The following is a 72,089-nucleotide window of genomic DNA, read 5'->3' as shown; positions in this document are numbered from 1 at the left end:
CTCAAACAACGCACACACACAGGTACTAATACACGAGGATACATTTATTAATACATAGAATATGCATGTAAAACTAACAGATCTTATCGAGAGGGTTATCAGAATACAAAAGATATATATTCAGCCAGTTACAAAGTGTTACACATATCAAGAGGACATACGTTCAGTATATCATTCATTTAGACCGTTTCATAAATAAACTTGGTTATAACTTCTACATTCGATACTCAAAACAAGTACATAACTCTTAGGAATTAAATTGATATCAACTTGTTGGGATACTAATTGAATTCTCGAGCTGTAATGCATTGAAGTTGAATACTCATCCAATCTCTGGGGATTCAGATCTCCTGCGGGCACAAAGAAACAGTTGCAGGCTGTTGCTGTCCAATCCGCGCTCTCTGGCTTGGTGCCAGGCTGTGCTGTACGGCTTGCGACGGTGCCCTGCTGATGCTCACTGACCGGCTAGTTAGTGTTGGCTTTAACTAGCAAAGTTTGTGCACAGGAGTAAAGATGACTGTGGGTCCCAGCAAGTCAGGAAGAGGACCGGTTCGTTCCTGATGAAGAGCTAGTTCTGAATAGTGATTCAGCTGTCCACAGTTCCGACCTGTTCACGAGGCCTGCTGCTGGTGCTAACCTCGGGTGGATCCTCTGGTTACTCTTTGGCAACCTCCGCTCTAGACTCTTAGAACAAAGGAAAGTTCTGGCACTCGGACACACTGGCCGTTCCGTGGTTGTCCGGGCTGAGTCTCAGGATGGTCAGGAGGTGCACTGCGAGAATGTCCTGCCCTTGGGAGCCTTCTGCTCCTGGGCCGTCCTGCCCTGGAATTCTCCTTTGAATTCCCTTTAGAAAAGTCTCAGAAGTCTCTCCAGAATCTCACTGAATCTCTTCTGAATCTCTCAGGCTCTCTGTGTTGCCTGTTTTTACCTGGAGGAACTTCAGCTCGTTGATTGGCTGAAAGTTCCATGGGCATCAGAGTCCCACGTGGGTTACTCGGCCCTATCAGTCCCTTATTGGTTGATCAAGGTGAGATATGAGTCACTTACTCCTGACACTTAGGAATGCAGTCCAGATGTCCAACTGGCACTCCCTAGACAGATAGGCACCAATGGATGAGCATTGATCATGATAGCCAGGCTTAGCTAAGTGCATCCCCCTTTGGGAGCTGTCCTAGGAAACCTTAAATCAAAGGAAACCTTAAATCAGCCTGCATGAATAGTTTCTCTGTGGCTGCACCACAGAGATGAACAGAGAGATGAGGCCTAATTTGGGAAAGCTCAGAAACACTTAATTCTTTCTTATTAATAAGCCTCGCCGCTACATCGCGCATCATCGTGCGTTATACCGCGGTACATGATTGGTTGGACGACTCGTTGGTCGGTCGTAGAAAGATTTAAATGTCTTTACTGTGCCTGTTTTAGTATTGATTATTTATATGGAATTTTACCACTGAAGGGAAATCTTAGTAGCTGAGCATTAAAAGAATAGAAGCATAACACGTGTGAAGGCCATAAACAATATTAATATAGTAGTATATCGCAGCGCCAAAGTGCATGGTGAGCATCCTGGGGGTCCGGCTGCCTCGGTGCTTGCCAGGACACTAGGCCGCAACAGGGTGATGGTTAAACCAGTGTCAACGAGGGCCTGGCAGGGTCTGCCCTCGGTGAGGCAGGGAAGGAATAAGCCTTGGCTGTTCCCAACTCCTCCCACAGCAGGCGGGGTGAAGCGCTCCTTCTGGCTTTCCTTAGCAGGGGTAGCGTCACTCAAGGGAAGCCTTCCCCCATTTAGGCCGCCCCGCTCTCGTTTCCTGACAGCAACCGGAGACCCCTGGACTGGGGGAACCGGTGGTTCTCTGAGTCTGACATCATCAGTCGTTCACTGTCCATCCTCCTGCTTCTGACACCAATGTAATGAATTTGGGTTAGTTGAGAAACTTGTGGAGTTAAAAACTGCGCTTTATTTGTTCTCCGTCACCACCCGCCAACAGCACTGCCGCACCCAGACGAGAGAGAGACACAAGACAAGTGCGGGCCCAAGAGAGAGAAAGAGAAACACCAAGGGGTGTGGAACCAGGGAACTATTTACATGGAAAATGGGTGATCTCCCCAGACTGTATGCCTGTTTCACTGTTACCTGGATACTTCTTGGGGGATATCCTCTATATCCTCTTGGGGGGAAGATCCTCTTGGGGGATATTCTGACAAGTGATTATAAGATGATCTGTCAAAGTGCAATGAAATACAATATACTGGACAGTATGCTTCACAAAGTGCTTTATGGGATAACAACGATAACAACAACAATTTTACAAGTCCTGGGAGGAAGAATATAATCAATATTAATAATAATAAACTTTATTTTATATAGCGCCTTTAAAGGTGGCTTTTTTTAATAAAAACTTTTTGAAATGCATTTGCATTTGCACACAGAGCAGTGTTTACTTGAACATGGAGATGTCATACTGAATAACACAACCACTGCAGCGGAATTTGCGTCGTTTGGCAGGGCTATGATTCATACAAGTGGTGGTGGATTTGGAGACAAAATGTATTTACATTGGGTTGCTGTAAGTGGAGCACTAATAACCCCAAAGTTCTCCTTATTATTTTACAAGAGAATGCACCTGACAAGCTAGACAGTATGCTTCTCAAAGCACTTTATAGTATAACAACAACAATAACAACAACAATCTACGAGTTCTGGGAGGAAAATCTGATCAATATTAATAATAATAATAATAATAATAAACTTTATTTTATATAGCACCTTTAAGCACTTAACAGGATAACAACTGATGAAACAACAGTGACTGGGGGTTGAAAATACCTGTGAAACTGGTTTGTTCACAAACAATGTACTGCAGACACAGAGACTCAGTAGCAATAGCAATTAGCAATATCGAAATAGCAATATTATGGACACACAATTGACAATTTTTGACAGCTAGTTTTTGTTGACAGCTTGACACAAGTTTATCAGTGAAAAGACCACAGGCATTCTTCCTCCCTACTACATTCTCAGAGCAGAATATAATTTATTATTAGCACAGTTTATTGTATTGTATTGTATTTACTTACTGTACTTACTGTACTGTACTTAAGTACTGCTACTGTAAGCAAAAAATGGGGTTTTGGAGGGGGGGGAGTGTCTTTCGCTGGTAGACTTGCCCCCTTCTACTTTGAAAATACCTGTGAAACTGGTTTAATTCGTCACAGCCAGCACTCCCGCAGAGAGTGATGAAAACCGCCAGCGCCACGCGAATGCACGTTAATATGTTGGGCTTTTGGGCTCAGGTGGATCTGCACCCTTCAGTTCAACCTGCGGTACCGCTGTGTACTGTACATACAGTACGAACATGTGTTATTCTAAAATATAAAAATTGTCAATATACTGTAGTGTCCATAATATTTGCTATTTTAGTTTCTGTTAAAGGTGTTGTAACAGAAGGAATAAGGTTCTTGATCCCGAGATGAAGTAAAACAGATGAGTTTATTGCATGCAAGGAACAATAAAGCCGAAGTCTTGTTTCCCGCAAGAAACAACAAAGCCGAAGTGTCACGGACGTCCAAAGGGACTAACCTTGGGGAGCAGGAGAGCGGAAAAAGACCCATATGCGTAGCGGCGAGACGGGAAAAAGGCCCGGGCTCATTAGTGCAAAGAGTTCAGGAATGCCGTATAGAAACCTATGACCTCAGGGAGCGGGCGTGGGGCGCCCTGGTGCTAGGCGGGTCTCAGGACATCCGAACCTCAATGCTGAGCGAGGACAGAGTGCAAGACCCGGAAATATATAGCCCAAGGAAGAGAGGGACAGGAAGGACAGCAGACCGGAAACTAGGGACAGGACAGAGAAGGAGCGCCCTCTGGCTGCAGAGGGCGTGACACGAAGTATTGTTCACCGTACTGGTACAAAATTTTGGGTTATATAGTGTCTTCTTCTCCGTTTCTGACGTCACTCGGTCTGATGGTAAAGAGGGGGGTTCATGGTATTTGGCCAGTTTACGATGTCCTGGCCAAATGGTCAGTTTAAGATTACACCCAGGGGGGTTCCTAGCTTGCATCTGCAATCCTTATCAGTTAACCCCCTTTCCTGCCATAAACCCCAGCTTGTGACTTAGAAGTCTAAACCTCATACAGAAAGGATTAAATTCAACCCCCCGTCTTCACATCTTTCTTCATTCCCCCCTTATAAAATATGGCATACGTCAGTGTAGCCTATTTTTATACATACAATGTCAGGGCAGATCTTTCCTTTCTTGGCGAACAGGTATGTATTGCCATGACATTGTATGTTCCACGGTTATAGCAAGAAGTGATACATGTTTTTGTGCACGTGATGATTACAATTACACATATAAGCAATACTATTCCTACAAATAAACACTGTAAAAAGGTTCCACCCCAGGACCCAAACACAGACTTTTACCCATGACCTAATTCCCCAATTTTCAGTATAATAGTCCTGATATTTCTGTCCCTCATTGTAAATGTGTTGGGCCAGATCTGAGATGTGCTCAGAATTATCAGGAATATATGTGCAGCATTCACTGCCAATTACTGCACAAGTCCCTCCTTGGGCCGCCAGTACATAATCTAAAGCTAGTCGGCTCTGCATGGCCACTGTTCTGAGGGCTACCATCTCATCATTAACAGCCTTCAGACTAGATGAGGTAGAATTAGCTAATTCCTCTAAAGTCGAGGCCATTTGAATTAACTCTCGACTCAGAAAGTTCATGCCAGCTTGTGGAAATATTATACCTAAATAATATTCGCAATCAGACAGTTTTCTTTGTGGTCTGTGGTTAAGTCCGAAGGGGCTGTGGGTTTGGACACGGATATGAGGAACCACATATCCTAAGTAACATGAGCCAGACTACTGGGCTGGCAACCATGGGTAGGCTCGTTTTCCACAAATGAAGTATGTTCCGTTTGGCGCTCCCCATGCCTCTGAAAATAAGAAGCTTATACGGAATTGTGGGGTGTGCCGATCCCATCCTGGAATTTGGAAGGTAGAGGTGGATATATTTGCAGCGATGGTAAGGTTGCCACGACTCCATCCAACCAATTGTAGACCATTAGTGTGCTGAAAACATATGTTTCCCTCACGTTCCTTGTTTAGAGTCAGGTATGGTGGTGTATGGCTTCTGTTATATTTAGGAGCGTAAGAGCCTGTGAAACTCGTGGGCTCTAAGGCTCTAATATCCTGTAGATATTGTAATGTTGTGCAGGTTAAAGTCGTGTTATGGCAACCCCCATAATTGGTCATATTAAAATCTCCTAAATTATCCCTCCAAATGATCATGCCTATGACTTCCTCGAGACGCCAAGGAATGGCCCCCATAGGAAGTCCTCCCTGTACATATTTGGGTAATGCGGCACACACCCAGCAGGCACTTTGGTTGGTTTTCTTAGCTGTCAGATAGGAGAGGCCTAAAAAGGAATTAATTCCATGTTCTCCTTTGTGCGAGTGATGATCATTAATCCCTGTGGAACATAGTCCTACAGCAACCGTTAACGTTATTAACAGAAATGATTTCATTCTGAGTCTGTAACTGGGAATGAGGCTCGTCGGCAGTGTGACGCATGGGTCCAGCGGTCTTTTCCTTCCACTCGAACCGCAGACTCGGTTGTCAACAGGATCTGGTAGGGTCCGTCCCAACTGGGTTGGAGAACCTGTGAGGGAAATTTCCTGATCCACACCCACTCTCCTGGGATGAGGTCATGCCCTCCTTCAGGTGGTGGTCCCCACGCCTCCAGGACCTGCTTGCGGGCTCCTTGGGTGGCCTCTGTCAGCACCTGTAAGAGAGCTTGTTTCAAATTATTACAGGCAGCTTTTGCTGCGGGAACCAAGGCAATCTTGTCCTTGTACTGCACTCCCCCCTTAAGCAGATCTGTTAAGAGTTGTACTCACCCCATAAAAACATTATGGCCCTGTTAAAATTTCACAATGCTAGACACAAAAGGGCCTTATCATAACTGATTCTATTAGACACTCTAAAGCTGAAGCAACTCAGACTTGTGGGTTTCCTCGTAGGGGAAGCACTCAGAATACCATCAACATACTGAGTGATCACAGTCAGTTGAAGCCACGTGATACTCTGTTCTGGATAGTCATTCTTTGTAATGCATAATATTCCAACTCAATAGATCTGGGATAAAACCACCCATTAAAATCTGGTATTCGGCAAGTAAAACTTGCTGTCCCAATACTCCTGTGGCCTCCTGCCGTCTTCCCATATACATTACTCTATAGCACACTGTTGAACAGAGGAGTGAAACAAGCATGACAGTAATGCTCCAGTATCCCCTAACAGAGAAACCAACACTCCATTAACAGTACATTTTTAACCACTGGACTGGGACAGACTTAGGGAGGCTACAAGGGATTTACAGGATCTAATCGTTAGGCAAACAGATCTTCTCACAAGACGTTATTCTCCCCAGTCTCGATTCTAAGCATGTCTGGTTTTGGGACATTCGAATAAAACAAATTGTTTCCACTATTGCAACTAATTGTATAAAAATACAAAAACTGTTTAACTACTTTTACGTCCACCTGTACTGTACTTATACGTTTCAGACGCTCTTATATTTTCCAATCTCCTTAAGTTGATTTTCTCCAAGTCTCGTTAGTTATGTCTCTAGCCAGTGCCGCTGGCTAAACACACTCACACCGTTATTTAGTAGACCAAAACTCACAGTTACACACATACATGCCGGCACACAAATTCATAAAACACACATACACATTGAGAATATATTTTTCTCTTCGTACTACAATGTACTGTATTCTTGTTTCACTTCTACATGAATCCTTTTAATTCCTGAAGCGCACTACAGGTTCGCTGCATTCCTAATTTCTGGTGCGGTACTTTAGCCCACCGGTCAATATCTTCCGGTTTTGGATTTGATCGTATGGGGGAATCAGGGAAGGTAGGTGCGAGTGCGGACCCCCTCGACGGTGTGCGAGACACTTAGAGTGATGCTGTCATCAACAGCGCCAGCCCCCGCTACATCAAGTCCTTTCCCACTTCGGGTGAGAGTGCAGTACAGATCTGTGGGCGCCCTCCCTTTAAGAAGGGAGTCCCTGTTCCGTCTCTATTACACTCGTACCAGGTGTCATCCCACTCGGACCCCCCGTCTGCCTATGGTCACTTTGGGAATTAATCTAAATTATTTTCATTTCCTGCCTGTCTGTTCCCCCATGCGAGAACAGGATATAACACATTAACTAGTGCAGTGCGACCAGGAACTAATTCTTTTTTTAGTTTCTGATTCTCCTGCACTGCTTCTTTTCGCTTTTGTTTATACTCTTTTGTAGCGAGTAAAGTATATTTTCTTCCTGGTTTTTGTTTTCCCCGTAAACATACTTAAGTCACATCCCAATTTCTTTTTTTCCTCATGTATCTGCCACCACTGGTGCCGGCGTGCACCAGGGTGGGAGCTACATGCTTGTGCTTTTGCCAATCAATACGCATATGCTTATTTTACAGGCGTCGTCGCCCCAGACTCCTTCTGACAAACTCAACTTTTCGCATATTTTTCTCTTTTTTTTTCGTCAACTTACACTTTTCCGATATATAAACGGACCCTTCCACCACTTTCTCAAACCATCAGTTAGCACACATGTTCGGTCTCTTTTACTTTTGTCGTGTGTGAGGTAACAGCTCATACAGTAAGGGGATGCTTTCACTTGAAAAACCTGTTCAGCCAAGGGCGTTTGTTACCTCCAGATCTAAATGCCTCTCAGAGACTTTAGAGAGGACTTACACCACACTGTTCACAGGTAAGGAACAAGACCTCGAAAACCCCCTTTTTTGATCAGTAATTCACCATCCCCAGAACGCCAGCATCGTTGCTTTTGCCCCGGGGTGGACTTTCACACTGAGCTCAATCAGGGCGATTCTCGGTTCTCAACATCCTTTAAATCCTGCTACTTAATGCTTTGCTCTTTTATTATGAGGTGTGTTTATGTTAGTGTCGTGCGTGTGTATATTTATTTCACAAACAAGGAAAACGCCAAAAAACATACATATATATATATATATCTCTTCTACTTCTGTTTCCTTTAAAACAAAAAACCACGCCATGCCAATCCGTCCACGATCAAGGCGTAGCAAATCTCAGGACCCCGGGCGCAATTAAGGCCCACACCAATCCTGGATTATACGTGCATTTAATGTACCACTCAGCTCCAGAACCCCGGGCGCAATTAAGGCCCACATCGATCCTGAGCCTCAGAACTTCGGGCGCAATTAAGGCCCACACCAGTCCTGAATTACGTGCATTTAATGCACCACTCAGCTCTAGAACCCCGGGCGCAATTAAGGCCCACACCGATCCTGAGCCTCAGAACTCCGGGCGCAATTAAAGCCCACACCAGTTCTGACCTTCAGAACTCCGGGCGCAATTAAGGCCCACACCAGTCCTGAACTTCGCGGTAAAGGTCCAAAACCCGTTCAAAAACTCCACGCGCAATAAGGCATACACCAGCTTCGAACGCCTGTACACAATACCGCTGACCGCCTGCCAGACCAAATTCTGGGATTACAGCAAACAACCCATTACATACACCGTTGTCTTCCCCGGGCCAGAGGAATTCAGGAACTCACGTTTACTCCGTCATCTCGGGCAATTCTCGCAGGGAGCAGAGACTTCCCAATCGGTCAGAGAGACTCGGGACTTTTTTTTTTAAAAGAGGAGTCCTTACCTCTTAGTAATGTGAGCGCTGACCGTCTCTCCTGACGATGGGAAGTTCTGTGCCTTCTGGAGCATCCGCCGACTACGCCAAATTTGTTGTAACAGAAGGAATAAGGTTCTTGATCCCGAGATGAAGTAAAACAGATGAGTTTATTGCATCCAAGGAACAATAAAGCTGAAGTCTTGTTTCCCGCAAGAAACATCAAAACCGAAGTATTGTTCACCTTACTGGTACAAACTTTTGGGTTATATAGTGTCTTCTTCTCCATTTCTGACGTCACTCGGTCTGATGGTAAAGAGGGGGGTTCATGGTATTTGGCCAGTTTACGATGTCCTGGCCAAATGTTCAGTTTAAGATTACACCCAGGGGGGTTCCTAGCTTGCATCTGCAATCCTTATCAGTTAACCCCCTTTCCTGCCATAAACCCCAGCTTGTGACTTAGAAGTCTAAACCTCATACAGAAAGGATTAAATTCAACCCCCCGTCTTCACATCTTTCTTCAAAAGAAAACTCATAGCGATTGCTGGATTTGAACACCCTTATACAGTACTGTAAATCAGTCGCTAAAGCCGTGACACCACCGAGGCAAGTCACGTGACACGTACTGAAACAGCAATACAGATATACAGTAATATGGTAAGATATATTTTTTCTTTAAAATACCAATAACAGCAACATACAGTTTACATAATATGTTTATGTTCCTAAATTAATATTGTTTATGACATTTTTGATAAAATAATAAAATTTCCTTTTAGTGGTAAAATTCCATATAAATATTCAATACTAAGCAGATAAAAATGGGCACAGTAAAGAGATTAAATGATTAAATCTTTACAACGACCAATACACCACATTATCTTCTGTGTCGCATTAACATTGGAATGTTTTTTTTTCAAGTGTCAAAAGAAGCGATACACAACCTGTCTCCTCTGTAACTCTTCAGTTTACAGTGAAATTCTGCCAGAGCCTCACAATATTGTCCAATAATACTCTTCTTTTGTCTACTATTTAGTTAAGCAGGATTTGAGCTACAGACCATAACAGACCAAAAAACAGAATCCACCTGCGATTCAGGTGTTAGCAAAAGTGCTTACAAAGAAAGTGAAATGCAGTAATACTACCAGCTTTATAGATACATATATTTAGATATTTAGATCCTTAAATTAATATCATTATTAATTTCTTTAGATACATGATTACATATTCTCGAATATAAAACAGATAATTCCGGTCCTGGAATCTGACTGGCTGACACCCTTCTGAAGTGGTACCATAATCTGTGGTATACAGACGCCCCAGAAATTGGACTTTTTACTGTGTGATAAATTTTAAAGACTACTTCTTAGCATAGATAAGAAAGCGTAAATAAAAAGCTTGGATTCTCATGCATCTGATACAAGTTTCTTTTAATACAGTCTTTGTTGTGCTCTTGAGGATTCCTGTGATATTTTGAGCTCTGGTTGAATGATAAGTGTCACAATTTAAATAATTTTCGTTGTTAGAAATTATGAAACGCTCTGTTAAAAGCAAGGGAGTTTTTATGCCCGTTATAGTAAAAGAAAATGCCTGACAAAGTAGGGCTTGGACAGTTTCTAAGTGCTTGTACAAATGTGCTAAAGAAATGAACAAAAAAAGTCATTTATTCCTTTATCATATTGGCTAGCTAATGTCCTGTCCTCGTTAGTTAGATCAACGAAATGCTGTGGTATTTGTCATGGAAAAAAATAAGTATTTTTGTTTAATATGACAGTTAGAAAGAATGTGGACCAGTGTAATACTTTGAGTTTACAGCATGTCCAAAGGCATTCATTATTAATACTATTAGTAATATCTTTGGTAAAGGCTTTGATGCATAAAATGTTTCTGCATTATTAAAATATTTATGATAAAGGTAGGTAAAATATACCATAAAATATACCAACTTTTTAATGACTGATGATCAACATGCTGTAATACACAGTTTAAATTTAAAAGCTCAAATGCTGTACATGAGAGGTTAAGCTTTATTGGCTCCTCCTGGCAGTTTTACAAGGTGATTTCGGATACTTTCCAGTATGACGTCAAATGACGCGTTACACTGTGTGAACTGCATTTTGATGCGACACACCCACTGCGATGTACCGCAAAAAACCCCACGCATTTTGAATGGCTGCATCTGTATGTAAAGCACATGCTTAAGCCATCACTCCACAGACATAATCATGTGCAAAGGAGTTAAACTGAGGCAGACATATCCAAAGACAGTGTACTACTGTGATAATTTGAGCTAAATTACATGAATATTATTATATCGGTATTAATTTCTTTAGATATGCGATTCCATATTATATTCCCTATTAATCAAATTCTAAAAGTATGCTTTTGTTTACTGTGATAAAGAGCATATTAAAAGATTAAAACATTATAACTTTTTACAAAGCATATAAACTTAATATAGTCAGAAGGAGAAAGTAAAAAACATTTCCAAAATAACTACAAAAAGACTTTGATGCTTTGATGTTTAGGAAAAAGTGAAATACTGGTGTGTGTTTTTTCTTTAAACTACCGATACTTGCCATATACAGTTTACATATGTAGTGGTTTTGATGGGTTTACTGAGACAATTATTAATTGTAGCAGTAATCACGAGGTTGTTCGTCGGGGCTTTTAGAAAATCAATCGTCAGAACAACTAACAACGCACACACACGGGTTCAATACACGGGATACATTTATTAATATAACTGTGCAACAAACATATACTAGTCTGCCTGGATACGAGCGGCAGACCTTACGGTGAGGGTTATCAATATACAAGGTATATAATCTCGAAGAGATGCAAACACAAAGAGATACACAACAGAGAATATATGTCAATATATATCGTTCGGTTACCAAACCGCTAATCGGTGTTATTACCCACTGTTACTCTAAACTCGGAAGTAAATACATTACTCATGAATTAAATTGATAACAACTTGTGTTGAGGTACAATTGAATTCTCGAGACGCAATGTAGAACATGGGGTTTACTTATCCACTGTGTTGGGATTTGGAATTCCCGGCACGAACACCAAACCAGCTGACAGGCTCTGTTGCAGCCTCTGTTGCAGCGGTTGTCCAATGGGCGTTGTGACGGCGTCCTCTGGCTACCGGCCAACCAGTCGAGGTGCAGCTCGGAGTAGGACGGGCGGAGGAATCTAACTGCGGCGCGCAGGGCAGTCGTTGCTCCGAGGGGATCTACCAGCAGTCCGGCTGGCTAGTAGAAAGTCTCTATGCACAGAGTGTGACCGCGAGTCCTCACAAGTCACTCTTTTGCCTGGGAAGAAACTGGTTCGTTCCCGGTCCAGCGCTGCTTCTGAATAAGCTATTCAGGTTGTCGACGAGGGTCCAACTGTAGGCTGCCGTTGATCAAGCGGAGCATTCACGTTGGTAGAATTCTGAGTACGTACGGGTTCCTCGGCCTCGCGCTTAGAACAAAGTCCAAGTCCTTTTGCAGACAACAGCAGTTGTCACATGATTGTCTCTGAGGATGCGCGAAAATGGCCAAGGAGAGCCCAGAACTGAGCTTGCGCTCCCTTTTTGATCAAGACCCAGATGTGTGCTGATTGGTTGAGAGTTTGGCGGGCATTGGAGACCCACGTGGTATTACCACGCCCTGCCAGTCCCTGATTGGTTGGTCAAGGTGAGATATAAGTCACTTACTCTTGACACTTAGGAATGCAGTCCAGATGTCCATTCGGCACTCCCTAGACTGATAGGCGCCAATAGATGACCATTGATCATGATAGCCAGGCTCAGCTAATTGCATCCCCGTCTGGGAGCTTGTTTCTTATCACAAGAAAACACTCTTAAATCAGCTTGCATGAATTCTTTCTCTGTGGCTGCACCACAGAGATGGAGGGTGAGATGGGGCCTCTTTTAGGAGCATACCAACGCTTAATTCTGTCTTATTAACAAGCATTGCCGCTACACATAATATGTTTATGTTCCTAAATTAATATTATTTATGATAATCAGACGTGTTATGCTCCTCTTCTTTTTATGCTCAGCTACTAAAATTTTCCTTTAGTTGTAAAATTCCATATAAATATTCAATACTAAGCAGATTAAAACATACAGTAGAGAGATTAAATGATTTAATCTTTTCATTACCACTAATGCACCACAAGTGCCCCTGTCGGTCATTTTGGCCAGCCAATCACGTACCGTGGTATTACATAGGTAGTTGCGTGCGGTACAGGTTTGTACCACACACTTTGAATGCCTGCATCTGTAAGTAACTGGCATGTACCAGTCTGTCTATGTGCTGAAGAAGCTGTACCACATAGCCTCAATCCTTCAGACTTCAAACCAGCATGGTTCATTGAGAAGAGTACCTGACAGTGTACTGCCAAAAAACTCACCAAAAGAATAATGGATGCCTCACATTGTGAGTCACCAAACTATTGTACAGATGCAGCCATTCAAAGTTTGCAGTACAAACCTGTATGGCATGCATCTACACACGAACCACTGCGCTGTATCACGGTACGTGATTGGCTGGCCAAAATAACCAGGGGCACTCGTGGTGCATTGGTGGTAATGAAAAGATTTAATCATTTAATCTCTCTACTGTGCACATTTTAATCCACTTAGTATTGAATATTTATATGGAATTTTACAACTAAAGGGAAATTTTAGTAGCTGAGCATAAAAAGAAGAGGAGCATAATGCACCTGAAGGTCACAAACAATATTAATTTAGGAATATAAACATATTATGTAAACTGTATATTGCTGGTATTGGTATTGTAAAGAAAAAATACACACCAGTATTTCATTTCTCCCTAAACATTTTAAACATCAAAGTCTTACATGTGGTTATTTTGGAAACGTTTTTACGTGCTCCTTCTGACCATGTTACTGTACATTTATGTACAGTACTTTGTGAGAAAAGTGATAGTTTTAAGCTTTTCTGCGAATACGCTCGATATTGGAGTAAACAAAAGGATACTTTTAAAATTTGATTAATAGGGAATATAATATGGAATCGCGTATATAAAGAAATTAACAACGATATAATTATATTCATATACTGTAGCACAAACAGTAATATATACACATATCTATTGATATGTGTATGGCTGTTTCAGTGCTTGTTATGTGATTGTGTCAGTGGTGTGATGGCTTAAGTGACTGTCTTATATGTGTGAGGTAGCATGTTCAAAACGAGCTATCGCCATGTGTTTTCTTTTAACAAATAAACATTTCTTTGAAAAACTAAAATAGCAATAGCAAAATAGCAATATTATGAACTCTCTATTGACTTTTTTATATTTCCAAATATCACAACATGTTCGAATCTAAGTCATTTATTAATAACAACGAATAGTTTTAAACTGCTGCTGATATCATTATCATCAATATGTGTAAAAAGTGAATCCTGTTTTTTATGGTCTGTAGCTCAAATCCTGCTTAACTAAAAATTGGACATAAGAAGAGTATTATTGGACAATGTTGTAAGGCTAAAGAAATCAATAATGATATTAATTCAAAGATCTAAATATATTTAACTCATACGCCTGACATTAGAGGGTGTGTCTGCTCGCCTGCACGGTAACGTCACCGTCTTTCCCTCTAAATAGCTAGCAGGAACCTGTACCGTGTAGATCCCTTTAAATCTACCTTCAGATTGCTTTAAATCTACCTTCAGATTTAAAAGGTTATTAATAAGATCTTAATAAGATCTTCAGTGTCGCATTAACATTGGAATGTTCTGTGTAAAAAGTGTAAAAAGTGTAAAAAGAAGTAAGTGTAAAAAGAGGCGATACTCAACATGTCTCCTTCATACATTTTCAGTTTACAGACCGTACAAGATCATTTTTTATGAATAATGTCTTCCATATCGCATTAAAATTGAAATGCTTTACACAGGTGTAAATCCACCTATTTTCTAATTGCTTTATCTAGGACAAGTAACAGTTTCACAACTCACCCTTCCCCCAGCCTGTCTGACTTTCTTTTTAACCCTTCTGTGTCCGAATCACAGCGGGTAAAAAAGGAAGACATTTTTCCAAGAAAGATCTGATGACGAGGAAGAACATTCACCCATTTTTCATGCACAAAAAGTGGTTATTAACCATCTTAACCTGTTTTGATTGCTTTTAAAGTCATGCAATTTCTAATCTAAGCAGGAATACATCATTACTACTCATTTTTTATTTCTTTTTTTTATTAAAAAAATTGATTGCCCAGCCTAAGGGCGTTTATAATATTGTGGTATTTTTATATAGGATGGACACAGTGACTCAGGCACTCATTGAATGAAAAACGGTACTTTATTCTTCAGTATAGTTGAGTAGAGAGACACACACACACACTTTTTCATTGACAAAAAGTAACGCCACACTCTCTTGTTTAATACACACAGGCAGCTGAAGCACCACGTCTCTGTCACAATTGCAACCCCTCCTCTTAAGGGCGCTCCAGCCCTTCGTTGTTTGTTTCATCTCCTGCACCTATTTCTTGTTCCAGCCCTTTTTAGTTCCCCCTTAAAAGCCAGACGCTGACGCTATTCTGGGCTCTGCATTGGTTCCCACATTATGCGAGCCGAGGACCTGGATGTGCCTGGCTCTGTTATGGTTTCAGATTCTGTTTCTTGTTCCCGTGCCCCCTGCTGGTCCCGACCCAGTTCTGGATTTTAATCCTCTGTCTCGGATGGATCGCCTGGCCTTGGACTTTTGCCCTGTTTTTGGATTTCCCGTTTATCACATCCCTGGATCGTTTGCCTCAGCCACACCTCCCCCGACCACCAGCACTCCATGGACACGCCCCCCCATTTTCATCCCCGTATCCTGCATGCCTTTTTCCTTGTGTTTCCTCACTCAACCCTGGATTGTGTCGTCTGCATATGGTCCAGAAAAAACTCTCCTTGACAGTCTCTTCTCGTAAAAAGTCTTGTCTCCATACTATGGCCGCTGTAGTGCATGCTTGCAGATTTATTGTAATGTAAATTCAGCCAAATCCCTTGGTGTATTTATATTATATTCTCATGTATGAGTAGAATAGGTTCATTGTCTTCCAATGAAAGACAGGTTCCTTGTCAGGGGACAGTAGAAACTCACCACACCCGGACTGTTAGAACCTTAATAGCCTTGCAAATGAGCTTGCACTGTTGGATACATACTCGATGCTCCAGAGATGTCACATTTTACTGTACATGTCAAACTGGTTGCTTTCTTTTGTAGATATGCTTCCGCTGAGACTTTTTTTCCTCATAGCACTTTACACTTAGTTTAAACTACAGAGTGAAATAGGTTTAATAGAGATGGGTAGCCACGTACAGCATGCGTAGGCTGCAAAGGAACAAGTAATAGGTTTATTCCATGCTGAAAAGAGAAGAAGACAACACAACGTTTCAGCCATTTCAGGCTGCGCTGTTCTGCTTCCTATAGTGATATACAGGTTTTTCACATGAAGCTGTATTGAGCAGTATTTCTCACGTTGTGAACGTGTGTACGTGTCCCCCTGGGTTCCAGTTAGTGCATAATTACGCATCGATGAAAAACCAGAGGTTTAAAAAAAGTGAATTAGTTCACTGATAGTTTTAGGTGCAAGTTGTGAACATTTTCACAACTCATGGTCTTTAAAATGCATTTGGTTTGAAGGCTTTCTGTGTTTCCCTTCCAAAGATATGAAAAAAAGAATATTCGAGCGCGGTAAAAAAAAATGGCTTAAAAACTACATAGTGAAGGCTGTGAAAACAGCCACATGTATTTTGTACACACAACAGGTGTTTTCATAACTCTAGGAGGTTTCATGAAAAAGAATGCCAATTGTAATCGTTTTTATTTTTAAATTCATTTTAGAAAAGTGTCACCTATACAAAAAAGTTGCATTTAATACCGCTCGATATTAATATATTTAATAGAGATAAGCTCTATATTTAATAGAGATAAGCTCAGATCAAAGATCACACACAGATCAAACAGCAATATCTCACACACTGGGACTGATCTGTGATCTGTGATGTGGTTGAATGTGAATTGTGGTGCTCTAGCAGGCAGGCTGTGCCGAAAAATATATAAAAACCGGTTTACCAACTCTTAAGCATTCTGTAGTTTTTGTTAACACAAGTTTATCAGTGAAAAGACCACAGGCATTCTCAGAGCAGAATAAGCGTACCATACCTTCCAATGAAAGACAGTCCCCCTTCCCCCCACAGAAAGACAGGCAAAGGTTTTCACTGCCTATTTAGTAGCTATTCAGAGTGAAATGAGGTGACGTCACCGCGCTGGCAAGCATGCTCTTTAGATAACCTGATTCCATATTATATTGCCTTTTAATCAAATTCTAAAATTATGCTTTTGTTTACTCCGATAGCGAGTGTATTTGCAAGAAAAGGTTAAAACTATCACTTTTCTCACAAAGTATATAGACAATATGGTCAGAAGGAGCACATACAAACGTTTCCAAACTAATAATGACATTCTGAAAAGTATGAGTTACTTTTACTGTGATAACGAGCACAAGTATTCATGAAAAATGGTAATCACTTGTAATGTAGTGTGCTCTCTGAAGGCACCAGTTCTGTAGGGTTTGGGCATTTACTGGGACAATTATTAATTGTAGCAGTAAATCACAAAATTGATTCTTTTGATGGCTTTAGAATCCAACCAAGCGATATAACTGAAACAACGCACACACACAGGTACTAATACATGAGGATACATTTATTAATACATAAAATATGCATATAAAACTAACAGATCTTATCGAGAGGGTTATCAGAATACAAAAGATATATATTCAGTCAGTTACAAAGTGTTACACATATCAAGAGGACATACGTTCAGTATATCATTCATTTAGACCGTTTCGTAAATGCACTTGGTTATAACTTCTACATTAGATACTCAAAACAAGTACATAACTCTTATGAATTAAATTGATATCAACTGGTTTGGATAACAATTGAATTCTCGAGCTGTAACGCAGTGAAGTTGAATACTCATCCAATCTCTGGGGATTCAGATCTCCTGCGGGCACAAAGAAACAGTTGCAGGCTGTTGCTGTCCAATCCGCGCTCTCTGGCTTGGTGCCAGGCTGTGCGGCTTGCGACGGTGCGCTGCAGATGCTCACTGACTGGTTAGTTAGTGTTGGCTTTAACTAGCAAAGTTTGTGCACAGGAGAAAAGATGACTGTGGGTCCCAGCAAGTCAGGAAGAGGACCGGATCGTTCCTGATGAAGAGCTAGTTCTGAATAGTGATTCAGCTGTCCACAGTTCTGACCTGTTCACGAGGCCTGCTGCTGGTGCTAACCTCGGGTGGATCCTCTGGTTACTCTCTGGCAACCTCCGCTCTAGACTCTTAGAACAAAGGAAAGTTCTGGTACTCGGACACACTGGCCGTTCCGTGGTTGTCCGGGCTGAGTCTCAGGATGGTCAGGAGGCGCGCTGCGTGAATGTCCTGCCCTTGGGAGCCTTCTGCTCCTGGGCCGTCCTGCCCAGGATTTCTCCTTTGAATTCCCTTTAGAAAAGTCCACAGAATTCTCCACTGAATCCTACTGAAACTCTCTGTGTTGCCTGTTTTTACCTGGAGGAACTTCAGCTCATTGATTGGCTTAAAGTTCCATGGGCATCAGAGTCCCATGTGGGTTACTCGGCCCTACCAGTCCCTGATTGGTTGATCAAGGTGAGATATGAATCACTTACTCCTGACACTTAGGAATGCAGTCCAGATGTCCAACTGGCACTCCCTAGACAGATAGGCGCCAATGGATGACCATTGATCATGATAGCCAGGCTTAGCTAAGTGCATCCCCCTTTGGGAGCCGTCCTAGGAAACATATCAAAGGAAATCTTAAATCAGCCTGCATGAATAGTTTCTCTGTGGCTGCACCACAGAGATGAACAGAGAGATGAGGCCTAATTTGGGAAAGCTTAGAAACACTTAATTCTGCCTTATTAATAAGCCTCGCCGCTATATATCGCCCCTTTTTGAAGGGCACGAGGTCCTGAGGCGTTGTTGCCTTCAAAACAAAACAGAGTTCAGTGATGTCCCTTGTCATTAGAACATTAACCTTAAATGTTCACATTACTCCTCGAGAATTCATACCGGAACCAGTATTGGGAAAAAACATGATAAATAACATCTGGAGTATGTATAAACACGGTAGAAGACATCATCTCAGTCTAGGAATTACACATCACGAAGTTCACTGTCAATATCTGATACCTCTGTAGTAGATATTTGGGAAGAAGTAACGTCCCTTCTTTTGACATGCTACCTTTGACTCATTCATGCTACCCAGAGTACATCTTGATGTGAGAGTACATCATTCAGAGTACACTGTCAGTCATGATCCAGCTACCCGGCAGCAGTGTTACAATAACACCAGTTCCTGTTCCCAGCCCCCCGATAAACCACAACACCTGTGTTGGGTATCTGCTAGGGTGGTTTGGAGGTTTGTTCCATTAAAGCAAACTCAACTACCTGTACCTCTTCAGGGCTTACTGTTTCTTGGATTTCTATCCAATTCAATAGTGTGGCACCTGAAGGCATCCATGACCTCAAGTTTGGTCTTATGTTGTCTGGTTCTAGAAAGTACAGTGTTAAGTTCAAGAGCACTGTGGCCTCCTCAGGAACTTACAGGAAAACTATTGGTTAGGTAGCTGCATTGTGGTAGCTGTATCATGCCTGTCACAAGTCATAGTGTCAGTTAAATGTGGTGTGCTGACCAGCCATTTACTTCCCACCTGCTCTTCATGGGGTTCATTAACCTCCCTCTGCCCATTAGTAGCTTTACACCCTTCATTGGTGAATCGTTTAGACACAGCCAATGGAAAGCTTTGGTAGCCATACCCATCTCAAGATTTGGAACCGAATTCAATCTTGGATTGCCTTCTGGGTGAGCTATGAGCGATGGGGTTAATGTCACGCACTCCTCTACTGAGAAGAGTGGAATCAAGTGGGTTGGGATTTGTGCCGTGGTTAGACTGGCTACAGTGGCACTAAACTCCCTTAACAGGTCTTTTGTCAACATTCTGGCCTGTTGCACACAAGCATAAACCCACTGTATAACACCAACAATCATGTCCACTCGTTGGGGAATAAGATTTAAACCTGTTGCATAGGAAGTTGCCTGTAGGGTTTTCCCTAAGCTTTCCAACTTTTGCTGCTGTTGATACAGTCTGTCACTACCCTCTGGCATCTCTGACACCTGCCTTCTTTGGGCAGTCAGGGTGAGAGTGCCAGTAGCACACAAACCTACCAGAAAAAGCAAACGTGCAACAATGGCGCTAGCAATCAGTCCTCCCAAAAGTCTTTTCGGGTGGCTGATCCCAGTCATCTCCTTCTGAGTGACTGTTGCCTTTCTTAGCTGGCACAGCGTGTACATGGTGTCTTTCTCAGTATGCCATGTGGCATCTTTGGCACCAACATCCTGGAAATCTGGGGAAATCTGACGCAGCTGCTGATGCTGCTCCTCCTTTTCCAGGGCATCTGCTTTTTCAATTTGTTAATGCTTGTGCTCTAGGAACCCTGCAGGGGGCGGTGCAGTGGTGGAGCATGCCTGACCCTCGGCTGAGTGGTCATCTGGAGCACCTGAGTGATCTGGGATTGTTACCCCATTCTCACTGTTCCACCCTGCACACTTCCTGATTGAGGAATCCCTCCATGGGCATTATTACAATCGTTCGCTGGACGTGGGTGTAGGACACCTGCTCGCTCCCCCCTTCCCTCGCTAGGGGTTCAGGGAGCTGCCCCAGCACTGGGATATCTAGTTCACTGTCTTTGAACTCACTATCACTCAACAGGCCCATGTCAGTGCAGGCAGGGATTCTGATACCCCTCTTTGCGATGTCCTGCACTGGCAGGCAGGTGACTTGACCATCCAGCTCCAGTCTGGCTGAACCACTGTTGGTCAGACTCAGACTGACAGACTGAGCTGGTGGCTGTAAGAAAACCGGCTCGGCTTTCATTCCCTGTCCCTTCTGGGGGACTGGGTGTGTAGGCAACCCTGCCGTTGAGGCAGGAACAATCAGGTCAGTCTCACTCACTACCTGGTAGTTGTGAGAAATAATGTTACCTGACTGCAGGTTCCCTGGGTCACAGCAGAGGGAATCGGCATCTGGGATCAGGTGTGTCCACAGCGCAGTAGTCTCAGCGTCCAGCTGGACCTCCTGTCTAACCTGTGAATGTTGCACCAGGGGCACCTGGCGGTGGCCCTGTGACAGCTGCTCAAGCAGATCCTCACTAATAGAGGACCTCTCAGGGCTAAGGGTGAGGGCTACATCGCCAACCTGCTCTCCTGCCATCTGGATCCCTTCCAACACTGCAGAGTGGTGTTCCTGACCCTTCTTGGGTGCCAGGGTGCACAGGGAAAGCTTCTTTTCATCGCCAGGTGGGGAGATCTGCTCCTCTTTAGGGATGTAAAAGGGGTGTGCTTTATCTGGTGGATCAGGCGGCTGCTTGGAGCACCGCTCCTGTGGCATGGAGGCTGTTGTGACAGCCGGGACACGACTTCCCTGTATATCCGGGGAACAAGAAAATAATTTATTTCTTGTCCAGAGGGAACAGAAGGAATCTCCACATAGGCTTCTGTGTTCGGTGGGCACTGTGTGAGCACAGTCTGCCTCTTGGCCCCCCTTTCCTTCTGTACAGAAGGCTTAGGAGCCTTAACCTGTTTCCACACCTTGCCTTTCTGGTGATCCACAAAAGGTTCCTCTCTGAGTCGCATGCCCTTTTCTTTTTCTACCTATTTGAGCTTGTCGTGTGACATCAAACACCTTTCAACCTCAGTGTCAATCAGTGTCTCACTGTGTAAGACATCTCCCATGGAAGCCTCGAGGTAAAAGCTTCCTGCTTTTCCTCTCTGTTTTACTGCCTGCTCTGTGACTTCAGGGGTGGAGTCAGCACTCGCTTGGGAGTGACTGACCTCATCCAGGCAGGAACCCTTCCGCTCAATCAGATAGACTGAGGGAGGGAGAGGGGGCGGGTCTCTGCCTCCTCCAGTGGAGAGTATCAGCTCATTCACGCTTCCGGCAGCCTTGGGGAGCGGTTGTCCCTGTCCTAATAAAGCTTGTTCAAGCCTGGCCATCAGTCATTTTCATGGTCTGTGCATCTGTATGCATTAAGATCATCTTTCTGACTGATGGGTGGAGATTTGCATTGAATAAACCCTTGAAATGTGTGTTCTCTTTGCAACCCTCATCATTTCGCCCTGCAAAATAAGTTAGTCTAAGTCTCTCGTTATATTTGCGAGGGGACTCTGCTCTATCGTGCTTAATGTTAAGAGCGGCGACTATCGCGGCAGTCGGGTCAATAAACGCACTGTATTCTTGGATAAGTGCTTGACACAGCTCCTCAGAATCATTATAGACTTCTTTCATCTGCCTAGCCATCCACTCATGTACAGCTCTGCTGGTAGTTTTTCTGACCAGAAACACTTTATCCTGTTCTGTGGCGTTTGGCAGGTACTGCAGGTTATACCTGAGGTCTTGAATATAACTCTCGATATTATTCTCTGACACTGTGGGGTCAAATCTCTCTATGTCCTTCGCTAGCTCTCTCAGAGAATGGAAATTTATTCTAGCTTCTCCGCTGACGGAGATATGGCAGAGATCGTGGTCAGACCTGTTGCTGCTAGAGAGAGTGCTTAGTAGCGACTCGAATTCAGACCTTTTAGCAACCATCGTTAAACTTAAAGAGTATTACTTTTAAGTACGAAATCACAGTTTTACCACAGAAAACCACAAGATCAAGTATGCAATCAACCCGGTAGATCGCAAAAGATCACAAAACAATCAAGCACTGCTTAAAGAGCAAGGGGAACTTTTTTCCTTTCGGCTTTCAGCACACTGTATTGTCGTGTATGAAATCCGCTGCGTTTTATATGAATTATTCCGCTTGGTTGACTCATTTCAGTCTTGCCACGCCCGTGCCAGGGACGCCATAAATATAGGAAAACCGGCTCAGGGCCAAATATGTAATCATAGTGGCTCTCTGAAGGCACCAGTTCTGTAGGGTTTTGGCATTTACTGAGACAATTATTAATTGTAGCAGTAAATCATAAAGTTGATTCTTTTGATGGCTTTAGAATCCAACCATGCGACATAACTCAAACAACGCACACACACAGGTACTAATACACAAGGATACATTTTTTAATACATAGAATATGCATATAAACCTAACAGATCTTATCGAGAGGGTTATCAGAATACAAAAGGTATATATTCAATCAGTTATAAAGTGTTACACATATCAAGAGGACATACGTTCATTATATCATTGCTGATGCTCACTGTTGGCTTTAACTAGCAAAGTTTGTGCACAGGAGAAAAGATGACTGTGGGTCCCAGCAAGTCAGGAAGAGGACCGGTTCGTTCCTGATGAAGAGCTAGTTCTGAATAGTGATTCAGCTGTCCATAGTTCCGACCTGTTCACGAGGCCTGCTGCTAGTTACTATGCCAATATTACAGTATTTTTTTATTATTTATACCATGGAACCTTTCCAGATGTTTTTACTTTAAAAATTAACTGCTAATGTAGAAAAGCAAAATTAATTTTACAATGCTGTTATTGAAACAGAAAAATCTAATCCATAAAAAGAAAAAGAAAAAGAAATGTTACTAGAAGAAATGCCAAGGCTACAGCTGAAGGAAAAGTTAACTGGAAACTAAGAATGAATATGAGAGTCAGCAATTTTCTTAATAACAGAGGGGATGAAAGAGGCTTTGATAAAATAATTCCCAAAGACAGGAACTTTGGTTCAACAAGAAGGGGTATCTTCTACACCATAGGAATGTCCCTGAAAGCCTTTTATATATTTATATGTTAATTAAGGCAAATCATTTACATTTTATTCATTAGAAATTTAATAAAGAACCTCCAGGGATATCATTATGAATTCAGACCAATAGCATTTTATTATGTTTTTTCTTTGTTTTTTTTCTACTTTATAACCAGTAAGTTAATAATTTAAACATAAACAGAAGAACATCTATGGTTCATCATTAATTATTTTTTTATTCATCTGAAAATGAAAGAGACTATACAGTACATTATATGTTAAACAGGAAATAATTGTTTTTCAGAAAGAAAAAAAATAAGGGGTTTGATAAATTCAACCCACAGCTACAGTGCCTTGCGAAAGTATTCGGCCCCCTTGAACTTTTCAACCTTTTGCCACATTTCAGGCTTCAAACATAAAGATATAAATTTTTTATTTTATGTGAAGAATCACCAACAAGTGGGACACAATTGTGAAGTGGAATGAAATCTATTGGATTTTTGAAACTTTTTTAACTAATAAAAAAATGAAAAGTGGGGCGTGCAAAATTATTCGGCCCCCTTGCGTTAATACTTTGTAGAGCCACCTTTTGCTGCGATTACAGCTGCAAGTCGCTTGGGGTATGTCTCTATCAGTTTTGCACATCGAGAGACTGAAAATCTTGCCCATTCTTCCTTGCAAAACAGCTCGAGCTCAGTGAGGTTGGATGGAGAGCGTTTGTGAACAGCAGTTTTCAGCTCTTTCCACAGATTCTCGATTGGATTCAGGTCTGGACTTTGACTTGGCCATTTAAACACCTGGATACGTTTATTTGTGAACCATTCCTTTGTAGATTTTGCTGTATGTTTGGGATCATTGTCTTGTTGGAAGATAAATCTCCGTCCCAGTTTCAGGTCTTTTGCAGACTCCAACAGGTTTTCATCCAGAATGGTCCTGTATTTGGCTGCATCCATCTTCCCCTCAATTTTAACCATCTTCCCTGTCCCTGCTGAAGAAAAGCAGGCCCAAACCATGATGCTGCCACCACCATGTTTGACAGTGGGGATGGTGTGTTGAGGGTGATGAGCTGTGTTGCTTTTACGCCAAACATATCGTTTTGCATTGTGGCCAAAAAGTTCGATTTTGGTTTCATCTGACCAGAGCACCTTCTTCCACATGTTTGGGGTGTCTCCCAGGTGGCTTGTGGCAAACTTTAGACGAGACTTTTTATGGATATCTTTGAGAAATGGCTTTCTTCTTGCCACTCTTCCATAAAGGCCAGATTTGTGCAGTGTAAGACTGATTGTTGTCCTATGGACAGACTCTCCCACCTCAGCTGTAGTTCTCTGCAGTTCATCCAGAGTGATCATGGGCCTCGTGGCTGCATCTCTGATCAGTCTTCTCCTTGTCTGAGCTGAAAGTTTAGAGGGACGGCCAGGTCTTGGTAGATTTGCAGTGGTCTGATACTCCTTCCATTTCAAGATGATCGCTTGCACAGTGCTCCTTGGGATGTTTGAAGCTTGGGAAATCTTTTTGTATCCAAATCCGGCTTTAAACTTCTCCACAACAGTATTACGGACCTGCCTGGTGTGTTCCTTGGTCTTCATGATGCTCTCTGTGCTTTCAACAGAACCTTGAGACTATCACAGAGCAGGTGCATTTATACAGAGACTTGATTACACACAGGTGGATTCTATTTATCACCATCAGTCATTTAGGACAACATTGGATCATTCAGAGATCCTCGCTGAACTTCTGGAGTGAGTTTGCTGCACTGAAAGTAAAGGGGCCGAATAATTTTGCACGCCCCACTTTTCATTTTTTTATTAGTTAAAAAAGTTTCAAAAATCCAATAGATTTCGTTCCACTTCACAATTGTGTCCCACTTGTTGGTGATTCTTCACATAAAATAAAAAAATTATATCTTTATGTTTGAAGCCTGAAATGTGGCAAAAGGTTGAAAAGTTCAAGGGGGCCGAATACTTTCGCAAGGCACTGTATATGAAGCTCAGCAAAGAAATGAGGGCCCAAGGTATTTACTACAACTAAAACTTAGATGTACTTTGTACTGACTAAAGGAAACTGCCCATATATTTCTGAATCTGAGTCTCTGAAATTCCCTTAGAAACTGATGGTTGAGATTCTGTCTTTTGCTACTTGAAAACAAATGAGTAAGATTATTTCCGCTCACTACAAACATCCCTACAATACACAATAAATTGACAGATAGCTGTTTGTTTTCTCTTTTTTGTCCAATAAAACAATGAAAAGTTGTGCTTGTGATGTTATCTCATATATTGTAGATGTGTTAAAGGATTAACACATCTAGAATACATGAGATAACATCACAAGCACAACTTTTCAATATTTTGGTTATTCTACGCTAAGAGTATTCAACATTAACACAAGGATTGCATGCCATTTGAAGTCGTTGCTCAAGCTAATCCTTGTCAAAATGATCTCCCACACAAGGGTTAGTAAAAATGTTTGGGAACAATTCAGAATTTAATTTATTGGAAGCTTCAAAGTACTGTAATGGCAGGGAATCTGTTAAACATTTCACTTGTCTGTTAATCTGCATTTCATACAGGTTGCAAAAGCTTTTTATGGATTGATACTGTTTTACACTCTAGCTATAGTTTACTGATTTGTAGAAATTATTTGTTTTATTAAAAATGTTGCCCCCAAAAGGTTTACAAAAGCCAAAAATACTCTCCTGATTTAAACAGGATACACTGTGTACTGTACCCAGGCTACCTTCTTCTCTAGTTGCTGTTTGGAAAACAACTACATGCAAATAATATATAATGAAATGTAAACAATTTTAAGTGAAAACAATTTACAGATTTCCAAATATTTCTGAACTGCACCAGAATCTGCAAAAATTGTTAAAAATGTCATATAAAATGTGATATGCAGAAAAAAGGAAACTACCTGATTTTGAGGGTCTTTTACTTCAATTATAGTACAACCTGTATTTGTCAGCTTTCAGAGGAAAGATTCTGTTATGTGGATCTGTTATGTGAACTTGCAAAAGTGTGGTGAAAATATAAATGCATCTAGATGAAGGCAGTCCATTACATGTCAAAGTAACATAAAAAAGACAATAAGCAGCAAAGATCTAAGATTATTGATAAAGGGAACTTTGGGTGACCACTTTCACCTATCCCCAATATTTCCCTGTGCTAGTGGCATTTAATTATTTTTGAAACAATAAACCAATTGATTTGTTGCTCATTGTATTCTTTTTAAATAAATATGCAATTCAAAAGATTAAAGTTTTATAGGATAAACTTCCTGAATTAAGACTTTCTTTTACCAGTTAAAATACAGTACAGATAGTCTATTTAAAATTTGTTTAGTACAAATAATTTGTTTAGTACTGTAAGAGAAAACCGGCTCAGGGACGCCAAATATGTAAAGTTGCCATAGCCAAAATGTAATGTTGTGGCTCTCTGAAGGCACCAGTTCTGTAGGGTTTGGGCATTTACTGAGACAATTATTAATTGTAGCAGTAAATCACAAAGTTGATTCTTTTGATGCCTTTAGAATCCAACCATGCGACATAACACAAACAACGCACACACACAGGTACTAATACACGAGGATACATTTATTAATACATAAAATATGCATGTAAACATAACAGATCTTATCGAGAGGGTTTTCAGAATACAAAAGGTATATATTCAGTCAGTTACAAAGTGTTACACATATCAAGAGGACATACGTTCAGTATATCATTCATTTAGACCGTTTCATAAATGAACTTGGTTGTAACTTCTACATTAGATACTCAAAACAAGTACATAACTCTTAGGAATTAAATTGATATCAACTGGTTGGGATAACAATTGAATTCTCGAGCTGTAATGCATTGAAGTTGAATACTCATCCAATCTCTGGGGATTCAGATCTCCTGCGGGCACAAAGAAACAGTTGCAGGCTGTTGCTGTCCAATCCGCGCTCTCTGGCTCGGTGCCAGGCTGTGCTGTGCGGCTTGCGATGGTGCGCTGCTGATGCTCACTGTTGGCTTTAACTAGCAAAGTTTGTGCACAGGAGAAAAGATGACTGTGGGTCGGAGCAAATCAGGAAGAGGACCGGTTCGTTTCTGATGAAGAGCTAGTTCTGAATAGTGATTCAGTTCCGACCTGTTTACGAGGCCTGCTGCTGGTTACTCTCTCGGGTGGATCCTCTGGTTATTCTCTGGCAACCTCCGCTCTCGACTCTTAGAACAAAGGAAAGTTCTGGCACTCGGACACACTGGCCGTTCCGTGGTTGTCCGGGCTGAGTCTCAGGATGGTCAGGAGGCGCGCTGCGAGAATGTCCTGCCCTTGGGAGCCTTCTGCTCCTGGGCCGTCCTGCCCTGGAATTCTCCTTTGAATTCCCTTTAGAACAGTCCACAGAATCCTCTCCAGAATCTTACTGAATCTCTGAATCTTGTTGAATCTTCCAGGCTCTCTGTGTTGCCTGTTTTTACCTGGAGGAACTTCAGCTCATTGATTGGCTGAAAGTTCCATGGGCATCAGAGTCCCATGTGGGTTACTCGGCCCTACCAGTCCCTGATTGGTTGATCAAGGTGAGATATGAGTCACTTACTCCTGACACTTAGGAATGCAGTCCAGACGTCCAACTGGCACTCCGTAGACAGATAGGCGCCAATGGATGACCATTGATCATGATAGCCAGGCTTAGCTAAGTGCATCCCCCTTTGGGAGCTGTCTTTATCAGGAGAAAACATCTTAAATCACCCAGCATGAATAGTCTCTCTGTGGCTGCACCACAGAGATGAACAGAGAAATGGGGCCTCATTTGGGAAGGCTCAGAACACTTAATTCTTTCTTATTAATAAGCCTCGCCGCTACAGTACTATTTTAAAATATTAGTGAAATCTGTATATGTAATACAATAGTGTTTCCAGTGTTGTTGTGCACATTTAGTATAGACTACTTAGTTCAACATAGTACATAGTGTCACTAACAAAATACGGTTTTCTGATACCTTTCAACATTTACAGATGCAGCCATTCAAAATGCACAGTAAAACCCCATACCACGCAAAACTATCTACAGTTCAGTGTGTTATACCACAGAATGTGATTGGCTGGCCAAAATGACTGACAGGCGGCATTTGTGGTGCATTGGTTATTAATGAAACAATTTAATCTCTTTACTGTGGAATCCACTTAATATTGAATATTTATATGGAATTCTACTAAAGGGACATTTTAGTAGTTAAGCTTAAAAGGAAGAGGAGCATAACGCATCTGAAGATCAGAAACGATATTAATTTAGGAACATAAACATATTATGTAAACTGTATATGGCCGGTATTGGTAGTTTAAATTAAAAATACACACCAGTATTCCACTTTCTTCCTAAACATTTTAAGCATCAAAGTCTTGCATTCGGTTACATACTGTGGTTATTTTGGAAAGCTTTTTACATGCTTCTTCTGACTATATTAAGTTTATATACTTTGTAAAAAGTTATAATGTTTTTACCTTTTCTGTGAAAATGCTAGTTATTGCAGTAAACAAAAACAAAAACAAGAGAGTTTTTAGTGTGGTTGGGGTGAAATGAGCTGTACAGGAGGTAGCTGTGTGAATCCGTGGGTTTGTAATAAACTGAAGTGGACAGTCGGGGGTAGTTGATAGACAAGTGGATGTCTAGAAACGGAAGAGTGGTGGAAGATATGTTAACCGTATATTTGAGGGACGGGTGGAAGTTGGTGAAATGGTGCAGGAAGAACTCAAGCTGATCGTTGGAGGATGTGGCGGCACCGACGCAGTCATCAATATATCGTTTGTAGAGGTCCGGGACATAGCCAGTGTAGGAGGCGAAGAAGCGTTCTTCTACCCAGCCGACAAAAATGTTGGCATAGCTGGGTCCCATTCTGGTGCCCATGGCAACTCCACTGACCTGTTGGTAAAAAAGATTATTGAAAGAGAATGCGTTCAGTGTGAGGACCAATTCTGCAAGGCGTACCAGGGTGTGGGTGGGTGGATCAAGCACTGTGCGTTTGTCCAGCGTGTGCTTGAGTGCTGTAAGGCCGTCATTATGGGGAATGACGGTGTACAGAGATGTGATGTCCATGGTAAAAATGTGGCATTCGGTACCCTGAAATTGGAAATCATTGAAAAGTTGGAGCGCGTGGTTGGTGTCTTTGATGTATGAGGGAAGATCTTCAACCAGCGGTCTCATGAGGCTGTCGAGAAAGGCTGAGATGTAAGTAGTTGGACAGTTACATGCTGATACGATGGGGCGTCCAGGGGTGTCCGGTTTGTGGATTTTGGGGAGGAGGTAAAATTGAGATACCTGTGGATGTTCCATGATGTGCCGGTTCGCCTCCTGGGGGAGCTCATTACTGCTGATAAGAAGGGAAATGGTGGATACCACTTCCTTTTGGTAGTCAGTGGTAGGGTCCTGTTGGAGAGGGAGGTAGGCAGAAGTGTCAGTTAGTTGTCTAGAGGCTTCAAAGATATATAGATCCTTACGCCACACCACAACAGCACCTCCTTTGTCCGCTGGTTTGATGACGATATCATCCCTGTTGCGGAGAGACTGGAGCGCCTGATTTTCTCCTTGGGTGAGGTTAGACCTATGTTTACTGGGATAGAGAGTGCCTTGGGAGCTTGATTAGTGCATTGGTTGATGAAATAATCAACTGGTGGAAAACGGCCAGAGGAGGGAGTCCAACAGCTCTGTTTGGGATTAATGTTGTTAATGACATCAATAACCGGGTTATAACCTGCCTGTGAAGAGGAATTGTCGGCAAAATGTGCTCTGAGACGGATCCTGCGGTAAAAGCGGTTAAGGTCGACATTGGTCTGGGGGATGTCCAGCTTCCTGGGAACTGGTACAAAACTGAGCCCTTTGCTGAGGAGGGATCGCTCGTCCTGTGAAAGGGAAAGGTCAGAAGGTATGGTGACAACAAGGTTAGGGTTGGTGAGGGTGTCTGGGGTGTTGATGGTTTTCTTCTGTAGAAGATGACTGAGTTTTTTGTCCTTCTCTGTAGTGAGAAACTGGTAGATATTAGAGTTGAGAGATCTAATTAGGTTAGTTATGAAGGGAAGATGATGTGGAGCTGTCAGCCGTAGAAATTCCTTAGCCTCTTTGATGTTGTTGTCGGAAAGGATAATCTGTTTTTTGAGGGAGAAAATGGTAGAGAGCATTAGTTTCCTAGAAAATTGTTTTAGAAGTCTCTGAGTGTTACTCTGGGTGGTATCAGAGTCAAAAGAAAAGGTATTAAATTTAAGGCGAAATCCTTTAGGGATGATATTATGTCGACGACATCTGTAAAGGAATAGATGGTGGTTAGAAAGCCTGGTCTTGGAACAGATAGCTGTGAAGAGACGGAATGCTGGTTTAGTGAGAGAAGCGGGCAAGTGGCCCAGGGAGGAAGAGAAGGTAGAAAAAGATTTGGAGGAAGGCATAGTGGGTCGCAGCAGCTGTAGGCGGTTGTAGTTCAGGTGGGTAGCTGCGTCAGCATGCGTAGGCTGCAAAGGAACAAGTAATAGGTTTATTCCATGCTGAAAAAAAGAAGAAAGAGAACACAACGTTTCGGCCGTGGAGCCCTCCTTCAGGTGTGAGAGAGACAGGGCAGTAGGCAAAGGTAAAGTAGCGGGAGAACAAAGGTTGGGAGGAGGAGTGAGAGGCGGGAGCAGGGGACAGAAAGAGAGGCCAATCAAGAGGTGTGAAGTCAGAATGGGTGCAGAGAGGTGTAGAACGGGTAGAAAGCTATGTTGAAAGTTTATTAAGATACTTAGAAGACAAAGATACTGTATCAATTTATGTTGCATTAGCCTGATTATGGTTAAAAAACACATATAATTAAACACGCGTTTGCGATTTAAATCAGAACACGATTTAAATCGATATAAATGTTTATATTGTAACGTATACTGTCCAGCCTCCATTTCTCTATAAAAATTTACTCTGTTGCACACACACACACAATAGAAGCAGGAAGCAGAAGCAGGGACCGTTGTCAAAAGGGAAGAAGGTGACTATTCATTGTTATCAAAAATGACTTAGAATCGATCATGTTGCGATATTTTGAAATATAAAAGTCAATTGATTGTCCATAATATCGCTATTCTATTTTTTCGAAGAAATGTTTGTTAAAAGAAAAGTCCAGCACCAGCTGGATTTGAACACACAGCCTGCAAGTTGTTAGGCAGGCACATAGACCAGTGGGCTACAGGACAACTCGCATGAACAGGGAGGCGAAACAGCCCTACACAGCCCTGTCGCAGTACACGAATATAATCATATCGTTATTAAATTCTTTAGATACGCGATTTCATATTATATTAGCAGAAAAGCTTAAAACTACCACTTTTTCACACGCTATTTCACATGCTGGTTAAATTTAATTTATTTATATATTATATATTTATATCTCTGACCAAGGGAAACGTCTCATTTTTTCAAAGAAATGTTTGTTGATTGTTATCAAAAATGACTTAGAATCGATCATGTTGTGATATTTTGAAATATAAAAGTCAATTGATTGTCCATAATATCGCTATTCTATTTTTTCTAAGAAATGTTTGTTAAAAGAAAAGCCCAGCACCAGCTGGATTTGAACACACAACCTGCAAGTTGTTAGTCAGGCACGTAGACCAGTGGGCTACAGGACAACTCGCATGAACAGGCAGGCGAAACAGCCCTACACAGCCCTGTCGCAGTACACGAATATAATCATATCGTTATTAAATTCTTTTGATACGCGATTTCATATTATATTAGAAGAAAAGCTTAAAACTACCACTTTTTCACAAGCTATTTCACATGCTAGTTAAAACCTTCGATGCTTAAAATCGTTAGGGAGAAATGGAATACCGGTATGTATTTTTCCTTTAAAGTACCGATTCCTGGAATCTCACTGGCTGACACCCTTTTGAAGTGGTTCCATAAAATCTGGTATATGGAAAAGAAAGCATTGATAAATACAAGTGTCTTTTAATACACTCTTTGCTGTGCTCTTGAGGATCCTTGTGATATTTTGAGCTCTGGTTGAATGATAAGTGTCGCAGTTTAAATAATTTTCATAGTTAGAAATTATGAAACTCTCTGTTAAAAGCAAGGGAGTTTTTATGTCCGTTACAGTAAAAGAAAATGCCTGACAACGTAGGGCTTGGACAGATTCCAAGTGCTTGTACAAATGTGCTAAAGAAATTAGCAAAAAAAGTCATTCATTTTAAAGGAAAAGGTAAAGGCTTTGATGCATAAAATATTTCTGCATAATTAAAATATTTATGATAAAGGTAGGTTGTGTACTTTTGTCCGACTGAGCAATCTTGCTTTCATAAAATATACCAACTTTTTAATGACTGATGATTAACATGCTGTAATACACAGTTTGAATTTAAAAGCTCAAATGCTGTACAAGAGAGGTTAGGCTTTATTGGCTCCTCCTGGCGGTTTTACAAGGTAATTCCGGATACTTTCCAGCATGACGTCAAATGAAGCGATATACCGTGTGATACTGCGTTTTCATGCGACACGCCCACCGCGGTGTACCGCAAAATACCCCACTCATTTTGAATGGTTTCATCTGTAAACTTAATATAGTCAGAAGGAGCACATAAAAACTTTTCCAAAATAACTACAGTATGGAACCAAATGCAATAATTTGATGCTTAAACTGTTTAGGAAGAAAGTGGAATACTGGTGTGTATTTTTTATTTAAACTACCAATACCAACCATATACAGTTTACATGTGAAGTAAGAGACAAGATGTAAAAAGGGTTAACTTAAGTCAGGTCTGCCTGAAAATTAGACTTCTAAGCAACAGGGGTTTATGGCACGAAAGGGGGTTAACTGATAAGGATTCCAGATGCGAGCTAAGACCCCCTGGGGGCGTAATCTTAAACTGACCATTTGGCCAGGGCCTCTTAACTGGCCAAATACCATGACCCCCCCCTTACCATAACATAACCACGACGTCTGAAGCAGCAAGCAAGGACTATATAACCTAAAAGTTTGTACCGGCACATTGAACAATACTTCGGTTTTGTTGTTTCTTGCGGGAAACAAGACTTCGGCTTTATTGTTCCTTGCATGCAATAAACTCATCTGTTTTACTTCATCTCGGGATCAAGAACCTTATTCTTTCTGTTACAACACATGAAATGTTTATGTTCCTAAATTAATATTATTTATGAGCATGTGAGAGGCAGATTGTGAATCGGAGATTCTTAAAACTTACTTTGTATAATTGGAAAAGAATACATGATTGGATCAACGAATATCTGCAGTGTTAATTTTTGTTATAAAAAACAAAAATAAAGTATTTCCTGTTGCGACAGCTAAACTGATGCAGACGGTTACAAAGAACACGGTAATACTTTGAGCTTACAGCCTGTCCAAGGTCAGTCATTATAAATACTATTAGTAATATATTCTGTAAAGACTTTGATGCATTAAAATTTCTGCATAATTAAAATGTTAAAATATTATGATGAAGGTGTAAGGTTGCGTACTTTTGTCCAACTGAGCAATCTTGCTTTTATAAAATATACAGACTTTTTCATGTTTAATGATTAATGTGCTGTAATACACAATTTAAAATTATAATAAGTCTAAAGAATTATACAACTTAAATTCTTAATTGGAAAAAGATTGTCCCTCAGCAGTGACCAAACTGGGATTCAAAACTGGGCGTTTTCTGGTGATAGCTCAAATGCTGTACATGAGTCATTAAGCTTTATTAGGTCTACCTGGCAGTTTTACAAGGTCTTATAAGGTGCTTCCAGATACTATTATCATAATCTAATTTGCATGCGTAATGCAAATTATAATGCGTATAATGTGGTATATTGCGCCACGGCCACAGCATTTTATTTAGCGTATACAGATGCATCTATTCAAAACGCACGGTACAAACCCGTACCACGGGCATCCACACGTGCGCCACCATGCCCTACCGCGGTACATTATTGGCTGGTCAAAATGACCGACGGGGGCACTTGTGGTGCATTGTCGGTAGTGAAAAGATTTAATCATTTAATCTCTTTACTGTGCACATTTTAATCCTCTTAGTATTGAATATTTCTATGGAATTTTACCACTAAAGGAAATTTTAGTAGCTGAGCATAAAAAGAATAATGCAGATAATGCATCTGAAGGTCATAAACGATATAAATTTTAAAGAAAAAATACACATCAGTATTCTATTTCTCCCTAAAGCATCAAAGTCTTACATGTGTTTATTTTGGAAATCTTTTTACATCCTCCTTGCTCCTTCTGACCATGTTACTGTACATTTATACAGTATACAGTACTTTGTGAGAAAAGTGATAGCTTTAAGCTTTTCTGCGAATACTTGATACTGGAGTAAACAGAAGCATACTTTTAGAATTTGATTAATAGGGAATATAATATGGAATTGTGTATCTAAAGAAATTAATGACAGTATATCTATATTCACGTACTGTTGCACAAACAGTAGTATAAGACTTTCCATTGATATGTGTTTGTCACATGACTCCATGACACATGATAGCTTAAGTGACTGAATTATAACCCTGAGGTTGAGTGTTCAAACCCAGCTATCATCATGAGTTTTCTTTTAAAAAATAAACATTTCCTTGAAAAACTAAAATAGCAAATATTATTGGCATTATACTGACATTTTTTATATTTCTAAATATCACAACATGTTCTTACTGTATGTACACAGTGGTACCACAGGTTGTACTGTAGGGTGCAAATCCACGTGAGCACATGTAGGCATCCTCTCACGAAGCACCAATAAATGTAGGCATTTGTGCATTTACTGGGACAATTATTAACTGTAGCAGTAAGTCACAAAATTATTCTTTGATGGCTATTAGAAGACCAACCTTGCGGGATAACTCAGCACACACATACGCGGATACTAATACACAAGAATACATTTATTACTACATAAAATGTGCATATAAACATAACAGATCTTATCGTGAGGGTTAGCAGAATACAAAAGGTAAATATACAATCACGAAGAGTTACAAATCAAGAGGGACATACATTCAGTATACCATTCATTTATACCGTTTTGTAAATGAACTTGGTTACAACTTCGACATTAGTGTTAGGAATCCCTGGTGGGAAGATACACGGACCCTGTGCAGACGCAGGCACGGTTGATAGATGAGGCAGGCGAACAAACCAAAACGAGAGGCAAAGTCGTAGTCAAAAGGCGAAAGGCAAGTCATAATCCAGGAAGTAATCCGGTAGCAAACAGTCCGAGGCGAGAGGCGAGGTGCAAAGTCGAGAAGGCAGAAGGGGAATCCAAAATCCAGAATAAACGAGGTACGGGGAAAAACGCCAGGTAGAGCTCTCAAGGAGTAGACTCAATACCGAGCAGTGTGAAGCAGGTAAAGATGGTATAAATAGCAGTGCGCACTACAGTGAGTGTGCGCAGGTGGTTTAACTCGTGCGGCGGCGTTTGTTAATAATCACCCACTGCTGGGGCTGATTAGCTTGCTTACGATTTGGTCTTGACTGCCTGGTGGTCGTGACAGTACCCCCCCCTTCACGGGCAGCTCCCGACGCCCGAGAAGGCTGATCGGGATAGTCCCTGTGGAAGTCTCCGATTAGCGTAGGGTCCAAAATATCCCTCTCCGGAACCCACGATCTTTCTTCAGGGCCATAACCCTCCCAGTCAACCAGATACTGAAGGGTACCGCGGGTTACATCGAGAGTCGAGGATCTTGTGGACTGTATATGCCTGGTGCCCCAGAATGCGACGAGGGGGTGGCGGGCGATGTTGGGGAGCCGCAAGAGGTGAGCGGTAGAAGGGTTTCAGGAGGGAGACGTGGAAAGACGGGTAGATTTTAAGGGTGGGGGGAAGTGCAAGACGGAAGGTAACTGGGGTGATCCGTGAGAGTATCCTGAAGGGGCCAATATACCTAGGCCCGAGCTTCTTGGAAGGCAGGTGTAGAGGTAGGTTCCTTGTTGATAGCCAAACAAACTGTCCTCTGCGAAAACGGGGGGCTGGTCTGCGGTGTCGGTTTGCGAATTTGGCCTGGCGCTGGGTTGACTTGGTGAGAGCTGTCCTCGCCATTCTCCAGGTCTTGCGCAGCTTGGAAATATATTGACGCACCGACGGCACAGCCGTGTCCGGAGGGGTGGCAGGAATGAGAGTGGGTTGATAACCTAGTGAACAGAGGAATGGAGAGAGACCTGTGGAGGAGGAGGTAAGAGAATTATGAGCATATTCTGCCCAGGGAAGTAGCGATGACCAGTCATCCTGCGAGTTGGAGGTGAAGGCTCTCAAAAAGGTAAGGAGGCTTTGGTTGGTCCGTTCCACTTGACCATTGGCCTCAGGATGATAACCCGAAGTCAGAGATACATGGGTCCCTAAAGCTTGGCAGAACACCTTCAAAAAGGCCGAGACAAATTGAGGTCCCCTGTCTGAGACCACATCATTGGGCAACCCATGTATCCGAACGACCTGTTGCACAAACAGTGACGCCATTTCCTGGGCTGTGGGCAATGCTGGGAGGGGGACGAAATGGGCTGCCTTGGAAAAACGATCAGATATCACCAAGATTACCGTATGGCCTTGACTGCTAGGAAGGTCCGTAATGAAGTCCACAGCTATGTGGGACCAAGGGCGGTGTGGGATCGGAAGAGGGTGAAGGAGACCGGTCTTCTTGGCACGCGGAGTCTTAATCCTGGCACAGACCGGGCACGCTCGGACGTACTCTGCAGCATCTGATCGCATGGAAGGCCACCAGAAATCTCTGGTGAGTAGGTCCAGAGTGCGTCTGCACCCGGGATGGCCTGCAAACCGAGAGTCATGCCCCCATTGCAGGACAGCAGAACGCAAGTTGTCCGGTACAAAAAGCTTATCCGGGGGGCAGCACAAAGGAACTATAGCTCCCTTGAGGGCACGTCTGATCTGATCTTCAATAGAGCAGTGGATCGCCCCGAGGATTCTGTTAGATGAAACGATTGGTTCTGGTGTGTAGTCCAGATCCGGAGGATCATGGAGCCGAGAGAGAGCATCAGCCCTCCCATTCTTCGAGCCAGGCGTATAGGTGATCACAAAATTAAATCGAGAAAAGAAAAGAGACAAATGGGCCTGACGGGAATTGAGGCGCTTGGCCGACTGAATGTAGGCCAGGTTCTTATGGTCCGTGATAATAACAAAGGGGTGATGAGCCCCCTCCAACCAGTGTCTCCATTCCTCCAGGGCCAGCTTGATAGCCAAGAGTTCCCGATTACCGATATCATAATTAACCTCGGCAGGGGAGAGTTTCCTCGAAAAGAAGGCACAGGGATGTGGAATGTGCTTATCCCCGTGGCGCTGGGAGAGGACTGCCCCAACCCCATAGGCTGAGGCATCAACCTTCACCATGAATGGCTGAGAGGGATCCGGGTGTCGTAGAAGTGGTGCCGAACTGAAGAGTTATTTTAAGCGTAAAAAAGCCTGGTTAGCCTCCGGGTTCCATTTACCCAAGCCTGGACGATTGCGGGTTAGTGCGATGATAGGTGCCACGACGGAGCTAAAGTTCCGGATGAAACGTCTTTAGAAGTTGGCAAAACCTAGAAAACATTGAATTTGTTTTAAGTTACGAGGGGTTGGCCAGTCATTGATGGCCGCCACCTTAGCAGAGTCCATCTCTACACCAAATGAGGAAATGATGTAACCCAGAAAGTGAATTTTAGTGGCGTGGAAAACATACTTCTCAAGCTTGGCGTAGAGTTTGTTGTTAATGAGTCTAGTCAGGACCTCCTGGACGTGGTGGACATGAACCCTAGGGTTGGCAGAAAAGATGAGGATATCATCCAGGTAAACCAAAACAAAATTCCCAATAATGTCCCTAAAGATGTCATTCATGAATGACTGGAAGACAGCCGGGGCATTAACAAGACCAAAAGGCATCACCTGATATTCATAATGTCCATGGGTGGTCATAAAGGCCGTCTTCCACTCATCCCCTTCACGTATCCTGATTAGGTTGTAAGCCCCCCGTAGATCTAATTTTGAGAAGATGGAGGCTCCCCGTACGGACTCCAAAGCGGCTGGAATTAAAGGCAGGGGGTAACGATGTTTAACCGTAATGGAGTTCAGTCCTCTGTAATCAATACACGGCCGCAAGGAGCCGTCCTTCTTCCCATTAAAGAAAAACCCGCACAGGCTGGAGAAGAGGAGGGACGAATGAATCCTGACTCCAGAGCCTCCTTAATATAATCTTGCAAAGCCTGATTCTCTGCTTGAGTGAGAGGGTAGATCCGTCCTTTGGGTGGAAGGGTTCCAGGGAGCAACTCTATAGCACAGTCACAGGTACGGTGAGGTGGAAGCGAAAGAGTCTTCTGCTTATCAAAGGCTTGTTTCAGATGCCTGTATTGGGGCGGGATGGTAGAGTGCTCCTCCATCGAGGTTACTGCAGCAGCAACCTTAACCGGCTGATGACAACAGTTGACATGACAGGAGTGGCTCCAGGCAATGAGCTCGTTCTTGTCCTAGGAGATGTGGGGATCATGCTTCTTGAGCCAGGGAAGACCTAGGATTACCGGGTAGGCAGGCGAGTCCAGGAGAAGGAGTGAAATCTCCTCAACATGAGTAGCACCAACTGTTAGAGAGAGGGACGGTCTGCCAGGTAATCCGTCCAGGTGCAATCGGGGATCCATCCAGAGCTTGAATACAGATCGGGGGTGAGACCGGAGCCAGGGGAATATCCCACTTCTTAGCAAAAGTGACGTCTATAAAGTTCCCCGCTGCCCCCGAGTCAACAAAAACCAAAAGGGGAAGTTATGCGTCAGTCCAAGAAATTTCAGCTGGGAATAAAGGGCCTGACGAGGTTTGAGAAAAAACAGTACTACTGACTCTAACAGTAGGCTGCGGAAGGGTTCGAGAGGGATAAGGGGGTCTCCAGGGACAAGCAGAGAGAAGGTGATCAGGTGCAGAGCAATAGAGACACAGTCCCTCCCGACGGCGCCTTTCCTTTTCCTCCGAGGAAAGGGGTGCATGATGCCGAGTGGGCACCGTGGGGGTAGTACCTTCAGGAGGGCCAGGACTGCTTCTATCATGACTCTCTGCTCTCCGCAGCCGAATGAGGGTGTCCAGTTCAACCACCTGAGCGATTGCCGATTCGAGAGAGCGGTAGTGAAGTGGCGAGAGCACCAGGTGGTCCTTTAGATCTTCAGAGAGACCCTTAGAAAAAAGGCAAATCAGGGCTTCAGGGTTCCAGTCAGACTCCGTGGCGAGGGCTTGGAAGTCAGCCACATAATCATTCAGAGATCCATCACCCTGACGAAGCGAGGCGAGCCGGAGATGAGTCAGGTCCGGGTTGACTGGAGAAAAATGTGCCTGGAGCTGGTCAGCAAAAAGCTGGAAATCTGCAAACTGAAAGTCTCCCCTAGCAAGCAACACAGCTGCCCAGTCCAGAGCCTTGCCAGTGAGCAAGGAAAGGGCAAAACCGATCTGCTCCCGGGGAGAAAAAAAATGCTCAGGATGCAACTGGAAAGCCAAGGAGCATTGTGCAATAAAACCCCTACAGCCCGCGGTGTTGCCATCATATCTTTCCGGGAGAACAAACGGTGAGGCTACGGGAGGGGTGGGCGGGGTTACAGGGATTGAGGCAGCGGTCTGTGCTGGAGGCAAAGGGACAGGGGAGGGCGGAAGGCTAGCGACATGATTGGAGAGAATGTGGAGCGAAGATTGAAGCTGGGTGAGAGCTTGGGAATGGCGATTGAAAAGTGAGCAAAAAGCTTGTGCGTCCGCGGGATCCATCTTTTCGGCTCGGTATTCTGTTAGGAATCCCTGGTGGGAAGATACACGGATCCTGTGCAGACGCAGGCACGGTTGATAGATGAGGCAGGCGAACAAACCAAAACGAGAGGCAAAGTCGTAGTCAAAAGGCAAAAGACAAGTCGTAATCCAGGAAGTAATCCGGTAGCAAACAGTCTGAGGCGAGAGGCGAGGTGCAAAGTCGAGAAGGCAGAAGGGGAATCCAAAATCCAGAATAAACGAGGTACGGGGAAAAACGCCAGGTAGAGCTCTCAAGGAGTAGACTCAATACCGAGCAGTGTGAAGCAGGTGAAGATGGTATAAATAGCAGTGCACACTACACAGTGAGTGTGCGCAGGTGGTTTAACTCGTGCGGCGGCATTTGTTAATAATCACCCGCTGCTGGGGCTGATTAGCTCGCTTACGATTTGGTCTTGACTGCCTGGTGGTCGTGACAATTAGATACCCAAAAGTAAGTACATCACTGATAGGAATTAAATTGATATAAACTGGGGTTGAGGTAACAATTGAATTCTCGAGCTGTAATGCAGAATGTTGAATACTCATCCAATCTGTGTGGTTTCAGATCTCCTGCGGGCACAAAGAAACGGTGGTAGGCTTGTTGCTGTGTCCAATTAGAGCTCTCTGGCTTGGTGCCAGCACTGGTGTTGTGGTTGGAGAGAAGTTGGAGAGATTCCTGCTGCAATGCTCTAGCAGTGGGCTCTCTAAAGACCAGCTAGTTAGTTCTGGCTTACTAGCAGAGTTTTGCACAGGAGAAAGGTGACGGTATTTATTCGTCACATGACGACAGCTGGGTTTGAACACTCAATTTCAGGGTTATAATTCAGTCACTTATGCTATCACACCACCGAGGCAGTCATGTGACAAACACATATCAATGGAAAGTTACACTACTGTTTGTGCAACAGTACGTGAATATAGTTATACCATTATTAATTTCTATTAATACGCAATTCCATATTATATTCCCTATTAATCAAATTCTAAAAGTATGCTTTTATAATTTGGAATTTTAGAACACCGGTATCGAGCGTATACGCAGAAAAGCTTAAAACTATCACTTTTCTCACAAGGTACTGTATTCTGTATAAACATACAGTAACATGGTCAGAAGGAGCAAGGAGCACGTAAAAACATTTCCAAAATAACCATATGTAAGACTTTGATGCTTAAAATGTTTAGGGAGAAATGGAATACTGGTGTGTATGTTTTCTTTAAAGTACCGAGACCAGCCATTTACTGTATGTTTATGTTCCAAAATTAGTATCGTTTATGGCCTTCACACGCATTACAGTATGCTCCTATTTTTTTATACTCAACTTCTAAGATTTCCCTTCAGTGGTAACATAACATATAAATATTCAATACTAAAACAGGCACTGTAAAGACATTTAAATCTTTCTTCGACCGACAAACGCACCACGAGTGCCCCTGTCGGTCAACCAATCACGTACCGCAGTATTTTGCGTCACGATGCGCGATGCTGTAGCCAATTACACGTGGTACGTGTCTGTGCAGCGTACTTTGAATGGCTGCATCTGTATATACTTTGTAAAACGTTATAATGTTTTAACTTTTTCTGCAAATATGCTCTTTATCGCAATAAACAAAAGCATACTTTTAAGAATTTGATTAATAGGGAATATAATGTGGAATCATGTACCTTAAGAAATGAATAATGATATAATTATATTCATATACTGTAGCTCAAATCCTACAAAACTAAAAAGTAGACACAAGAAGAGTATTATTGAACAATGTTGTGAAGCTCTGGTGGAATTTCTCTGTAAAGTGAAGAGTTATAGAGGAGACAAGTTGTGTATCACCTCTTTTTACACTTGTAAACAATAACATTTCAATGTGATTGCGACATGGAAGATATTATTAATAATATGGTGCTTTCCGGCTCATGTGGTTTGCGCCCTACACTCTGCTGTGTACATACGTTCAAAATGTGAGAAATACTGCGAAAAATAAATTTGTGCGAACAACCCACATAGGTGATATTTAGAAATATACAGATGCAGCCATTCAAAGTGCGCGGTACAGACACGTACCGGAAGTAATTGGCTATGGCGTCGTGCATCGTGACGGGCGATGACGCAAAATACCGCGGTGCGTGATTGGTTGACCGACAGGGGCACTCGTGGTCCGTTGGTCTGTCGTAGAAAGACTTACTGTAAACGTCTTTACTGTGCCCGTTGTAGATATTGAATTTTACCACTGAAGGGAAATCTTAGTAGCTGAGCATAAAAAGAATAGGAGCATACTGTAACGCTTGTGAAGGCCATAAACGATATTAATTTTGGAACATAAACATACAGTATATAGCTGGTCTTGGTACTTTAAAGAAAAAAATACACACCAGTATTCCATATGATTTAAATCGCAAACGCGTGCTTAATTATGTGTTTTTTAATCATAATCAGGCTAATGCATTTCTACATTTTCTGTATGAACCAGCTTAGAGGTTCATACAGAAAGACAGCTTGTGTATAAATTGAGTGTAAGGTAATTTATGCTTCTAAAGTCATGGTCAGCATTTATTATTGTACTGTGCTGTAAACTTTTTCTGTGCCTAGTCACATTATTTTATAGCATTTTTAGTGCATTATTAAATCCGTTGGCGCTGTGTGTTAGTTTCCTGACTCCCATTATTTAAACTGCGACACTGATCATTCATCTCTAAATAAATTTTATTTGATATAGCCTTTTAAGCGAATAGGTAATTAGATGGCTCATAAACCTAATCGCTTTTTCTACATAAACACAGCGTGATTGCTCTCTGAAAATGCTTTTCCTTTATTTTTAAAGTAGGCTCAGATTTCAACTATAGATCGTATTATTATAAACTTTCTTGGAAAAATGTATTTTATGTAAACCATGTTTGCTATTTATTCATTAAGGGCTAAAATACATTCATTGTCTTCCAATCGAGTCGAGTTGACATTGGAAGCCTGCTACACTGGGACTGTTAAACCAATGCATTAGCATGTCAAAGCCCATTGAGCCAGTATTGGCTTTGGTATTCCCCCCCTCTCCCTCAATTAAATTCAATTCAAGGTGTTTTATTTGCATGACAGATGGGTACAAGCAGTGTTGGGTATGTATATTGTAACGCTTACGGCAGACAGGCACTGTGTAAGAGCCGGCGCACCAGAGCAGCGCACCGAGGGAGCATCTGCATTTATAACTTAGTTTTTAAAATTAGTCAAGCAATATGAAGCATCTCCTTTTACTTAGTGCCTGAGCATAAAAAGAATAGGAGCATACTGCAACGCGTGTGAAGTCCATAAACGATATTAATTTTGGAATTTAAACATACAGTATATGGCTGGTCTCGATACTTTAAATAAAACATACACACCAGTATTCCATTTCTCCCTAAACATTTTAAGCATCGAAGTCTTTAACTAACGCGATACCGGAGTCAACAAGCATACTTTTAGAATTTGATTAAAAGGGAATATAATATGGAATCGCGTATCTCAAGAAATTAATAATGATATAATTATATTCATGTTGCAAAAGAACTGCAACGGACATAAAAACTCCCTTCCTTTTAACAAAGCGTTCCATAATTTCTAACTACGAAAATTCCAGGTGAAAGGATTTGTAAACATATTTTGTTAAAGCAAGTCAGTTTTTTCCGCAACACATAAAAGACATTTTTCCAAGAAAGTTTAGCCTTTGTCACTAATGAAACCACTAAATAAAGACATAAATATAGAAATCTTAAGATTTGTTTTATTTAATGTTGGTAGCAGGATGAACTGTCAGAGTGTATATTTTGTTGCAGAGTTGCTGCAAGATGTTAACAGTGAAAAAGGTATTTAGAAATGAGTTATTTCAAGATGAAAATTTTCAGAATAATTGCAAATCTAGCAGGATAGAGAAAGCACAGAAAACTGGCAGTTAGATTGATCAGATTAGTATGAAAAGTCATTTAGCAAAGGGAATGAGAAGAGTGACAAACTAGTATACTTTAGATCTTTTTTTCTGAACCAGGGAAAATCTGATCATGTTTCCCTATAACAATAATAAAAAACTTTATTTGATATATCGCCATTAAAGGTGGCATCTCAAAGCAATACAGTAGATGTAAAAACAGATAAAAGGACCACGGATTACAAAGTAAATGCATATAAGAAAGACAAGCAGTTAGAGGTGCTACCAAAATTAGAAAATGAAGCAGATACAGATACTAAGTCTTCTGAAAAGAAAGGTTCTGAGGTTAGATTTAAACTGGCCCTGGTGTGTGTGTGTTTGTGTCTGTCTGTCCTGTGATGGACTGGCGCTATGTCCAGGGTGTATTCTGCCTTGTGTCCATCGCTTACTGGGATAGGCTCCAAATCCTCTGTACTGGATAAAGAGATTAGAAATGGATGGAACTATACACAGTGTTAGAAACCCACTATGAAATGGCAGCATCTCACTGAGAATAAAACATTTTATAGTGCTGGCTTAAGGAAACAGCCTTTCCACCTCTCTTGCACATCAGTATCCATACCTAGTTATTTAAACAAATTGCCTCTAATTATAAACATCTTAATATGCTGGCTCTGTGGATCCGCATCAGCTATGTTTGCCCATTCCTTCAATTCATGTGCATCCAACACACAGTTCAACGCTAGCAACTACACAAAATCTAAAATATGAGCTCTACTTGCCACTTACAATACCAACAGTACCAGCTAACTTTAGTAGTGACATTTTCATGGATCTTTTTAACAATAAAATTTACAACATCAGACTTCAGACACAATTAAACAGGCCTCAAAAAAGTCTGGTACAAACATTTTCAGCATGGAATAAACCATTACTTTAATCGTATAAACCTTAAATGGATTCATATTCTCAATAAGATTTGGTGCTCAGTAACATGACTTAGAAAATGACAGAAGACATACGTATCATGCTTATCCTTCTATTTTTCAAAATCGTAAACTCCTTAAGGCAGTTACATTTTCTCTGTTCTGTCCTGGAGTTACAGAGAAATTTAAATTCTAATAAGAGATTTGTAATGAGGAAAGTCATACCAATCACTCATACAGTACCAGGATTTGCAATTACAATACAAATACTTTCTTTCGGTATGTGTTTATTTTGCAGTTTGAGTCTATGGCATTCCTTTGGGGGTCTATACTCCAAGGCATGACTTTTTTATGTATAAACATCAGCATTTACTGCTATTAATTACTGTACGATTTATAGTTGAAATCTGAGCCTAGATATAAAGTTAGATATAAAGTTAAAATCTCGACAAAGCAATGTAGGAAATACAGAGAAAATAAATCCTTTCTGACATCTAAAATCAGTTTCGATCAAGGTCTCTAAAACGAACAAGAAAAAGACGATTTTCGGAGGGCAATTACGCTGTGTTTATATAGAATAAGTGATTTATGAGCAATCTAATTTCTTGTTCATTTAAAACAGTGAAATGTCAGCTGCAAAAGATCGCACCAGAAACAGCACTCTCTCTGCCTGTCATAGACGTTCAGGAAAGGCTGAATGAAGCCATGTCAAGTAGATTAATTCGGAGATCAATAATAACAGTTGTAGGACAGTATATAAGGAGGATAAGGATTTTGAAGTTGACTCGAAATCTGATAGGTAACCAGTGCAAGGACTTGAAAACAGGTGTAATGCATCCCTGATAGGATTCTTGCTGTCATATTCTGAACATATTGAAGATTGCTCAGTGTGGATTTAATTTCCCCAGTGAACAGGATGTGCATTTATTAATTCTAGAAAAAAAGCCTTTCTTGATTTCTCTAGTTCTTAGTTTCTCTAGTTCCCTTTAAAATAAACTATTATTCCACAATGCAGAGTATTACATGGCCAGTATTTACACATGATATTTGTGATTTAAAGAAATTAACACAAGCAGAACACTTCCTAATGGGGTTAGGCATACTTTTGATGAAGATGATGAAGTTAACAGACTATATGTTTACATAGATATTGAAATAAGGATTGTATTTTAGATTATGTGTAGTTGTTGGCATTGAACTGTGTGTTGGATGCACATGAATTGAAGGAATGGGCAAACATAGCTGATGCGGATCCACAGAGCCAGCATATTAAGATGTTTATAATTAGAGGCAATTTGTTTAAATAACTAGGTATGGATACTGATGTGCAAGAGAGGTGGAAAGGCTGTTTCCTTAAGCCAGCACTATAAAATGTTTTATTCTCAGTGAGATGCTGCCATTTCATAGTGGGTTTCTAACACTGTGTATAGTTCCATCCACACAGTGCCTTTACTTCCATTTCTAATCTCTTTGTCCAGTACAGACGGTTTGGAGCCTATCCCAGTAAGCAACGGACACAAGGCAGAATACACCCTGGACATAGCGCCAGTCCATCACAGGACAGACAGACGCAAACACACACACACCAGGGCCAGTTTTCCCATAAACCAATTAACTTACCAGTATGTTTTGGAGTGCGATAGGGAGTCATATCACACATATGGAGAAAAACCATGTAACCCAGAGAGAACATGTAAACCCCACATACACAGGATGGCAGGAATTGAACTTAGGACCCCAGTGCTGCAAGATAGCAATGCTAACCACTTTGCCACCATTATAAATGGATGGATATCTTAGTTATCTTTCTAGTTCACAGGTTTGCATGCATAATTTAATTTTGAAAGCCACTGAGACATCAGGTACTACTGTTGTATTTATGAAAAAGAAACAAAACAAAAAACATACTAACAACTGTGCCATCCTACTCCTTAGTTAATACATTTTATTTTTCATAAACAGTTAACATTGTTAGCAAAATATTTTGAATTATATTTAACCCTATTTTTTCTTTAGTTTTGTATTTAACTTATTATATGATAGTCAGACTTAATGTATATTTGAACAATGAAAATATATTTTTACAAGATTTTACATTAAGCACTTAAAATTAATATGGTTAATAATAGTAAACTGTAACATGCTGTAACAAGATCGGTTAAACTGCGAAGAAAATGCTTTCAGAGAAAATGTTTCAGGTGTGAAGAACATAGATCTCCAATGCAATTTCAACCAAACCTGTTCCCACACACCCTGCCCCCACTACCATTAGAATATACACAAAGCACTCAAATCTTTCGAGCTAATGATCAGGTGTCCCGAGAGAGAGCGAGAGAAACACCAAGGGGTGCGGAACCAGTGAACTATTTACATGGAAAATGGGCGATCTCCCCAGACTGTCCGCCCGTTTCACTGATACCTGGATACCTCTTTATTTAGAACTCACTAACACTGGTTTTTAGTTTAGAAGGATTCAAGTAGGGTTTTAGATGAAAGGCAGCAACCTTAATCAAGCCCAAATCATAATTGAACCCATTCAGAGCCTACAATACATTTTAGCGTTTCATTCTGAGCAGAAGACCCTCCCACCTGAAGAAGGGGGAGGTGTTTTTCACTGGAAATCTCGCCTGCTTCTACTTTACAACCGGAGTGCTGGCTGTGACGAATTAAACCGGTTTTACAGGTTTCAATCACAGACCATGTGACATGGGAGTCAGGAAACTAACACACAGCGCCACCGGATTTGATAACGCTATAAAAACGCTATAAAATAATGTGATTTGGCACAGAACAAGTTTACAGCACAGTACAATAATAAATGCTGACCATGACTTTAGAAACATAAATTGCCTTACACTCAATTTAAACACAAGCTGTCTTTAGCCCTCTAAGCTGGTTCATACAGAAATGTAGAGATCCAGGCTCAGAACACACAGCTTCATTAGCGAATACATATGCAGGACAACTAGAGAAGACGTTATACAGAGGATGGATTTTTAGAAACATCCCATCAGTGACATCACTGAAGTCAACTCCTAGGTACTGTAACTGTCGTGTGGATAGTTTCACAAGAATCAGACAAAGGGTTAAGCATCGCTTGTTCTAGATAAACCTGCAAAAAAAAACCAACAACCAATAATGTACTTCTTTGCGGCTCTGTTTGCCCAGATCATATATTCACAACGTGAAATCTAGAAAATAATATTACGTAACCAAAATCCGCAATATGGAAACAGAACCTGTGTAATTGTTGATAGATGATGTACTCGTAACATTTTTTCAAGACGAACTACAACATTTAAAAAATGACTTGTATGTACTTGATATCTCTAATCAATCCACGGGTCCCAGCACAAAACGAAACTAAAACGCATACTGTTTCGCGCTTCTTATTAGTTGCTCAAAAGTAATTTGACCGTATGAAATGCATAATATAAACCTAGAAACATATACGTGAGCAATATTTGCGCACTGTAGTATCGGTGTTAAGACATACCTCTCAAAATACTGTAAATCAAGTTAAAAATATCTCAAGACCGATTCTGGTCATAATGAAACCATGTTTCGTGTATGTTTTCTTTAAAGTACCGAGACCAGCCATATACTGTATGTTTATGTTCCAAAATTAATATCGTTTATGGCCTTCACACGCGTTGCAGTATGCTCCTATTCTTTTTATGCTCAGCTACTAAGATTTCCCTTCAGTGGTAAAATTAGATATGAATATTCAATACTTAAACGGGCACAGTTAAGACATTAAATATACATATACATACTGTATACAGTACAGTTTGCATACGGTAATATGTTTATGTTACACGATTAAAAAATAAATAAATAAAAATGAAAAGTCCAGCATCAGCTGGATTCAAACACACAACCTGCCAGTTGGTAGTCATGCACCTAGACCAGTAGGCTACAAGACAGCTCGCATGAACAGGCAGGCGAAACAGCCCTACACAGCCCTGTCGCTTCACACGAATTCTTTAGATACGCGATTCCATATTATATTAGCAGAAAAGCTTAAAACTACCACTTTTTCACACTCTATTTCACATGCTAGTTAAATACTTCGATGCTTAAAATTGTTAGGGAGAAATGGAATACCGGTGTGTATTTTTCCTTTAAAGTGCCGATTCCTGGAATCTGACTGGCTGACACCCCTCTGAAGTGGTTCCATAAAATCTGGTATACGGAAAAGAAAGCGTTGATAAATACAAGTGTCTTTTAATACACTCTTTGCTGTGCTCTTGAGGATCCTTGTGATATTTTAAGCTCTAGTTGAATGATAGGTGTCGCTTTTTAAATCATTTTCGTAGTTAGAAATTATGAAACGCCCTGTTAAAAGCAAGGAAGTTTTTATGCCCGTTGAAGTAAAACAAAATGCCTGACAAAGTATGGCTTGGACAGATTCCAAGTGCTTGTACAAATGTGCTAAAGAAATTATACTTTGAGTATACAGCTTGTCCAAAGTCATCCATTATTAATACTATTAGTAATATCTTCAGTAAAGGCTTTGATGCATAAATATTTCTGATAAAGGTAGGTTGTGTACTTTTGTCCAACTGAGCAATCTTGCTTTCATAAAATATACCAACATTTTAATGACTGATGATTAACATGCTGTAATACACAGTTCAAAATTAAAGACTCAAATGCTGTACATGAGAGGTTAAGCTCCCCCTGGCGGTTTTACAAGGCGATGCCGGATAGTTAGCCACGTGACACACGTGAACTGCGTGATACCGCGACACGCCCACTGGGGTATGCCGCGAAATACCTCACCCATTTTGAATGGCTGCATCTGTATACTGAAGTATGTTTGGGTTTGGTGAGGACGGGCAAAGTGATTCAGACACTCGTTGACTGAAAAACGATCCTTTTAGTTTTTGGCACAGCCAGCACAACCCCCATGCCCATGCCAGCAGAGATAAATAATAATTGTTTAATTATATGTGTTTTTTTATTCACAATCAGACAAATGCAATATAAATTGATATCTTTGTCTTCTAAGTATCTTAATAAACTTTCAGCATAGCTTTCTCCCCGTTTAGATTTATTTTTCTTGGGATTTTGGGATCAAACGTGGAAAGATTAGATTGTAATCGTTTTTATTTTTTAAATACATTTTAGAAAAGTGTAATCTATACTAAAGAGTTGAACATCACCTGCTATATAGATACATATTGTAATACTTTTCGGGTTCCGATAGGACGGACTAAAGAACTCAGACTTGCGGAGTTAAAGCACGTTAAAGCCTTTATTTTTCTTCTCCGTAATCACCTGCCAGCCCGGCTCTCCCACACCCTTGACCAGAGACAGACAGCCTCTGCCTGCCAACAGCGCAAGCCAATGCACCGCCCACGTGCCTGAGTGAGAGAGAGAGAGAGAAACACCCTGGGGTGCAGAAGCAGGAACTATTTACAAGGAAAACGAATACCTCCGCAGACTGTACGCCCGCTTCACTGTGGGACAGCCGCACTGGTCAGCGGCCTTCCTAAACCCCGCCTTGACCACTTTCACTCCTGTCCTGCCCCTCACTGCACACCCCAGCCGGGTGCTCTTCGGCCTCTGCCCGGGGCGAATGCGCTGCAATATATTTATATATTTAGATATTTCGACCCGGTGTGGCACCGAGAGAGTGTCTGCATTTATAACTTAGTTTTTAAAATTAGTCAAGCAATATGAAGCATCTCTTTTTACTTTTAAGCACCTTAATTATCTTTAAGCACAGCTTTCTCACCACTTAGACTACTTTTTGATACCATCCTTAGACAAAGCAGAAACTTGTTGTATTTTCTGATGACATACAACTGGAAAGATTATGATTTTAATTGTCTTTAATTTTGTTATGTTATACATTTTAGAAACGTTTCCTATATACAAACACCACAAAACTATTCTTGATTGTATTTATGAATGTTATGTTACACTTACAGTAGTTCACTGTTTTAAATACATCTAATTAAGAAAGTTAGGTGTAAGCATAAACTATTAGTAATCAATAATATTGAATTTAGCACTGTAATAAGTTGTTGCACCTTCCCCCGCATCTTGTACAAATATATTTTCATTGTTTAAATATACATTAAATCTGACTATCATATAATAAGTTAAATACAAAACCAAAGAAAAAACAGGGTAAAATATAATTCAAGATATTTTGCTAACAATGTTAACTGTTTATAAATAATAAAATGTATTAACTAAGGAGTAGGATGGCACAGTCGATAGTAAGCTTTTTGTTTTGTTTCTTTTTCATAAATACAACAGTAGTACCTGATGTCTCACTTTCTTTCAAACCTGTGAACTGGCCTGTGATACTGGCAATGTAATACTCTGCATTGTGGAATAATAGTTTATTTTAAAGGATAGAGAAGCACAGAAAACAGGCAGTTAGATTGATCAGATTAGTATGAAAAGCCATTTAGCAAAGAGGGAATGAGAAGAGTGACAAACTAGTATACTTTAAATCTTTTTTTCTGAACCAGGGAAAATCTGATCATGTTTCTCTATAACAATAATAAAAAACTTTATTTTATATATCACCTTTTAAAGTGGCATCTCAAAGCAATACAGTAGATGTAAAAACAGTTAAAAGGACCACAGATTACAAAGTAAATTCCCAACACTGATTGTGCCCATCTGTCATGCTAATAAAGCACCTTGGACTGAATTTAATTGAGAGAGGTGGGGGGAGGGCGAGCGAGAGAGCACAGCCAGGACAGGCAAATAAGATACACTCCACAGACATTCACAATAGCAACATATCATAAAACAATACAAAGTAAATACCCAGACAAACGCAAACACGTTTTTAATAAAATGTTTTTATTCATTCAGCAGAGAGAGACACACACCGGTTTTCATTGACAAAAAAGTCATTGTTTTTTTTATATTCCTCTTGTCTACCAGGAATGTTTTGTTTGTGGACAGATTGTACACAAACGTGAGACTGTCTTTCTCAGACTCACATTCCCGAATGTCCCCCACCCCGGTCAACAATCCTAGGAAGAACACGAAACAGCCTGTTAATAAAATTGTTGCAATTTTGTTCGGTCAGTTCTATCTTCCAAAATCATCATGAAATGCCTCTCCGTGTTCAATCCATTGGAGCGTTTGTTTGAGTCTTTCCTCTTTGGTTTTTACCTTTATCATGGGGCATGTGTTGGTTTATCTGTATCTCCATCCAAGCCTCCTGCGCACTCTTCTTATCGATGTCAGACTCACGCTCGCACCAAGGTCAGCCCATAGCCGTCTTTGAACTTGCATCGCCGGTAGCTCATCATTTTCATCCATAAGTCTGTTGATGGCTCACACAAAAGGACTTGAAAAAAAAGAGATCAACAGTTAGTTTTAAAAATAATGTGCGTAGTTGTATTTACATGCAAGAAAAGTTTTTTTAGAAAGTTATTTACCTTTGGATCGTCCTCGGTTAAGATTTTCTTTGCCTCCTCTCCCCTTTATAATGTCGTCTCACTGTGCTTTCAGAAACGAAGATGTCCATCGAAGCCAACTGCTGTACAATGTCCCGTGTTGACTTCCCGTTTCTTTTCATCGTCATTATTTGGTGTGAGAGAGTCTTCGTGATTTTAGCCATAGTCTATCTCCTAACCAAGGCGATACAGTGGTGCAGCTTGAAGTCTGTACCTGTATACAGTATGGTACAGATAAAACTTACACCATACCGATGAGCTTATACCAGGCAAAGACACTCCTATTTTATTTAAAACACAATACGCCAGGAAATGTGTCTGATGCATTAGGAAGTTAAAAAAAATTGTATCGAAAACCCGTGCGTAACAATTGTTTTCTTTTTCTGATCACTCCCTCTCTGGATACTCGTCTTACCTGTCCTGTTCTTTGTTTTCTTGTTAATTTGCTGATTATGCCTGCTGTGATCCACTCCTGCCCTCACACCTAAATTTCTTTGTGCGGTCCATAGTGCAATCAACCCTTGCTAATACATTTGCGGTCTTTTCAAAGTATGTGCTATCCTTTGACAAAACAAGGCTCGGCAGATAATGTGAATCGAAACCTGTTTTTCTAGCTTTTAAAGTCATGTGATGTGTAAGCAGGAACACATCATTATATCTTACATATGAAAAATACATAATATAGCTCCCAAACAAATGCAAATGTGTTTTTAATAAAATGCTTTTATTCATTCATAATCTGACAATTTCAGGAAGACTAAGGAAGGACTAAGGAAGTTGTCACCTGTTGTTGAAGCTCTGTGAGCTTGGTGACTTTGAGACCACTTGTTATCCCAAGTTGTTTGAATCGCCACAATTCAAACAGAGAAAAAAGAGCTGACAAGATTTAAGATGTGGCTGTCAATGTTGGATTAAAAAAAACACATTGCCCGACGTTAGTTGCATTGCTTGAAAAATAATTTTCTTTCGAAAGACTGGATAAGTAATTCAAGTTTTTTTTTTAACTTCCTGAAAAACAAGTAATAATTTAACAATATGTGCAAAAGTTTTATGATATGTCGCTGTTGTGAATGTCTGTGGAGTGTATCCTATTTGCCTGTCCTGGCTGGTGGAGCTCATCCAGCTGTGTCTGGATATCTCGGTCAAATATTCGGCTAGTGTGTATTGTCTATTTAGGGTTCTGTAGCATTCCACATGGCTGGACAGCTTGTTTCCCCCTCCCGCCCCTCTCTGTATACAGTAGAGCCTCTAAATTCAAATAAAATAAATAAAACATGTTTTGATTGTTAATAACCACTTTTTAGGCACCTGGTTACCCAGAGAGGACAGGCTGTGCTCCCACTGCCAGCAGGGAGAAATAGAGACAGAGGTGCACTTCCTACTGCACTGTGACAGGACACGGGAGAAATAGAATACTGGTGTGTATTTTTTCTGTGAATTACGGTACCAAGACCAGCATTCTGGGTTGTCCCTATACCAGAGATTATGGTAGGCTTCAGAATGGTGATTAGCTGACACCATCTGAAACCCCTCTGATTGTGGAAAAAAGACCTGCTGATCTGTTCTACATACCAGGAAGAGGATTTCTTTCTATTCGAAACGTGTATTTTAAAAGTTTAATCAGGACAGAATTAAGACTTTTGGGTTGTTATTTAAAAAAAGACAAAAACTGCACTCAAAATGCAATTTAGAGCTTTCTGGCAAGAGGAGACACCCAAATTAATAATGTAACATGCAACTGTTTGTGCATGAATATAGTTATACTGCTAATACCTTGGATACACGATTCCATGTTTTTTTTAATCCCCAGCAGAAGCGGGCATCCATAAGAATCAAGTACTGTAATAGATTTATTCCATGCTGAAAAAAAGAAGAAAGAAAACACATTCCATAAGAATCAGCGCCTTTATATAGCGCCTTTAAAGGTGGCTTCTCAAAATGTTTTTAAGGATAAAAACAACAATAACAACAACAACAATATTGTATTTCATTGCACTTTGACAGATCGTCTTTAAATCAATTGTTGATTTAAAGTTTGACAGTAAATGTTTATATTGTAAACATTATATTGTCATTTAACAAACTTATGTTTATTAATCTTCCTTGTTATGCACAGTGAGAATGAGAATGTAATGAGAATTAATTTAATCACAAAGTGCTCATAAATTGTGCTAGGAAGAAAACAGATAGGTGTTCTGAAAGGTCACATATAAACGGGTTTTCGATGGACAGAATAATAGTGTAACGATTTCGGGTTCGGATAAGAAGGACCCAAAAACTCAGACGTGTGGAGTTAAAAGGTGCCTTTATTTTTCCTCTCCGTCAACACCTGCCAGCGAGCTCTCGCGCGCCCCGACCAGAGAGAGAAACACCCAGGGGTGCAGAACCAGGGAACTATTTACATTTTAAAACTATTTCCCAAATTTAATATGTGCTTTTCTATATTTATTGTCAATTGATTGTCCATAATATTGCTATTGTTAAGTTCTCTAATGCTTTGTGATAGTTTACCCAGTTTACCCATTGTTATTAAAAATGACTTGGATTCGAACATGATGTGATATTTAGAATATAAAAAGTCAATTAATTATCCATAATATTGCTATTTTATTTTTTCAAAGAAATGTTTGTTAAAAGAAAAGTCATGGCGTCAGCTGGATTTGAACACACAATCTCTGATTTACAAGCACAGCACCTAGACCACAGTGCTACACACAAAGTCACATGAGAAGTGGTGAAAAAGCCCTACACAAACAGTTTCAACAGACATTGTACAGCGTGTACTACTGTGTTGCAGTATATGAATATAATTATATCGTTATTAATTTCCTTAGATACGAGATTCCATATTATACAAGCAGAAAAGCTTAAAACTACCACTTTTTTACACACTATTTCACGTTAGTTATGCTTAAAATGTCTAGGGAGAAATGGAATACTGGTGTGTATTTTTTCTTTAAAGTACCGAGACCAGCTCTACAGTATACTGTATGTTTATCCATTCCAAAATTAATATCGTTTATGGCCTTCACACGCATTACAGTATGCTCCTATTCTTTTTATGCTCAGCTACTAAGATTTCCCTTCAGTGGTAAAATTCCATATAAATATTCAATACTTAAACGGGCACAGTAAAGACATTAAATATACATATACATACTGTAAACAGTACAGTTTGCATACAGTAATATGTTTATGTTCCTAAATCAATATCTTTTATGAGCATGTGAAAGGCATGGTGAATCGGAGATTCTCAAAAATGACTGTACTTTGCATAATTGGAAACAAATGCATGATTGAGAAATGCTGTGGTGTTACTTTTACAAAGACGGTCAATGAAAAAAAGAACGTAGACCAGGGCAATACTTTGAGTTTACAGCTTGTCCAAGGTCATTCATTATAAATACTATTAGTAATATCTTCCGTAAAGACTTTGATGGTGACAGCTCAAACATGAGAGGTTGAGCTTTATTAGCTCCACCTTGCAGAAATTCCGGATACTGTTATTTTACTTGCCGTATCATGCGGTACTATGCGAGAATATACAGTATTAATAGGGTAACTTGTGTTACACAGGGACAGGCGCACCGCAAAATAATGCTGTATCGCACGCTTGTTTTGAATGGCTGCATCTGTATACCTATAATACGGCATTAAAGGTCTTAACAATATAACTGACTTTTTAAAAAACTTTTCTTTAAAATAAATTCTGTACACACTAGACAGGCACCCCTCATGGCCACACCCCATAAACCTGACGTTAAAGGTTATATCTCACAAAAATACATAATTCTTAGAAGTGGCTACTTTTCGGGGGTGTGTGGGGGTCCAGATCATCAATGTGTATAAGGACATGGTGTGCAGGGGGGCGGCGGTGCCTGAGTCTGTCAGTCTCGGGTGATCTATGGACTTGTCAGAAATAGAGAAAAGAATGGCTCACAAGGAGCAACTACAGCACTCAGAAGACTCACTTTTTTCAAGCCTCATGCTGCATGATGGTGGACGATGATGATATCCAACATTTCTCAAGTATATATATTTGGCTTATTGAAAAATTAAATTACAGCATTGCTAGCAAGAGCGTGTCTCATGTATCCATCTTGTTACCAATAGATGCAGATGATATACACCTGGCTCAATGTGCAACGTCTTCAGAACTCAGCATTACAAGTGAATAATAATTGTTGTTATTAGTGTAAAATAATGTTTTGAATAATGGTTTACTCTCTGAGTGAGTATGGACATCTGCTAAAGATTGTATCGAACATAAACGGTGTTGCAAATGTCAAGTGTACAGAACTTAATACCAGTGAGTGCATGTACTCATTCTTTTCCATTAGATACTCCGAATGCACATCCGCTACAGCCAGCAGGCTTGGCGGGAGACAAACGATCAACTTCATTGGTTTGCTCCAATGCATTAACCAATGACTGTAGCGTAAGTTCACTTTCTCCTCACCATCATGGTTGTAACAATTGTAGCGGCAATGTTTGTTAATAAGACAGAATTAAGCATTGGTATGCTTTCCTAAATGAGGCCCCATCTCACCCTCCATCACTGTGGTGCAGCCACAGAGAAAGTATTCATGCAGGCTGATTTAAGATGTTTTCTTTTGATAAGGGACAGCTCCCAGACAGGGATGCACTTAGCTAAGCCTGGCTATCATGATCAATGGTCATCCATTGACGCCTATCTGTCTAGGGAGTGCCGTACGGACATCTGGACTGCATTCTTAAGTGTCAAGAGTAAATGACTTATATCTCACGTTGATCAACCAATCAGGGACTGGCAGGGCATGGTAATACCACGTGGGTCTCCAATGCCCGCCAAACTCTCAACCAATCAGCACACATCTTTGTCTTGGTCAAAAAGGGAGCGCAAGCTCAGAACGGGGCTCTCCTTGGCCATTTTCGCGCATCCTCAGAGACAATCACGTGACAACTGCTGTTGTCTGCAAAGGGACTTGGACTTTGTTCTAAGCGCGAGGCCGAGGATCCCGTATGTACTCAGAATTCTACCAACGTGAATGCTCCACTTGATCAACGGCAGCCTACAGTCGGACCCTCGTCGACAATCTGAATAGCTTATTCAGAAGCAGCGCTGGACCGGGAACAAACTAGCTTCTTCCCGGGCAAAAGAATGACTTGTGAGGACTCGCTGTCACACTCTGTGCATAGAGACTTTCTACTAGCCAGCCAGACTGCTGGTAGATCCCCTCGGAGCAACGACTGCCCTGCGCACTGCAGTCAGATTCCTCCGCCCGTCCTACTCCGAGCTGCACCTCGACTGGTTGGCTGGTAGCCAGAGGACGCCGGGACAATGCCCATTGGACCACCGCTGGAACAGAGGCTGCAACAGAGCCTGTCAGCTGGTTTGGTGTTCGTGCTGGGAAATTCCAAATCCATACACAGTGGATAAGTAAACCCCATGTTCTACATTGCATCTTGAGAATTCAATTGTACCTCAACACAAGTTGTTATCAATTTAATTCATGAGTAATGTATTTTCGAGTTTAGAGTAACAGTGGGTAATAACACTGATTAGCTATTTGGTAACCGAACGATATATATTGACATATATTCTCTGTTGTGTATCTCTTTGTGTTTGCATCTCTTCGAGATTATATGCCTTGTATATTGATAACCCTCACAGTAAGGTCTGCTGCTCGTATCCAGGCAGACTAGTATATGTTTGGTGCACAATTTATATTTATAAACGTATATCGTGTATTGAACCCATGTGTGTGTGTTGTTAGTTGTTCTGACAATTGATTTTCTAAAAGCCACAACGAAGAACCTTGTGACTACTGCTACAATTAATAAATGTCTCAGTAAACCCATCAAACCTCTACATTTAATGGCGCCCTGGGTGGGCGAGTTTAGAATGAAATGAGAATCAATCGCACAGAATAACTGATGTTGCTGTGAGTTCAAGTTCAGCACAGCACCGTGGATTCTATACGCGAATACCAGGTGTGCTGATAACTGCGTAAAGAAATTCCCCTGTTTTCTAGCGTTTAGTGTAACGTGTGCTGATTGGAAATCCATCTGCTCGGGTGTTTAGATTCCATACTGTATTTTGGTAAAAGGAAAAAAAGTAATACTCTTAAAGTTTCTCTGACGTAATGACAATGGCTGCTAAAATGTCTGAAGTGGAGTCGCTTATAAGTACAATTTCTAGTGACGACAATCCTGGTTACTGGAGCAGTATCGAAAAGTTGAACTTTGATGATATTGAGAAGCTGCAAGTAGATTTAGTAGCTAAGGTAGCGAACCAGCTTAACACAGGAGGGTCTGTGAACGCAGTTCAGGTCCTATCTAGTTTCGCTTTAAATCTAGCTAAACAGCTCGAACTGTCTTTGTCCGAGCTGACAAAGTTTCAAAAGCTTGAGGGAAAGCTAGAAAGATATAAGGTGGAGCGAGTTGAGTTGTTGGATATTATCAGAGAAAAGAGAGTGAAAAATGAGAAAAGTGAAGACAGACTCAGGGAAGTTTTAGGTAAATTAGATGACCTGTCTGCTAGAGAAACTGCGGCTGAGGTAGCTAGGAGAGACCTGGAAGCGAGCTTGAAAGAAAAAGAAAAAGAAATTGAGAGTTTAAATGAGCTCAGCCAGGAAAGGCAAAAGGAGTTAGATGCTGCTGTACTGGAAGCAAAACAGGCTAGATCCCACTTGCATGCCAGCCCACCTAGCAGCCCGGAGCGCTCACCCAGCGCACCGGGAGGAGGTTTCTCCCGGCCAGGGTCTGTGGTCGGATCGGCATGGGGGAGAGCGCCAAGTTCTGCGTGAGACGCAAGGGCGATTCAATTAAGGCATAGACCCCCTGCCCGCAGAGAAACCATAAAAATTAACCTCCACTCCCTGAGGCAGTTAGCCAAAGATGTAGAAAGGTTTGACCCGTCAGTGTCAGGTAATAATGTGGAGACCTACATCGATGAGCTGAGATATACTTTGCAGTTTATGCCCGAAGCGTCCGAACAGGAAAAGGCTATTTTAGTAAGGAAAACTACCAGCCGAGCGGTCCATGAGTGGATGTCTAGACAAGGACCGGAGGTCTGTAATAGCTTTGAGGAGTTGTGTCAGGCAATGATGGGAGAATTTTTGGCTTTTATCGATCCCATATCTGCCGTGGCCGCTGAGCACCATATTAAGCACGAAAAAGCTGAAGCCCCTTGCGACTATTATGAGAGGCTTAGGTGCACTTATTTTACAGGGCGGAATGAAGAGGGTTGCGAAGAGAACGTGAATTTCAAAGGATTATTCATTGCTAATCTGCATCCCTCATTCAGGAAAATGATTGTGATGCACTCTGATGCAAAAGCGATGAAAATGTCTGACATTAGAAGGTTGGCTCAAAAAGCCTGGGGAGCTGAAGTCTCTGCTTCCTCAGAGCGAAAACCTGCTAAAACGGCCGTGTTCGCCACTAAAGCCAGCAGGGCTGACGACTCGCCTCAGCTCGAGGGAGCTGAGGTTCCTGAGCCCGCTAAGCCCCGGCGCAAAATAGGCAGGCAGGACCGCACTAAGCGTCAGAGCCGCCGTGAGCGCTACGGGGAAGGCAAGGGCTCAGGCAGAGCCTACCATAAGGCTGGACGAAGGGAGTCAACTGCAGCCCTCCTAGCCAGGCTTGAACAAGCCCTGCTTGAGAGATCAGGACAGGGTAAACCTTCCGCACCGAGTGCCAGAAGCGTGAATGAGCTTAGGGGGACCACGCCCCTTCTCACTAGAGGAGGCGGGGATCCGTCCCAAGCCCCTCCCTCAGTCTATCTGATTGGGTGGGAGGGTTCCTGCCTGGAAGAAGGCTGTGACTCTGAGTTGGGCGCTGACCCCGCCCCTGAAGTCAAAGAAAGGCAGGCTTCCAACAATTCTTAGGGAATCTCAGCCAGAAAGGAAAAGCAAGGCGTATTTATATCAAGGTTTCTCTTGAAAACGTCTTAGATAGAGAAGCACTGATTGACACTGGAGCTGAAATTAGTTTGATGTCAGCCGATCTACTTAGCGAGCTCAAACGAGTAGCGAAAGGTAAAGGCATCAGACTTAAGGTAGAACCGTGTAAGATAGATATTTCCAGCTATACCCAGGATCATGCCACCGAGGATCATGCCACCGAGTGTGGGTGGCACTTAGGTTTGGGCCAATAAACATGGTGCATCCTGTTTATATCTCCAGGTTTAAAACAGAGCCACTACTCATTAGCCAAGACCTGCTTGACAGGCTGGAGCCTCTGGTGGACTGCCAGCGTGGAAAATTGTGGGCTCAGATCAAAAACCCTAAGCCTGTCGCACAGCAAAAAGGGGGGTTCAGTGGTTATGCTGTGCTCACACAGTGCCCACTGAACACTATAGCTGAGTTGGAGGTTCCTCCTGGTTCCTCTGGACGAGAAATAAATGTCTCTTCTTGCTTTCCAAAACTACAGTGAAGTCCTGCCCAGGCCAGCACTCCCACAGTCTCCCAACTACAGGAGCAGCGCTCCGAGCAGCTGCTTGACCCGCCAGGTAAAGCACACACCTTTTTCATCCCTGAAGAAGAGTGGATCCCCCTGTCCCGTAATGAATGGGATTTCTTTCTGTGCATCCTGGCACCTCAGGGGGACCAGGACTACCACCCCATGGTGGTGGGAGAGGTCCAGGTGGCAGAAGTGCAGGTTGATGATGTAATTCTTAGCCTCAGCTCTGAGAAGTCCATAATCAGTGAAGGTCTGTTGGAGGACCTGTCACGAAGCCGTCAGGTGACCCTGGTGACGCAGTCGAAGGTTCTGTGGTGGGCACCCCCACCTCATAGGTCCATTTGGAGCAAAGGAAGGTGTGTAGCTTTCTCACTACTTCCATCGCAGTTTTCTCACTACTTCCAGGTAGCACCTCAGATGACCCATTAAGTCTGTATTGGTGCAGACCTGTTGGTTCTACTGGGCGCCCAGCTGGACACAGTAAACAGTGTAGCGGCGAGGCTTATTAATAAGGAAGAATTAAGTGTTCTGAGCCTTCCCAAATGAGGCCCCATTTCTCTGTTCATCTCTGTGGTGCAGCCACAGAGAGACTATTCATGCAGGGTGATTTAAGATGTTTTCTTCTGATAAGGACAGCTCCCAAAGGGGGATGCACTTAGCTAAGCCTGGCTATCATGATCATTGGTCATCCATTGGCGCCTATCTGTCTAGGGAGTGCCAGTTGGACATCTGGACTGCATTACTAAGTGTCAGGAGTAAGTGACTCATATCTCACCTTGATCAACCAATCAGGGACTGGTAGGGCCGAGTAACCCACCTGGGACTCTGATGCCCATGGAACTTTCAGCCAATCAATGAGCTGAAGTTCCTCCAGGTAAAAACATGCAGCACAGAGAGCCTGGAAGATTCAATAAGATTCAGAGATTCAGTAAGATTCTGAAGAGAATTCTGTGGACTGTTCTAAAGGGAATTCAAAGGAGAATTCCAGGGCAGGACGGCCCAGGAGCAGAAGGCTCCCAAAGGCAGGACATTCTCGCAGCGCGCCTCCTGACCATCCTGAGACTCAGCACGGACAACCATGGAATGCCCAGTGTGTCCGAGTGCCAGAACTTTCCTTTGTTCTAAGAGTCTAGAGTGGAGGTTGCCAGAGAGTAACCAGCAGCAGGCCTCGTGAACAGGTCGGAACTGTGGACAGCTGAATCACTATTCAGAACTAGCTCTTCATCAGGAATGAACCGGTCCTCTTCCTGACTTGCTGGGACCCACAGTCATCTTTTCTCCTGTGCACAATCTTTGCTAGTTAAAGCCAACAGTGAGCATCAGCAGCCGCACAGCACAGCCTGGCACGGAGCCAGAGAGCGCGGATTGGACAGCAACAGCCTCCAACTGTTTCTTGGTGCCCTCAGGAGATCTGAATCACCAGAGATTGGATGAGTATTCAACTTCAATGCATTACAGCTCGAGAATTCAATTGTTATCCCAACCAGTTGATATCAATTTAATTCCTAAGAGTTATGTACTTGTTTTGAGTATCTGATGTAGAAGTTACAACCAAGTGCATTTACGAAACGTTCTAAATGAATGATATACTGAACGTGTGTCCTCTTGATATGTGTAACACTTTATAACTGATTGAATATATACCTTTTGTATTCTGATAACCCTCTCGATAAGATCTGTTAGTTTATATGCATATTCTATGTATTAATAAATGTATCCTCGTGTATTAGTACCTGTGTGTGTGCGTTGTTTGAGTTATGTCGCATGGTTGGATTCTAAAGCCATCAAAAGAATCAACTTTGTGATTTACTGCTGCAATTAATAATTGTCTCAGTAAATGCCCAAACCCTACAGAACTGGTGCCTTCAGAGAGCCACTATGATTACATATTTGGCGTCCCTGAGCCGGTTTTCTTACAACAGTGTGCTGTGGACACGGGTGAACCCAGATGCCCACTCTCTAAGCGGCGACCCCGAGAACATTCGGTCAGGTCAGACGATTCTTCAGGCCTGCCAGGTAGTAAACGAATCGGACCTGATCGTTCCTGCGTCAACAGCAGGGTTTCCGGTACGCCTTGTCCTAAAGAAGGTACAGAGAATGGACGCTGAGATGGTTTTCTTCCAACCATCAGCTCAGTTTATCAGACTGAACCTAGCAGTCTGTGGTACCCCCAGACTGGAACGGAATGGCCGAGCCACCTGCCTGTTGGTGCAGAACAGAGCAAAACAAGATGTCAAAATCCCTGCTCGCACTGACATGGGGCTGGTAATTGACAATGGTTTCTATGATTTCGAACTGGCCATCCCAGTACTGGGGCAACTCCCTGGTCCCTTGGCCAGGGAGGGGGGAACCGAGCAGGTGTACAAACCTACCCCCGGCGGATGATTGCAATTATGCCAATAGAGAGATTCTGCAACCAGGAGGTGTGCAGGGTGGACCTTAGCGATAAGGATAAGATGGTTGTGTACACAGTACACGCAGGTGTTCCGACGGACCACTCAGCCGAGAGTGCGACCCGGGATACCGCCATGCCGTCAAAAGCGGGCTTTCTAGAGCAGGTACAGGAACAGTTTGGTAAGGCAGATGCCCTGGAAACGGAAAGCCAGCGTCAGCAGCTGCGTCAGATCTTCCAGGATTTTCAGGAAGTGTTTGCACGGGACGCCTATGACTGCGGGGTGACGGATTTGCACACAGTGCGCATTCCCACGGCCCCTGGCATCCGCCCAACCTATGTCAGGCAGTATCGCATTCCCCTCACGGCATACGAGTCCATAAAGCAGACGTTGGATGCTCTACTAGAGTGTCAGATCATAAGGGAGTGTAACTGTGGCCGGTGCTGAAACCCAATGGTAAGTGGCGTCTGACCATTGACTACCGGCAGCTGAATAAACAGGTTCCTTTGTCACGATGGCCAACGATCTACCTAGAACAGGAGTTAGCAAAGGTGACAACAGCGAAATATTTCACCACAGTGGATGTGGCCAATGGGTTCTGGACCCTTAAGGTAGAACCAACAGACCAGGACAAACTGGCCTTTTCCTTTGGAAACAGGCATTTCACCTGGAATCGATGCCCCTTTGGGTATTCCAACTCCCCAGCGGAGTTCAACATATTTCTGCACAAAGCCATGAGTGATGCAGCCGCCAGGGGCAACCTGGTCTATGTGGACGATATTCTGATGCGGAGTCAGACCTGGGAAGAACACATGGCCGAGATCAGGCATGTGTTGACCCAGCTCTTCCGTGCAGGGGCCAAACTGTCCCTGGCTAAGGGACAGTGGTGTAGGACCCAAGTGGAGTACGTGGGACTATTGGTTGGAGCCCAAGGCATACAGCCACAGTCCAGCAGAGTCCAAGCTATCCAGAATATGAAGTTGCCCACTAACCTGTCTGAACTGCACAGCTTTCTGGGAGTATATAATTATTCCCGGCAGTTCATTGAGGATTACGCTGAAATAGCAAGGTCCCTCCACAAGCTGTTGCAGAAACACGTGCCCTTTGAGTGGGGGCCTTCCCCAGAACAGGCTGTGATGGAGCTGAAGCGCAGACTAAGTAGTGTGCCGTACTTGGCCTACCCTGACATAAATAAGGTTTACCTTGAAGCAGGGTTCTCAGAGCACTGCCTTTGGGGCTGCTCTGAGTCAGGAATATGACCAAGAGCGAAGGGTGGTGGCGTATGCCAGTCGAGCCCTGAGCTCAGTGGAGCAAAAGTTCTTGGACTGCAAGAAGGCCCTGTTGTTTACGGTCTGGTTGGTAGAACACTTCCGTAGTTATGTTGGGGGACAAAAGATCATCATCGAAACCTGCCACCAACCTGTGACATTCCTGCATAGCCAGAGACTGAAAGCGGGCAGGGTGTCAAATAGCAGGATTGTGGCATGGATGATGGCCCTACAAGGCTATGAGATAGAGGTACATTATGCACAGAGCAAGAAAATGTACCTGGGACAGGGCCTGGCTTTGGGCCAAGTGTCATACGGCTGTGACACTGACATGGAAGCTCCAGAAACTATTCCCGCTGCTGAGCTACCGAACAATCATCGGTACTACGATGAGAACATGGGCCAGGGCTTACCCATGGCCTATGTTGATGGTTGCTCTTATCGCCACGAACGAAGACAATACTCCCTGTGGGCCGACCCGCTATAAGCTAAGACCAAAGAGTAGTCAGTATGCGGAAGTAGCTGGGGTGTTGATCACCCTCCAGCAGGCCCTGACACATGGCCTTAAACAGTTTGTCATCTGTAGTGACTCGAACTACGCCCGACATAGCTTCGTGTCCCATCTTCCGTATTGGAAGGGTAACGGCATGAAAAATGCCCGGGGCAAGGAAGTAAAGAACAAAGAGTTGTTCCTGGCCGGTGACAAGCTCACGACCGAGGCTGGAATGATGGTTTACTGGAGGAAGGTGAAGGGACACTCCCAGGTGAAGGGACCCAACAAAGACAGGAATGATGAGGCCGACCGACTGGCAAAATCTGGCCGCTTAGAGGGTGAACCCTGGCAGTTCCAGCAAGAATGGCTACCCCCAGAAACAGTGGCTGAGGTCAAGGCGGTCACCCGAAGCAGGGCTAGACAGGATGTCAGAGCTGACCCTCAATCTGTAGTGCTTGGGTCACAGGGTTTTAACACCGATCTTGTGGAAATGCAGAAACAGGACCCAGCAATTGGGCAAATGTATCAGCATATCGCTGACCCAGTGTGTCAACCTCTTTTGGAGCAGGTGCTGAGCCAGTCTCCGGAGCTGAAGGAGCTGGCAGAGGTGAAAGACAACCTAAAAATTATAAAGGGGTTGTTGGTTTGTGTACCAGTTGCACAAGGTGTCCCAAAGTGGGTAGTTCCCCGCTGTCATCGAGGGGTCATGATCCAACACGCTCATGACGAACTCTGTGGGGGTCAGAGGGGAATCAAGGCAACGTAAGACACTATCCAGCAGGTGGCATTCTGGCCTCACATGGGCCAAGAAATCGCCGCGTATGTAAAGGGGCGTCTGACGTGTAGCCAGTTCCAACCATCACGGCCCTTGCACTGTGCACCACTCCAGAAAAAGGACATGACATTCCCCTGGTCCAATCTACAAATGGATTGGGTGGGGCCGCTGGTGAGGTCATACAGAGGGAAAAAAATATTTCCTCACTGTTACGTGTGCATTCACAAAATGGATTGAGTGCCTCCCAGGACCCAACGACATGGCAGAGACAACTGCAGTGCTGTTGGTGAACCATGTGTTCAGTCAATGGGGACTCCCCCTGACCGTGGACTTGGATCGGGGAACCCATTTCACAGCTACAGTAATGGCAACCCTGTGGAATATGCTTGGGGTCCTACCACCCTCAATCCTTGGGCCAGGCAGAAAGGGCAAACCGAACAGTGGTTAGTATGCTCAAAAAGTTTGTCTCCACCAGCAGTAGGGACTGGGACATTAAGCTGCCCCTGGTTCTGATGGCCATCCGAGCTACGCCCCATTGCTCTACGGGGGTCCCACCTTTTGAGATGATGATAGGTCGGAAGATGACTCTTCACCTACACTGTCTTTGACTTGAGCACGACGGGGACTGCTATGGCCCATCAGTATGTGTCAGACCTGCGAGCACATCTGCAGGCAACCTTTGCTTTTTCCCAGAACAATCTGGGAAGGAGTGCAGAGGGTAGGAAAGCATACTATACATGACCGAAAGGCAGTTAACCAGGAACTCCAAGTAGGAGACAAGGTCCTGTACTTTCAATTTGCCAAACCCACGGGGGTGGCCCGGAAGTTCTTACCCAGTTGGACAGGACCCCACGAGACTGTCAATAAGGTATCACCAGTAGCTTATCGAATTTGGATTGAAAAGGGAAGGCAATCTCTGGTCTACAAGTGGGTGAATCGCAACCACCTCCGGTTGTATCGCCCACCTCAAATGGCGCCGGAGGACACAGAATAGGGTTAAAAGTCCAAACCCGATCAAAGAGGATGATGCCCCTTTGTAGCTGCAGGTAGTTAGGTACTGTAGTGTAGGTCCTGCTAGGAAAATATATTCAAAAATATAGTGGAACTGTACCATGTGCCTCATCTGTGTTCCAGAATGGGAATCCTAAAACTGCCACGGCTGGTCCTGACAGTACTGTGGATCGCCTCGACACAGCCCTTTGAAGTTGTGGAACCCGGTCCTCCTACCGGCATAGTCCAAATTGCAGAACATATACTCAGCGAGTGTATGTACGGCTGGACCCAAATGATGTGTTTCGGAAGCACATCAACATGAACAGTAGGGTGTCCTATCATGGTAGGCAGTGGGCTGGGGATACTATATGGAATGCCCAGCTAGACACTATACACATGCTCCGCCAGCTGAGGAAGGCAACAGTCACCCAGGAGGAGATGACAGGCCTCAGCCGCCCCAAAAGTTTCTTGGGGGGTCTGATTGCTGTGGCCTCCGCCGTGGGTTCGCTATTTTCAGCAGGTCTGTTTGCTGCTAACACTGTCACCCTGACCACCCTGAGAAGGCAGGTGTCTGGTCACGTAAGGAAATGCCAGAAATTTATGACAGGCTGTATCAACAGGAGCAGCGGCTGGAAAGCCTAGGGAAAACCTTACAGGGCACAATTTTAGCAGTACCTTCATACAGCAGTGTTAAATAACACCCTCCACACCGTGGGCAGGATTGTCGACATGTTACAGTGGGACTAAGCTTATGTGCAACAGGTCAGAATGCTGATGCAGGATCTGCTTAGGGAGCTTAGTGCCACGGTAACTAGCCTAGCCATGGGACAGATTCCAACCTACTTGGTTCCACTGTCCTTAGTAGAAGAAGTACTGAAGACAACCACTTCCGAGATGGTGCAGCCATTGCAAGTACATCTTGCATACAGTCTAGGCAGTGCCATTCCCATACATGTCAACCCCGAAGCCAAAGAAATAGGTTTCCTGTTGAACCTTCCCATCGTGAGTAGCAAGGATATCTATAGACTCAAGTCTATATCAAACGTTGGCTTCTGTAGGGGGGACATGCATGTGAAGTTGACCACCCCACAGCTCGTAGCTTACCAGGAGGATGATCCGAATTTGTACCTTTTTCCAAACCTGGAACTGTGTATATCAACCAAGGATATCCACTGGGTATGCCCAAGTAAGCCATTCCTTAGGGAGACAACTCAGAAGTTGTGTGGTATCAGAAAGGGGGCTGCCACTGAAAAGTGTAAAGCCACAGTGACGAGCCAAAGTGAGGTTAACGCACCCCAGGTTGAGCAGGTGGGAAAGAAATGGCTGGTCAGCACACCACAGTTAACTGTTACAATAACCTATGGCAGACATGATACAGCTACCGAAGTGCAGCAACCCAACCAAACAGTTTTTCTACAAGTTTCTGAAGGAGCTATAGTGCATCTCAACGATTTAGCACTATATCTGCCTTGCGGGGTAGTTTGAATGAGACAAAGGGAGCAATGGTGTATCACCGAAATCAGGTAACCACTCCCAAACGTCTGCCTGCTGCAGAGCTATCCGATACTGATAGTGAACTGCCGGAAGTTTAAGGTCTAGGGCTAATGATGATGCCCGATGCCTCATTTCTACGTACCTTATAACTGAGAGCAGGTATACGCAATGTTCTTTCCAACACTATATCCTGTACAAATTCTCGAGAGGTAATGTGAATATTGGGTGGTAGAATCCACTGTCGTACAACAAACATCACTTAACTCTGTTTTTGTTTTGAAGGCAACAACGCCTCAGAACCTCGTGATCTTCAAAAAGGGGGGATATGTAGTGGCAATGCTTGTTAATAAGACAGAATTAAGCGTTGGTATGCTTTCCTAAATGAGGCCCCATCTCACTCTCTCTGTGGTGAAGCCACAGAGAAAGTATTCATGCAGGCTGACTTAAGATGTTTTCTTTTGATAATGGACAGCTCCCAGACGGGGATGCACTTAGCTAAGCCTGGCTATCATGATCAATGGTCATCCATTGGCGCCTATCTGTCTAGGGAGTGCCGAATGGACATCTGGACTGCATTCCCAGGTGTCAAGAGTAAGTGACTCATATCTCACCTTGATCAACCAATCAGGGACTGGCAGGGCGTGGTAATACCTGTAGAGAAAGCCGGTTCAGGGACGCCAAATGTGTAAGAAAGTGGCTCTCTGAAGGCACCAGTTCTGTAGGGTTTGGGCATTTACCGAGACAATTAATTGTAGCAGTAAATCACAAAGTTGATTCTTTTGATGGCTTTAGAATCCAACCATGCGACATAACTCAAACAACGCGCACACACAGGTACAAATACACGAGGATACATTTATTAATACATAGAATATGCATATAAACCTAACAGATCTTATCGAGAGGGTTATCAGAATACAAAAGATATATATTCAATCAGTTACAAAGAGTTACACATATCAAGAGGACATACGTTCAGTATATCATTCATTTAGACCGTTTCGTAAAGTGAACTTGGTTACAACTTCTACATTAGATACTCAAACAAGTACATAACTCTTAGGAATTAAATTGATATCAACTGGTTGGGATAACAATTGAATTCTCGAGCTGTAATGTATTGAAGTTGAATACTCATCCAATCTCTGGGGATTCAGATCTCCTGCGAGCACAAAGAAACAGTTGCAGGCTGTTGCTGTCCAATCCGCGCTCTCTGGCTACGTGCCAGGATATGCTGTGCGGCTTGCGACGGTGCGCTGCTGATGCTCACTGTTGGCTTTAACTAGCAAAGTTTGTGCACAGGAGAAAAGATGACTGTGGGTCCCAGCAAGTCAGGAAGAGGACCGGTTCGTTCCTGATGAAGAGCTAGTTCTTAATAGTGATAAAGCTGTCCACAGTTCCGACCTGTTCACGAGGCCTGCTGCTGGTTACTCTCTGGCAACCTCCACTCTAGACTCTTAGAACAAAGGAAAGTTCTGGCACTCGGACACACTGGCTGTTCCGTGGTTGTCCGGGCTGAGTCGCAGGATGGTCAGGAGGCGCGCTGCGAGAATGTCCTGCCATTGGGAGCCTTCTGCTCCTGGGCCGTCCTGCCCTTTGGAATCTTACAGAATCTTGTTGAATCTGAATCTGAATCTCAATCTCAATCTGAATCTGAATCTCACAGGCTCTCTGTGTTGCCTGTTTTACCTGGAGGAACTTCAGCTCATTGATTGGCTGAAAGTTCCATGGGCATCAGAGTCCCACGTGGGTTACTCGGCCCTACCAGTCCCTGATTGGTTGATCAAGGTGAGATATGAGTCACTTAGTCCTGACACTTAGTAATGCAGTCCAGATGTCCAACTGGCACTCCCTAGACAGATAGGCGCCAATGGGTGACCATTGATCATGATAGCCAGGCTTAGCTAAGTGCATCCCCCTGTGGGAGCTGTCCTTATCAAAAGAAAACATCTTGCATGAATAGTTTCTCTGTGGCTGCACCACAGAGATGAACAGAGAAATGGAGCCTCATTTGGGAAGCTCAGAAACACTTAATTCTGCCTTATTATTAAGCCTCACCGCTACATACCACATGGGTCTCCAATGCCCGCCAAACTCTCAACCAATCAGCACACCTCAACCAATCTGTGTCTTGGTCAAAAACGGAGCGCAAGCTCAGATCGGGGCTCTCCTTGGCCATTTTCGCGCATCCTTTAGAGACAATCACGTGACAACTGCTGTTGTCTGCAAAGGGACTTGGACTTTGTTCTAAGTGTGAGGCCGAGGATCCCGTACGTACTCAGAATTCTACCAACGTGAATGCTCCGCTTGATCAACGGCAGCCTACAGTTGGACCCTCGTCGACAACCTGAATAGCTTATTCAGAAGCAGCGCTGGACCGGGAATGAACCAGGAAGGAACACACCAGGCAGGTCCGTAATACTGTTGTGGAGAAGTTTAAAGCCGGATTTGGATACAAAAAGATTTCCCAAGCTTCAAACATCCCAAGGAGCACTGTGCAAGCGATCATCTTGAAATGGAAGGAGTATCAGACCACTGCAAATCTACCAAGACCTGGCCGTCCCTCTAAACTTTCAGCTCAGACAAGGAGAAGACTGATCAGAGATGCAGCCAAGAGGCCCATGATCACTCTGGATGAACTGCAGAGAACTACAGCTGAGGTGGGAGAGCCTGTCCATAGGACAACAATCAGTCTTACACTGCACAAATCTGGCCTTTATGGAAGAGTGGCAAGAAGAAAGCCATTTCTCAAAGATATCCATAAAAAGTCTCGTCTAAAGTTTGCCACAAGCCACCTGGGAGACACCCCAAACATGTGGAAGAAGGTGCTCTGGTCAGATGAAACCAAAATCGAACTTTTTGGCCACAATGCAAAACGATATGTTTGGCGTAAAAGCAACACAGCTCATCACCCTCAACACACCATCCCCACTGTCAAACATGGTGGTGGCAGCATCATGGTTTGGGCCTGCTTTTCTTCAGCAGGGACAGGGAAGATGGTTAAAATTGAGGGGAAGATGGATGCAGCCAAATACAGGACCATTCTGGATGAAAACCTGTTGGAGTCTGCAAAAGACCTGAAACTGGGACGGAGATTTATCTTCCAACAAGACAATGATCCCAAACATACAGCAAAATCTACAAAGGAATGGTTCACAAATAAACGTATCCAGGTGTTTGAATGGCCAAGTCAAAGTCCAGACCTGAATCCAATCGAGAATCTGTGGAAAGAGCTGAAAACTGCTGTTCACAAACGCTCTCCATCCAACCTCACTGAGCTCGAGCTGTTTTGCAAGGAAGAATGGGCAAGAATTTCAGTCTCTCGATGTGCAAAACTGATAGAGACATACCCCAAGCGACTTGCAGCTGTAATCGCAGCAAAAGGTGGCTCTACAAAGTATTAATGCAAGGGGGCCGAATAATTTTGCACGCCCCACTTTTCATTTTTTTATTAGTTAAAAAAGTTTCAAAAATCCAATAGATTTCGTTCCACTTCACAATTGTGTCCCACTTGTTGGTGATTCTTCACATAAAATAAAAAAATTATATCTTTATGTTTGAAGCCTGAAATGTGGCAAAAGGTTGAAAAGTTCAAGGGGGCCGAATACTTTCGCAAGGCACTGTAGATCCCCTCGGAGCAACGACTGCCCTGCGTGCTGCAGTCAGATTCCTCCTCCCGTCCTACTTCGAGCTGCACCTCGACTGGTTGGCCAGTAGACAGAGGACGCCGGGACAACACCCATTGGACCACCACTGGAACAGAGGCTGTAACAGAGCTTGTCAGCTGGTTTGGTGT

This window comes from Lepisosteus oculatus, chromosome 1 (assembly GCF_040954835.1).
Source record: "Lepisosteus oculatus isolate fLepOcu1 chromosome 1, fLepOcu1.hap2, whole genome shotgun sequence".
Lineage (NCBI taxonomy): Eukaryota > Metazoa > Chordata > Actinopteri > Semionotiformes > Lepisosteidae > Lepisosteus > Lepisosteus oculatus.
The sequence above is the reverse complement of the archived record's forward strand: the minus strand, read 5'-3'. Positions refer to the sequence as shown.